Below are 65,724 nucleotides of genomic sequence, written 5' to 3' on the forward strand. Positions count from 1 at the left end.
ATGAATATATAATATTTAAATAATCCGGGAAATGGCGTTTTCATCCAAATCACTTTCATCGTCTCGTGTTTCTATTTGGTTTTAACTCTTTCGATCACGTAACGTTCAAAGACAGAATATTCGCTGGAACACTTTTAACAAAATGGAAAAGCAGAAGCAGCTTCTCTGCTGGGAGACTCACGGTGAACTGCATGTCCATGTCTCTGCTGGAGGAGGATCTGGGCAAGAAAGGTCTGGTAGCTGGAACACACAGAGACACACACACACACACACACACACACACACACACACACACACACACACACAGACACAGACACAGACACAGACACACACACACACATACACACACAGAGACACACACACACACACACACACACACACACACACACACACACACACACACACAGTCAAAGAGAGGTTGTGGCCCGGTGCTTCTCTATAGTGAGTACATGCGGCTCCTATAGGTGTATCTTTAGACCTCCATTGTTGGCTGAAGCCCTCTTATCTCTCGCTCTCTCTTCATCCTCAGCCTCCTGTTGACACTTTTCTTTTTCTTGCAATTATCTGGGTCCAACAAATCGATACGTATCTTTCAGCAGAACCTGCTGATGTTTGGGATTGCTGCCGTGTAACAGTGGGCCGCAGTGTTCTTAATGTGAAGCAATAGTTGTGTTTTGGCTCATTATACACTGCTGGCTAGGATCTCTCTCTCTCTCTCTCTCTCTCTCTCTCTCTCTCTCTCTCTCTCTCTCTCTCTCTCTCAGATACACACAAACCGGCGATGAGTCACCATCACTCAGGCACACAAAAAAACCTGTTCCACACTCACACATACACAAACACACACCTCCACAGTGCTGCAGTGTGCGCACAGATAGAAGATAGAGACACACAGTACCGACGGCTCGGTCTGTTGAGAACAACGCGTCACGGCGCTCCATCGACAACAACATCCAGTCTGTGTTAAAAGCAAGGAAACGTGACGGCACCAGCCGCGTTAAAGCGCTTCCCGTTTCCTCCCACGGACACATGATGAGGTAATGTCCAGTGTGTTCTGAGGTTGGACACACGATGTACAGTACTACACTGCATCACATCGCCACACCATCCCTCCCTCCATCGAGTCCAGGAAGAGCTTCTTATGGAACGCCGGTTGTGTTGCGACCAGAGTGCGACGACCCGCCAACCGCCGGAGACCACGGTGAGAACGCCCTCCAGATACCCCGACGCACAGAGCCCGTCAACGTGTGCACGCCTGGGCCTCTGCTGGCTTACGCTGCCACCCAGTGGTCATGTGGTGAAGCGCACGGTGAGACCAGGAAGCTTGTAGACTAGAGAGCCATATTCAATAAGATGTGTGTGTGTGTGTGTGTGTGTGTGTGTGTGTGTGTGTGTGTGTGTTCAGGGCTGAAAATAAACTCATAGATTCATACACCGTGTGGACGACAGCATGTTTACACCATAGAAATAAAAACATGGGCACTAAAGGAAGAGTTTGACATTTTGGGAAATTTGCTTATTCACTTTCTTGATGCCACTCTCTTATGCTGCTATCAATATGAAGCTTAGCTTAACTTAGCTTAGCTTAGCTTAGCTTACACACTAGCCTGGTTTTGTCAAAAGAAAGAGCCGCCCAGCGTCTCTAGAGCTCAGTAACGAACACGTCATGGCTCGTTTCTATGGCAGTATTAAGGGGCCGGACTATTTCTGCAGCAGCTCTTATCTACCGGACGTTTCCACGCCGTGTGTTGATGTGAGTAAGTAAGCGGTGAACTGTCACTTTGATCGGCATGAAATGAAATGACATGAATGGAATTCAGCCATCAATAACTTCATTATTTCCTCCCATCACGGCTGTTGTCACAGACTTTTGCAGCGGACTTGAACTCACCGCTGTTCTGTTTGGATGGTGAACTTGCGTCGGCGCTCTCTCTCTGCTCGTAGCGCTCCTTGTTCACGCGCTCCCTCTCCCTCAGCGCCAGGGGGTGAAGCTTGGGATGGAAGTGATCCCTCCGGTGGAAGTGACCCCGGGGGTTGAAGTGGTGGTACCTCTGGTTGGCGAAGCCGGGTTTGTAGAACGAGTGGTCCTCCCGTGGAAATCTGCAGCATTGAGAGAGAAGAAGAAGAGAAGCTTTCAGAACCTCCTCGTCGTCAGCGCTTAGCAGGGAGCGGTTGAGAGGAAGTGCTGCGTGTTCTCGAGGTCTTACTGAGGTCTGTGGAATCGTCCTCCAAACTTGGGCTTGTAAGCGTTGGACAGCCAGGCCCTCGGGCGGGACGGACTGCGCACTCTTCTGATCAGCCTCTTTGAGTCCTGCATCGACACGGGGAACGGTTTTCACAAGAACAACGGCACGGTCCACAGAAGAAGAAGAGGAAGAAGAGGAGGAAGAAGAAGAAGAAGAAGAAGAAGAAGAAGAAGAAGAAGAAGAAGAAGAAGAAGAAGAAGAGCACCTACAGTGGGAGACGTGGAGCCGTCGGTGGGCCTCTTGTCGACGGGCTCGTCCCCGTGTTCCCTGTGCCGCAGCATGGAGCCCTGAGGAGAAGAAGAAGCAGATAATCAGTTACTACGGAGCAGAACGTCTGTCTGATCACAGAGAGAGGAAACAGTGAGCGGATTGACTGACAACTAGTTTCATCAATTCATTTTTCAAAGAACATTCTGAAGTCCAGCTTCTGAAATGTGACTGTTTGTTTATAACAGACTGGACCTTCTATTGAATGAGATGATAATCAACATTACAATGTGTACCTGGAGACTTTAACCCCAGAGGTTTAGTGAACAATCTCATCCCTCAGTAGAGTCGATTTACTAAAGTTAGTCACTTTATTACTTTGATCATTTCATACGATTCTCTCTTCAACAGTTGAATTGGGTAAAGATTGTTTTGTTGACATTCTTTAATAAAAATAATTAACAACAATATGATGTGAGTGAGATTTAAGTGTTTATTAAATATTAAAAGAGGTCTGAGAGACTGTGATGACTTCTTTCACTCGTTCTAACATTTCATAGAGATAACAGAGAGATGACTTTCATCATGAAAAATAACGCTTGTTGCATCTATAATAATAATAATAATAATAATAATAATAATAATGATAATAATAACAATGCTGTAACATTGATTAAATGTAGCACAACCAGAGATCTTCAGAAGAAGCTCACCTCAAATAAACATGTTGTAACTTTATGAACATGATCATCCTGTCACAGACCTGACTAATGCTGAGTATCAGACATACGTTTATTCATACGTTTATTCATATGTTTATTAATTTGTTTATTCATATGTTTATACTGGAGCCAGACATTTAAAACAGGCGATCTAATTTGCATATTGGTTGTTCCTTGTGAGAATCAGGAGCTTCAGTTATTCTCAGAGAGCAGAGCTGTTATGAAGCAGTGTTCTGTGAGTGAAAAGTATTATTATTATTAGTAGTATTATTGTTATTACTCAGTGGTGCCTCGTGTGTGTCTGGTGTTTGATCTCCTGTGGTGTTATTACATCACACTGTCATCAAACAGTTTCTGTTTCTTTTATGGTTCAGATCCAGTTTGATCGACTTTGACATTTTAAAGTACATTTATTTGGTCAAAGTGCAACATGACGACTCCTTCTTCTGTTCCTTTATTTATCTGTGTTATGTTACTTTGTTATGTTCCCTTGTTTCTTTCTTGTTACCTTGTTTCTTTATGTTCCCTTGTTTCTTTGTTACCTTGTTTCTTTTACGTTACTTTGTTATGTTCCCTTGTTTCTTCGTTACCTTGTTTCTTTATGTTCCCTTGTTTCTTTTACGTTACTTTGTTATGTTCCCTTGTTTCTTTCTTGTTACCTTGTTTCTTTATGTTCCCTTGTTTCTTTGTTACCTTGTTTCTTTTACGTTACTTTGTTATGTTCCCTTGTTTCTTCGTTACCTTGTTTCTTTATGTTCCCTTGTTTCTTTGTTACCTTGTTTCTTTTACGTTACTTTGTTATGTTCCCTTGTTTCTTCGTTACCTTGTTTCTTTATGTTCCCTTGTTTCTTTTACGTTACTTTGTTTCTTTTACGTTACTTTGTTATGTTCCCTTGTTTCTTTCTTGTTACCTTGTTTCTTTATGTTCCCTTGTTTCTTTGTTACCTTGTTTCTTTTACGTTACTTTGTTATGTTCCCTTGTTTCTTCGTTACCTTGTTTCTTTATGTTCCCTTGTTTCTTTTACGTTACTTTGTTTCTTTTACGTTACTTTGTTTCTTTTACGTTACTTTGTTATGTTCCCTTGTTTCTTTCTTGTTACCTTGTTTCTTTATGTTCCCTTGTTTCTTTGTTACCTTGTTTCTTTTACGTTACTTTGTTATGTTCCCTTGTTTCTTTCTTGTTACCTTGTTTAGCTGCGTGTCCTGCGGTCGCGTGAGGTCCATGTCGGTCCGTGTGGTCGTGTTTTAGTGTCACGCGGAGTTTACTTTCTCTCTGGAGAGCGAAGAGGAACCAGGAACCAGGAAGCGCGTGAGGTTCTCCCGTTAACGTCTTCGTTCCGACCGGAGAGTGAAGTCTCCGGTACCGGGGGTTTACTGTGTCACTGTTTGAAGTCTACCGAGCTGCTCTTCGCTTCCTGCTGCAGGATGAGCAACATGTTGTTCTTCTTCTTTACTTCCCTTTTCTGCAGCCGCCCAATCAGCGTCGGTCTGCGGTCACGAAGGCTTATCAACCCGAAAACAGAGGAGTCTTCTCCAGCGCAGGCGCAGTCCACCTCACACCTGTTGTCACCTGTTTTACACACGGGCCCAATCCCAACGCCCCCCCCCCCCCCCGGACTCACGGACTTGCGGACTGTGAGGCGCGCTCCCGCGAGGTCCGCGAGGGTTTAGTTCTGTCTGTGAGATCATCGAGTGTTCGAGGCTCTCGAGGCTCTGAACACTTTACTTAATTTAGCATAGCATAAGGGAATTACCCACAAGTCATTGCAACGTGACGTTCAACAGGTAACCAGTGGACGCATGGAGACATATTTTTCCAGATATGAATATAAATGGAGCGATCCATTTTGTCTTCAGTGTCAAGTCTGACTAATGATCCATAAAGGATCAACAGAACCTCTCATTACCTGGAGACCAAACGGCTTGTTAATGAGAACACAAGGCTCCTCCAGAGATGAAACAATAAACAATAAACCACGGAGACATGGAGACATGGTCAACTTTATGCTTTGTGTGTATGACAACAGACTGATGCTCATTGATGCAATATGTTTCAAAGACATAACTAGATATGTCATATGTGTTGAAATATGGATCATTTCATACAAAGAAAAAAAAATTATATATATATATATATATATATATATATATACATATATATATATATACCGTATTTTCCGCACTATAAGGCGCACCGGATTATAAGGCGCACCTTCAATGAATGGCCTATTTTAGAACTGTTTTTATATATAGGGCGCACCGGATTATAAGGCGCATAGAATAGAAGCTACTACAGTCAAACGTTTGACTGGGGTTGCGTTATGCATCCACTAGATGGAGCTGTGCTAAAGGGAATGTCAACAAAACAGTACCGGTGTTTACCGCTATTACTTCGGCGACGCCCCTGACTACGGTAGCCGTAATGCTGCAAGCGGTGCGGCTTTGTAGTTTACCAGTCATACTGAAACATTTTGACAGAGCGCCGTGTACAACCAGTATGGATCAACCAATTAACCAATTGATCCATATATAAGGCGCTCCGGATTACAAGGCGCACTGTCGTTTTTTGAGAAAATTAAAGGCTTTTAAGTGCGCCTTATAGTGCGGAAAATACGGTATATACATTTCTACATATTTATATATGTATCCTGATATGTTTTCTGGTAGTTCAATAAATAAAGCTTGTTTTTCTATACTGAGTGAAGTAAATACGTGACAAAAGTAAAGTACAGAGTATTTACTCATTAAAATATATTATCATCAAAACATGTCCAGCGATACTCTACACACAAATACAAAGTAATCAGATTACTGACAATAGTTTATTATTTTAGAAATGTATTTATTGTTATTTTCAATTCGTAATTGTGTATCATTATATGTTGATATATGATGTCATTGAAATACGATTCCTGACGGGACGGGACCGGTATTACCGGTATTACCGGTATTACCGGTCGACCTCATGTTTGTGTTTCATGAGTCTCATTCACACGAGATAATATGTATTTCACTCAAATGTACTGAGATCATCCGTCAGTAATGTCAAGGCTCTACGTAGCATCCACTTTACATGAAAACATAATATACTATTTAATATTTACATTTAATACTATGAATATTATGATATTATATCGGCCTGTTAATGAGTCACAAAGACCTCCTGCTGTGTAGTGAGATGAGCTCCTCCGTCAGTCTGGACCACAAACGAGTGACTCATATGTTCACCTCTGTGTTCAGATAAATAAGATCGATTCATTTGTGTTTAATCTTTTATTTGACGTGATATATTTCACAGACCCTCAGGTAATAAAGACATAGAACTAAAGACATAAATACTACACACATGTCCAATGTTGGTCAAATCAACTCATGAGTACGACGAACGAAACGAGAGTTCAGTAACGTCACCTTCTGACACCCTGAGTTTAAAGAACACGCTGACGTCCCTCACAGAGGTGTAGTGTTCCTGTCTCCACCCACTGCCTCCACCCATCCCACTCCCTCCTCCCCATGGAGGGAGCCTTATTAGAACCAGACTACCTTTACATGACTTGGAGCAGAGGAGTCCTGTTCTCCGTCTCCTCAGGCCGAAGCCGTCCACCAGAGGCTCGTTTGGAGAGGTAATCCTTCCACGTTCACGCTGAAGCCCTTTGCTTTGTCCTCCTGCTGTCGCTGCTCTCGGTTTAGAGAACTTGTTTTTCTTTCTCGTCGGGTCGGTTTTGTTAACTGTGCCGTGTGAATGTTGGGCCATGCTGGCGTGTCTTTCTACTATGTCAGAGAGAAGCAGGGTTAGATTGGTTTGATGATGGTATATTCGGCTACTTCAGGACATACATGAGAAGCACATTTGTGAACGCACCTTTCTTCCTTACATGTTATGTCACGAGTGACACAGCTGCCCTCATCTGCACATACTTCAGGAGGAACATAGTGTGACAGAGAGGGGGAGGGGGAACAATCAGCTTTTTGGTTTGCTTTATCAATCCCTCATTGACTTATTGATTTAAATGTGTGAAAGTTTACTTCACGAGACGTGATACGGTGTCTTCTTTCACAGCGCCAACACTTGAATCATCCTGGCATCGTCGAGCACGAGTTTGGCCGCGAGCAAAAACATGAGGTGAGGACAAAAGTCAAAGCACCCAGAGAACATGCTCACAGGATTCTGTCTTCTTTTGTCTGCAAATCTCACCAAAAACAGACCAAAACCAACAATGTGTCGCTCGCCTCTGCTGCACTCATCCCTGAAGAAGTCTTTAAGGAATCAGGTCACAAGTGGACACTCAGTTTAACCTCAGCATTATTTTGAAGGCTAATTGTTTGTGCTGATATTGAAATGTAACGTGCTGCATTACGCTTACAGGCGTTTCCACCTCATTCATACCAACAAGTTAAGACCAGAAACAAGTCTCTGTTGCAACACAGTTCAGCAGCAGTTCAGCAGCAGCATGGTGAAGTCAGGCTTACTGCAGGGCTGTGCATTAGACTACACCAGTGTCCCAAATAAACCAAATAAACCAAATAAACCGGAGAGTCAAGGTTCACTTCCATCTATTCAGGAGGAGAGATGATAATAAAGCAGCTGGCCACTGTGGCATTCATAAAAATGTTCTTTTAGACTATGTTCTGCTGCACATTTGGTGCGCTTGTATTTACTGACAGCAGGCTGGTGGATGTCGGATGAACTCAAATAAACACGGTGCTGGTGTTCATTGTGATGGAGGAGCGTCTCAGCCGGGGAACAGACATAAGCCGAGTCAAGCTTTGACCACATGGTGAACACTTGTGTGGATCAAACACTTGTTGGTTTTGGTCTTTTCATTTGTGGACAATAAGAAGAAGACAGAATAACTCCAGACTTGAGCTGTTGTCTGAGTGCGTCCGTCGTCTTTAACCGGCTTAACGTAACATGACGGTGTCACGCAGGGTGCAGACCGTCTCCAGAGCACAAATTCTGCAGGATTTCCGTCTGCGATGTCAGGCGCTCGCAGCCAACGACAACAGAGGCCTCAAGCAGGAGTTTGAGGTACGATTTATGAAGATTAAACTTGAATGTGATGTCTGATTTGTGACGCTATAGAAGATTCATGCGTGGTTAATATCTTTGGCTCTGTGAAGGAGCTGGAGGAAGTTGGCAAAGACCTCCCCACCAGAGTGGGGGAATCGGTGGCCAACAGAGAGAAGAACAGATACCCCTACATACTGCCATGTAAGTGCAACACCACATCAACCGATGAAAGACGACAGACGGTATGTGCGACTCTTTATCTCTTTGCTTTCCGTCCGGCTGCAGACGACCACTGTCGCGTGAGGCTGTCGGTTCAAAACTCCCAACCACACACCGACTACATCAACGCAAACTTCGTGCCCGTAAGAGCTCTGTTCACCCCCTCGTTTGTCATCTCCGTCCTCCTGCTTTACCACCATGTCCGTCCGTCCGCATCTGTTCCCGTCTGTGTTCAGGGTGGAGGATCGGAGAGAGACTTCATCTGCACACAGGGCCCTCTGCACAGCACCGTGGCCGACTTCTGGAGGATGGTGTGGGAGCAGAACGTCAGGATCATCGTCATGGTGACGGCGCTGAGACACAAGGACCAGGTCTGACATTAAACCTTCTCCCTCAGCTCGTCGCTGTCACTAAACATCTCTATGATTTCACTTCTGACGTCTATGGAGAACGCTTTAGGAGTGAGACCAAAGTCAGTGGTACCAGACAGCAGAAATACGGATCATATGATGCAAATGTTGTTACAAATAATATATTTGAACTGTTAGAGACACTGTTGGGGTCTGTAGGAGACAGCAGGTCAACTGTTGATGCCACATAGAAGTGGTCGTCTGACGCATCAAGTGGTTCTAATCGAGTAATGAATCAAAATAAATTGCTGAAAATGATCTAAAATCCCACATGAAGACCTCGAGGAACCTCAGAGAAGAACCCAAACGTTTGACTCTTGAACAGTTGGTCAACAGATGCTCTTTGTGCAGACTGGATGGTGAGCAGGTGATCTGAAGGTTGTACCTGTCACAGCCAACACTTACCTGTATTTAGGTGCTAATATGATTCTCTGCTCAAGAACAAAGTGAGAAACACACTCAGAGTGTGTGTGTGTGTGTGTGTGTGTGTGTGTGTGTGTGTGGCTGCTAGTTACATCATCTTACTCTAATAACATCATTTTCCTATTTTCAAATTGTAATTCTTAGACATTTTGGGGAAAAGACTGACTCTCTGTCTGTACACTGAATACGAAGCTACAGCCAGAAGTTATGTTAGCTTAGCATAAAGACTGAAAATAGTAGGAAACAGCTAGCCTGGTTTGAGCCTCTCAGATAAACATGAGTTAGTGATCCATTGTGGTGCTGGTGGGCCGATTTATTTTTAAAATCTAGAACCAGAGCCAGGCTAGTTGTTTCCCTCTATTTCTAGTCTTTGTGCTAAGCTAAGCTAACCGCTGCTGACTGTAGCATCATACTCACCGTACTGATATGAAATCAATCTTCTCATCTGGGAAAGAAAGTGAATGAGAGTAAATGTCAAACTCTTCCTTTAAAGTGCATTCTGTCCCCCCCCGTACAGGTGATGTGTGATAAGTACTGGCCTCAACGGGGGACAGTTCACCACGGACTGATCCAAGTGACGACAGTGACCCGCAAACAAGGCCCAGATTATTTTATCAGCACCATTAACATCAGACAGGTGAGCAAAAGAAACGTCCATTTACACTGACCGCACCGGTAGTTGATCAGAGAAGAAGAAGAAGAAGAAGAAGAAGAAGAAGAAGAAGCCTTGTGTCCGACTGAAGGAAAGTGTTTTGTGTTTCAGAGAGATTGTCCAACAGACCGGTTAATCACACACTTCTACTACCCTTCCTGGCCGGACCGGGGCGTCCCTAAAGACTTGTCCTCATTCGTGGCCTTCACTGAGCATGTGCGGCAGGAACTGGAAGCGGCTCCACGCCTCGGGCCGGCCGTGGTGCACTGCAGGTGTGACCTCTGACCTCCAGCCCATCACCCCGTGGAGGTTTTTTAACACTTCAGACGGTGTTTGAAGTCGACCCTTCTGTTTGTGTGCTTCAGTGCAGGCGTGGGGCGTTCAGGGACATTCGTGACGACGCTGTGGCTCATGCAGCTGTGCGCGAGGGGCATCCCGCCGGACGTCCGGGCCGCCGTGCAGGATCTACGGCTGCATCGCATGTGGATGGTCCAGAATCTGGTCAGTCCAGTAGTGAGATTCACCTGCAGTGGTGGAAGAAGTATGGAGATCCCTTACCGGCAAAACGTCCCGGGTTCAAAGCAGGAGCAGCAAAATGAAGATGTCAGAAGGTTGTAGTTCAGTACGGGAGGCTACTCACTATGGAGGCCTTAACTTAGTGAGATTATATCAGAATGATATATTTAAATCATTGTGTTCTCCATTGCTTAGTAAATTATATATTTATATTAAATCCAATGGAAGAACCTCATTGGTTTATTGTGGAGGGAACCAGTGACGTTAACTTCCTGTCTGTCTCCTCTGAGCCTGCAGTGCTATGTGTACTTTCATGTACTCCTGCAGTACTACGTGTACTTTCATGTACTCCTGCAGTACTATGTGTACTTTCATGTACTCCTGCAGCACTATGTGTACTTCCATGTACTCTATGAATCTGTCTCCTCCACTCACTGATGCTCTCCTGTCTGGTCCTCACCACCTGCTCGTTGGTTCCTCTGTGTTCTCAGGATCAGTACCTGTTAGTGCATCAGAGTCTGCTTCACTGGCTCAGTGGAGGAACCTCAACACGGTGAGAAGACAGAGACCAGCTCCCAGAGAGCGCCGACACACCGCAAATTCAATCAGCGCAGGCAGCGTGTAATTACTCACTGTAAGGAAATATGATGTATTCATGTTGGAGTTCTCTCTTCCCCAGCTGGCCACAAACTCAGGGAGCCAGTTCAAATATTAACAACCACGCTCCAGATCCAGCCCACGGCTCCTCGGGTCAGAGGAGGAGACGCCAGCGTCCTCGACAGACGGCTCCAGGAGAGCGACAGCAGAACCCGATGCAGCTGCTGAGGAGGCTGCTGCCGTCCTCGTCGTGGTTTAATCCCGGCTCTCACTCCTCCTGAAACCCCCGGACTGTAAAGTAACAACCCAAACGAGCAACGCTCCGGGTTTCAGAAAGCACCAGAGACACTGCTGTGTGCCGCGAGAGCGGCCCGACCACCAGCAACAGACCCTGGTGGAGAAAGCACCGACGCTGCGGTCTGCACTGCAGCCAGAAGGGAACATAAAGGACGTAACCGGCCCGTCAGGTCGGACCGGCTCCTCTACTAGAAGGAGTCGCCGTGACGACGACGACAACAACAACAACAACAACAACAACAACAACAACAACAACGACGAGGAGGATTCTCTGTCAAACACAGACGGTGTGATAGTTCTCGTCTCTCAGTTTGCCTCCACTGTTGATGAAGGGATGCTGAGAGGTTACTTTTTATTCATGTTGTTTTTAAATCGTCGTGCATTATCTCATAATCACACTTTAGTTGGGTGAAGGGTGCAGACCTGCTGTTAAAAAGGCAGACGCACGGTGTAGTGGCTGTACAAAAAGAGTCATGTTTCAAAAACACACAGGCACTGCTGTTCTGCTTAATGACTGGAAGCCATTACAGTACATGGAGGAGCTATGAGTTACACTAGAGAACATGAACAGGGCTAGCCCACCTCTGAGAGTCTGTCATCTGTCCTGTAATAAACATGTATGATACAAGAGAGAACTCATCCGGGGGAGGTTTTCTGGGGGGTGAAGGAGGATCCAGCAGCGGTCCCTCTGCTGCGTCTCCACCATGTGGTAAGTGCTAGTAGCTGCAGGGAGAGCGGCGACGCTGGGCTGCAATAAAGTCCGTGTCCTGGTGTGACCTGATGCTGCTGAGAGGGTCCAACGGCAAGCAGGAGGAGATCACACAACGTGAAGAATGAGCTTTTAAACCGGTGTTTGGCTAATTAATGCAGTCTTTAATACCGGGGAGGTATTTCACTGTGACACTCGGTCACCAAGGCAGACGAGAGGAAGTAGAGCAACACAGGACGTCTGTGAGAAGCAGCACAGCGCCGGCCCACCCACTGAAAATATATATATATGAACTATATCACACATTCAAACTCAACAGGGAATGAAAAATTCAGATTATTGGTAAAAAGGAGAACCAACAGTTAAAATAAGGTTTAAATTAGAGTTCAGGTCCAGTATGAAGATGAGACGGATTGTTCTCTGAATCGGTTGTATGTACAGTCCGTGACGTACGACACGTGATGAATATAAAACATATACATGCCCCCCCCCTCCCTCCCCAGAGGGCTGCCGATAGTGAGCAGTCAAAGGCTGGTGAAGAGTCCGGTCTCCTCTCGGGCCACTAGTGCACGCTCTCCGACAGGTTCACGGCTTCCTGGATCTCGCGGATGACGAGGATGCGGGCGAGCATCTGCTCCAGCTGTTCTTTTGGGATGGGCTGAGTGGAGTACCAGATGGGGCTGTTGGGAGCCACCACGGGCTCAGGGGTCAGGTAGAAGGTGTCGTTGCGACCTTTGGCGCTCTGCGGACTGACGGAGAACACGCGTTATTATTTTACTCTCTTCACCAGGTGTCAAAGCCACAGATTCAGCCCCGTGTTCAGAGCTCGACGGGTCAATGTTTACCATTTGAAGAGGTAGAAATCGTAGAGCTTGATGGGACATCGCAGCGGGTTCTCTGGGTCCTCCAGCTGCTCCGAGTACATGTCGTCAGTGACTGAACAGAGAGGAGAACACAAAGAGTACACGACGCGTTGTTGGTCCTTCATAGAGGGAATAACACGACGACAACAAGCTTACCTTTCTGTCCTATGAACCTCTCCGTTGACTTCAGGTAGCGGATGCTGGTGCTCTTGTCTTTGGGGTTGTTGGGACTCTTCCTGGTGTGTCTCAGCACCTTAGAGAAGGCCACTTTTAGATGCTGGTCCACTGTCTTCAGGTGGAAATACCTGTTGAAGGAGATGCAGTGTTAACTATGAACGTCAACTGATTTGATCAGGGGAGACAGAGCAGCAGGCGTCTCCTGCAGGTTTCTATGTTGCTGATACGTGATGAAGTGCATTGATTTGTTCATTAGGTGTTATATTAACAACATTTGATTGATTATGTACAGAGACATGAGACGGGCAATATTACGTCTCGTCTATTAAACATAAACATAATGAGTCGTGGCGACTGAAGTCGACTCACTTGGTGTTGAAGAACATGAGAGTCGTGAGCAGCGTGGAGGGAGAATGAGCTCCCAGCTGTTTACATTCCCACAGCATCTCCTCCGTCACATGACTGGGGATGATGTAACCTGGTAGAGGAGGTAAAGAGAAGATTTGAAAAATGATTTAATCAACAGATCTGTAAAACTCAAGTTTCAATCCTGTGTTTACCAGAGAAAAAAAGCTTTTAAAATGACTAATCTCCAGTCGACTAAAGTGGTCAATTAGGTGAGTAAGCGGGGGCAGCGCGACCTTTGATTAATCAGCAACAGGTCTGTTACTCTGAGTGATTGTTGCACATTTAGCTCACAACACAACCACTGCAAACACACAAAACAATCCAACTAATATCTACAGCGTCCATTTGTCAGCAAGTAAAATGAGCGTTTTATTGAGAGACGCTGTGCAAACACTGGACACAGACTGTAAAGTGACGCTCAGCTGCTAACGGACACCACAGAACACATGTGGGAAACCAAACAAACCAAAACCAAAGCTGTGATTGGCGACATCCTTAATATCCGAGACAATATCAGAACGTTGATTATAGAGGAGCCTTTAAGACCACACAAACATTTGAAACAGCTTTTGTCCACACACCTAGCGGATGAACCGACGACCTCCAAGGCTCCAGGATCTGGTGCAGACTGTGAGCGAAGCGAGTGTAGTACTGGTCGGAGAAAACGTCGTCCACACGGCCGTTATCAAACAGATACTGAGGGGACAACCGGACAGCGCTCCCACGTCAAAACTCAGGACCAGCAGGGATGGATGGATGTGTGCGCGTTTGTGTGTGATACGCTTACTTTTTGTATGCACAGAAATACATAGTAGAGAACATCAGCCTCGTAAGACTCCTCCTCCAACCCCCGAGCATCTGTCGTCATCAGAGAGAGGCCCATGCAGAGCTCAGCCACCGCACACGACACCAGGTCCTCCTGGAAACGCAGGGCCTGGCGTCCTAAAACACACACACACACACACACACACACACACACACACACACACACACACGTCAGTGATTGGGTTGACAGAGAGGAGACTATGGACATACACACATGTGCATCAAAGACAAAGTGTTGTCTTACGGCCAATTGGCGCTAGTTTATTGGAGTCTGATTTTTCCAGCTCGGCGTTCTTCCTCTGAGCCCAAAGCCGCCACACTTCCAGCCCCTCCTCTGGCTTCAGAGTGGCAGGCAGCAGCAGCTCCTGCACCTGCACCTGCTGCTGGCCATGGCCATCTATCTCCGCCACCACCGTCTGACCCTGCACAGACACAAACACACCAACACCGTTACCTCACGCACTCAAGGCATACATGCGAATATGTGCGTCCGGCTCAAATGAAAGAAAGACGTAGCAATACAACACCTGTGTCAGCACCTGCAGATGCTGCGCGTCCTGCCCCGACAGCCCTTGTGTGTGCAGCACCTGCTGCTGTGGATCCCAGATAAGGGACTGCGTAGTGTTGGAGTAGCCCTGTACTGCCACCGGGATGTGGATGTTCCCATTCATCAGCTGGGCAGGGAACAGCGTGTTTGCAGAAAGTGTGTGCACCACTTCTTCCTGGCCTCCCATTCCCCCGGAGCTTGTGATGCTGGAAACGGCCTGCGCCGTCTGACTCTGGCTTTTCAGCTTGTCATTTTCGACGGTGACCTGCGTCGGCATTGTGGTCATTGTTGTAGTGTTCGGCCCCGCGACCTGCATTGTTCCATAGGCTTCCTGGGGGATGGCAATGTGTGTGACCTGCTCGCGGCCTCCGGAGCCGGCAGGAGCAGAATAAACAGGGATTGTCCAGGTCTCCCCCGTGGGGCTGGTGATGGTGCCTGTAGCGCTGTAAAGGTGGGAGCTGTCCACCGTTAGGAGGTCCGGCCGCAGGGACACGTAACTTTGCTGCTGTCCCTGTCCCTGGGGGATGGCCAGGACCGTGGCTACTTGCTGACCAGGCAGGGCGTAGGACACGGTGATGGGCATATCAACCTTACGCTTTTTGGCCGGCTGGAGCACACCTGCTCCCTGCGATGTGGCAACGGTGGTCCCCAGTATTCTCCTCTCAATACTGTCCTGCTGCTGGGTGGGAGACAGAGCCCCCACTGTCTGGATTTGGATCTGTTGTCCTCCTGCAACGGCGGCCACCAACTGGGCTTGCAGCTGAAACACACACGGGAGCGAGATTATTACTGGTAACTAAATTAAAACTGACAACATTTGACAATCCTCCCATGATATGCGTGTGTGCTTATGAGTACCTGTTGATGCTGCTCCTCAGTGAGCTCCCCAGGCTGAATCAGCTGTGCAGTAGTCACACCTTGGAGCTGCTGATGGGAGCCAGAGGGCACCTGGAGGACCTGCCCCAGCATTTGACTCTGCTGCTGGCCCTGAATCTGCACCTGCAAATGGAGACAATAGGTTTAAAGTTGTGTAGACTAAGGATTAAATGGAACAGAGTGAAGAGATAAACACAAAGACATCGTAACAGAAAGGTACAAACCTGAACTATCTGCTGCTCTTGATTCTGTTGTACAGACTGCTGCTGAGACTCCTGCATCTGCTGCTGCTGCGGCTGGACCTGCACCTGCACCTGCATCAGAAGACAGTGTCTGTCAGAGAGCTTCTTTTCAAGCACGGAGCTCTTTAACAGATTGGTTCGGTGACCAGTCAGTGCACCGATTTACCGGACAAGCCAGCTCCAACAATGACCCTGCCACCTCAGTGCTGTCTGTGTAGATGCAGTTCGCCTCTTGCTGGTAGACCATGGTGGTGGTGGTCGTAGTATCTCCGCCTTGCTGGCTGAACTCCTGCAGGGCGTCTGGGCCCTTGCTGGCCAAGGACTCCAGGAACTCCTTCATGCGATGCTGAGGGATGCTCCGAGCCTTCTGCCTCACAAGCTCCTCGTAGGAGCCCGATCCATCCAGGGAGTTATTCATCGCTGCTGGCAGGGTCTTCTTCTGCGAGAGGAATTCATTTAGTATTGTGTTAAAGTAGCTGCAAACAAATAATTACTATTAATCACCGTTCAATAACTGTCACGGGTCAAATGCAATCAAAAAGTAAGAAGACAGCGACACGTTTACTGACGTAAAAATAAAAAACGCTGCATGTGTTACAGTGTTTACAAACGGACCAGAGGCGCCGCAGACATGATAATACGAAAGGGTTAAATCTCCCACTGTGGACGAGCAGCGGCAGAAAGCGCGGCCACTTTACAAATCCGCTGCAGAATTCAAAGCGGTGACGGAAACGGCTGCTCAATGACAACGTGCACGTTTTACACTGCGACTAAACTAACGAGTGTGTGCACAGTGCAACAGCTCGATAGCAGCTAATCTAACAGCTGATTACACAACAAGCTAGGTTAGCCAGGTATACAGGCTAAACTAGCCGCGTGTTGTTTTGCAAATAACATCCAGCGTTTAGCCACTTGTAACGCGTCCATGGGCGCAGACAGCAACACGACATCTACGTTCACATGAACGGAAAGCATCGGACACGGTGGTAGCGCTCACGTCGGTGGCGTTACAGCGACTACGTTTTTTTTCTCCTGTTACCTCCGAAGCTAGCAGGCTAACGTTAGCAGGCGCGTTAGCTAGCTAACGTTACTTCTCTTCCTCGTCCTCTCTTCTGACGAAACGACGCTCTTCTTCTACGGAACGGTGAAGCGAAGCGCTACCGACGCCGCTTTAATTCTTCAGCGTTCTTTATTGTCGTTAGATGGCGAACTGTAGTTTTTTTTTCTTTTTCTTAACTACTCATATTTCGCCAGGGCGCCATCTTAGAACAGCACCCTCTGACCAATAGGAGAGCGAGTTGCAACCATCGCGTGTCATCGCGGTGTTTGCGCACCGTGACATCGCGACAGCTGACGCTCGCGGGATGGACCGTTAAAGGCGACACACGCGGGGCTAAGTCTCCGTCAAGATCAGTTAGATGTCGGTCCACCTTAAAGCCCCGTTGTGCCAGACCGCCGCTCCTAGTGGTTCACTGGCTCCGGGATCTTTTAAGGTGGACCCGGAGAGATGCGCTGAATAGACGGGTGGTGCTCGGGCTGCTGCGGGCAGCTGAGGGTTAATTCCCACACGTTACAGTTCAGCGTGGGTCTGCGGTTCTATCACTTAATATCTGATTTAGTACTTATTTTAACTTTCTACTAAAAAAGAAAGAGTTTTACTCTCTTCACATATTAATATCCTTATTTTTTTTTTACTATTTTGCAACTAAAACTTGTGTATTATATTTACTCTTCCCTCGCAAAGCTTCTGGTTTAAGTACAAATACCCCATTCTATTAAATTGATATCAGTTTTGGCTCAATAGTATCAGTGATTATGCGATTATTGGCCTGGGACTGTTTTCTTTCTCTAACATTACAGCTGACGTTATCTCGTGTTCTTGGTCGTAAAGGTCGTTACAGTTGAGTGACGGCCTACGGTCTCCTGAACTTAAGACATTTCTTACTGAAATAAACATATAAACACATTTATTATTACTGTCACCCTCCCTTACATTGAATATTGAAGAAGGAGTCATTATTCAGAGCCAAAATATTATAGCAAATCAAGTCAAACATTTTGATTCTCACACCAACATATCATCTAAAATACCACCAGTAGATTATTAATTAACAGCTTCATGGACTATGAACAGAGACGTTGTTTTCTCATGATTTATTCTCGTCTCCTGTCTAAAGGACACAGGTGCGTCTCTGTGTGAGTCTTTAAAAAAAAAATGCACACGATGGTTCGGCAGTGATCTTTAAAAAAGTAATGAATGGCATTTGAAAGCATCTCCTCTGTGCAATATTACATGAATATACACACGGTCCTTAATGATCAAAGTTGCATACATTCAACAAAGAAGAAACACCGCATGTGAATCTTATTGACACAGATCCATGAAAGGGAACCGCGTTGTAGAAACCGGGGTGTGTAAGTGTCACAGCACCTCATGTGATTCAGCCTGAGCGTTCTCTCGTTAAAACGACACCTTAAGTGACTTCATAGCTATTCGGACGTGTGTCTGTGAGCTCGTGGGAAGCAGGAGGTGCGGCTCGATCGGTCGGAGGATCAGATCTTCCCGGGGTCTTCTTTGAGGGTGACTGTTCTGTTGAAGACGAGCTGCAGGGAGAGAACAGATTTCAGTTACACTTCACACTCAGAGTAGATCATCGGTTAAACTGAAACACAACCGTTCCGCGGTTCTTTCGTCCTGCTGTACCTTGTCTGCGGTGCTGTCGGGGTCCAGGGAGAAGTAGCCAACTCTCTCAAACTGGAACTTGTCTAAAACCTTCGCTCCCTTCACGGAGGTATCCACTAAGGCACCGCCGATCACATGCAGGGAACTCTGAGTAACACACAGGAGGAAACACGTTAAACAACCAGGGCTCTGGTCGATGGAGACCGTCGCGGCGCGTCGAGGTACTCACAGGGTTGATGTCGGTCAGGAAGCCGTTGGGAACAACAGACTGATCCTCTGGGTGTTTGTGCAGGAACCTACAGGACAGAGAGACCTTTAGTTGAACTGACTTCTCTGCATGGAATATATTTTGGGATCGACAGCGAGTGTGACTTACAGTCTGTCATAAAGGCGCACTTCACACGTCAACGGCTGGCTGACCCAGTGGATGAAGGCCTTTGGTTTCTCTGCGCTGTCAGAACTGCAACAGGTCACCTCCAGCTCCATCACTTTACCCCGAGCGTCCTGAGAGACAGAAAGGGACGTGAGCAGGACGTGATGGGAGGACGTGGACCAGGAGGCAGAGACGTCCACAGAGGGAAGCAGACACGAGATCAGACACCTAGCTGACTCTACAGACTCTATATAAGAAGTAGTCTACGTGACTTCACCCACTGGTTTTTGAACTACAGTTTCGAGGCCTCGACTTTGACATTCTGGCCGTCGCCATCTTGTTTTTTTGCAACCAAAAATGACACAAGAGAGTGGAGCTACAGTAAGTACCACCAAACGCTGAATAAGACGTTTTTAGGCGACCAAAAGGAGTGAAAACACACCGTGAAAGGGTTAACGTAGTAAGAAGAGAACACGACAACTCCCAGACCTGTCAATCAGCGTGTAGCCCCGCCCCTAAAGCATCCCCTCTTTATGGTCTGTGTGACTCTAAATGGACCACAATGTATAATGTTCACTGAGGGAATAAATTGGCTTCATCTTTCAGAGCTGGAGGTTGACGCCTGGTTGGATCACATCAAACAAACACATCAATAAAATTCTCTCACACAAAGCGAGTCGTCTTAGCATCTGAAGAGAAGCTGTTTTAACTGATCCTCCCACCCTGTTTCCCGCCTCGCCTCACGAGTACATTACTCGTCAAACCAGGTGTGGTGAAACTGGTTTGACCACACCTCCAGGTATTGTGAGTCTTACCTTGATGACCTTCTGGAAGGAGATGACATACCCAGCATGCCTCAGACCTACAGGCTGGTCTGGAGTCAGACGCTTGTAGCCTTTCTCCATCACCTGCAAGAAGCAGAGTCAGCGATCCAACAACAGAAAACGGCACAAAGAGTCTGCTACTTCCATGTCTTCTTCTCTGACCTCTCTGAAGTCACTCTGGTCAATGAAGATCGTGCGAGTGAACGGGACGGCGTGGCTGCCTCTGGCCTCGTTGGCAGGAAAGTCCGGCACTCGTACGTCTGACTGAGACACAAGAGGACGACAGAGGGAATGTTCAGCGCCGGGTGAGTTCAGGCGTCACGCAGACATGCGGGGTATTTACGGACCTTTGCGTTCTCAGCGAGGTTGGTGATGGTGACTTTGAGCGGGTCCAGCACGGCCATGGCTCTGGGCGCCGTGTCGTTCAGCACGTCCCTCACACACGCCTCCAGGAGGTGGGGCTCCGTCGTCGTCTGAGAAACCGTGACTCCGACCTGCCGACAGATTTTAAAAACGCGTCATTACAGCGAACCGTCCTCGCGCACGTCATCGCTAGTTCCTGCTCCCGTCCACGCTGCGTACCCGAGCGCAGAAGTTGTTAATGGCCTCCGGTGGGAAACCTCTCCTCCTCAGCGCGGTCAGAGTGAAGAGTCGGGGATCGTCCCAGTCTCTGCAACCACAAAACAAACCGTCACCAAACAGCTTCTATGGAGCAGAAAGACCGCTGCTGTGGTTCAAAAGCCGCACACCGGACCAGTGAGAAGTCCACATGGTTTGACTTCAGTCCGTCCGAGAGGTCTGAGGTGTTCGTACCAGGAGTGGTTATAGCTATTAATACACAGAAGCCCTTTTCAGACATGGATTTCATAGCATTGCTGTTAAAGTGTTTCTTTTGTCATTCAGTGTGGAAGGTCTCGTCTCGGCATCGATCACATTCACACTCGGTCTTGTTGGTTCTCTCGGTGCATCGTCTGATATTATTTCTGTTAGCGTCATCACTGTGATCTCACTCATAGGGAACACAAGGAGGACTCCTCTGCAGAGCCTCTGGATTACTTCATCACGGTACACTTCAGCTGTACAACCACTAAAAGAGGTTTTTTGTGGGCGTTTTTGTGTGAATGTGGATCTTTGAGGAGTGACTCTGGCTTGCATGCTCCACATTCTACTGTTAGTGAGTCATGCAGTGTGGGACTAATGCCGGTCTCGTCTCGGTCTGGTGTCCGTCTCGATGCGCTCTGGTCTTTGTCTCGACTCAGTCAGGAGAGTTTAGGAGGTCTTGACTTTTACATAAATGTTTGTCATGACAGAACAAGAGGCACAATCCAGCACCATAGCATTACAATAACCTGTAGTGTGATATAGTTAGTCAGCTACAAAATGCATTTGATTTAAGGAATTCACTCGTCATCCAGTTGCCTCAGAAGCCTTCAAGGTTACTTAAAATATAAAACAGGAGGAAGAAGAAGAAGAAGAAGAAGAACTCGACTCTTTCCTCAGCTCAGGATATCTGACAATATCCCAAATGTAAAATGAGTATAGAACACTGCATGGAACTCACTGGATCATTATTATTAGGAGACCATCGTTATAAACTCGATGGATGTTTAGTTTGGTTGACACTAAATACAGTCAGTATCGATACAGTACATAGTACACTATAGTACACTAAAGAATAGTATGTTGTAATTCTTTCTTAGAGCCAATCATACTGTTGTCATGTAATACAGTTTAAAGAAGTCACTTTTCTACCTGACGACGCCGGTCTCCACCAGTTTGATGATCTTCCTCTTCGACACGACGGTGTAGGTGAGGTTCAAGCGGCCGTACTCCCACTGAACCGGACAGTACAGGTCCAGAGCGTTGCACAGCCAGAAATACGAGGAGCGCCTGTAGACGAACACAAAGGGAACCAACGGAGACGGTGAACTCCACGATGCATTCGTGTTAAAGCTACGACAGACGGCCGAGGAGTTCGCGCGTACCTGGCCTGAAACTCTTTGGTGCAGAGTGAGTGCGTGATGTCTTCAATAGAGTCACACAGGCAGTGGGTGTAGTCGTAGGTGGGGTAGATGCACCTGCAGAGAGAGATGTAAAGGAAACACAGCTTGCAGAGGGAGAGTATTTAAATGAAACCATCTGGGGGGAAAAGTACAACAGATTCGTACCATTCGTCTCCGGTCCGATGATGCGCCGTGTATTTGATCCTGTACGCCACGGGGTCCAGCTTCCCGTCCTCCATGACGGTCTTCATCCTGAGCGTGGCTTCTCCCTCGGCAAACAGCCCCTTCTTCATCCGATCAAACAGCACCAGCGACTCCTCCACGGGTCGGTCTCTCCACGGCGACGGAGGAGAGTTGTGGCCCTTCAGCTCCTCCCCTTTCTGGTGGCACACGTACGCATGACCCCTGAAACGAACACAAGTGGAGCGTCGTCTACCGGCTTCTTCACCTCCATCTTCACCTTCACCTTCACCTTCACCTCCACCTCCACCTCCACCTCTACGTACCCGCGGCTCCTACACTCACCTGCGGACGAGGTCCACCGCGAGGTCGTAGAGTTGCTGGAAGTTGTCGGATGCGTGCGTGACGGCATGAGGTTGGTAGCCTGCGTATTAAGAGTTGATGAGAATCTATCCTCATGAACGTGGAGCGTACCTGAAGCTGTCATCGGATCATCGTCATCGGGTGTAAATCGACAGTCAGACTCACCGAGCCACTCCACCATGTCCTTGATAGCAGTGAAGTACTTCTCCTCCTCCTTCTCTGGATTGGTGTCGTCGTACCTCAAGAAGCAAATTCCGTTGTTTGCCTACAAGAAGACGGACGTTTAGCAGAGAGCTGCTGCAGCGGAGAGGAATCAACCAAGTGACAAATCTAAACATGTATCAACCAAGTGAACCCTAACCAGAGAAAAGGTAGAAAAAGGATTGCATGTAAAATATAAATATTGAATATTTTGTGTTTTATCAAACTTACATTTACATGTTGTATTGATCTAGTATAAGTGTCTTAAGAATGATGCATCACAGATATCTATTAAATGAATGTTTAAACGGTAGCGCTGGTAAACACGGGGCTGGGTTATCCGGCTGTAGAACTTCTTCGCCGTCCTCTGATGGTGCCGGAGAACAGAAAGACAAACCTTTGCATAACCAAAGTTGAAGTTGATGGCTTTGGCGTGTCCAATGTGAAGGATCCCGTTGGGCTCCGGAGGAAAACGAGTACGAATCTAAAAGGAAATCGTAAATGTAAAAATCAATATTCATAATGATTTTCAAGTTAATGCGTTTCTTCTCCGAAGGTAACATGAAGTTTGTACCTGTCCTCCCGTGTTCTCCATGTGCTTCTTAAGCAAGTCCATTGTGTTCGCTGTGATGACGTAGCCCTCAGTCTTATAGTTCTCTCCTGTATGACGGAGGGTTGAGGAGGAAAGATCCACATGAGTAAATCCTTTAAACTGAAGAAGAAGAAAAGAGCAACAAGCTGACATGAAACTGCTTCTCACTGTTCATCTGGTTTCTTCTCACCTGGTTTGTGGAACTTCAGCGCCTCTCCTCTGAGCTGCTCCATCAGAGACCTTCCCTCTCCAGACGTCCCCTCATCTGAACGAGCAACGAGCAAAACACCCTCAAACAAAGACACTACACTGAAGTCACCGTGCCGTCCGCTGTGCCCGCTGCTTACCAGCCGCCGCCTCCTCTTTCTTCACCTTCACCTCGCCGCCGGGCACTTTGGCTTTCTGGGGCTGCAACAAAACAGAAGATCGTGATTAGAGGAATAGTTAGAAACACTTTAGAAGATAAAATGACTTGCGTTTGTGCAGAGTTTAAATGAAAAGATCATATTTGTAATATTTGTATGGGAAATGTGAAACTACTATTAGCAGCCAGTTAGCTTAGCATAAAGACTGTAAACAAGGGGAAACAGCTCGCCCTGGTTCTACCCAAAAACAACAAAACCCGCCTACCAGCCCCAGTAACGCCGGCTAATTAATCTAGTGTGTTTAATCTGCACAAAAGAGGACCAGTTGTGATTCAACCGGTGGGTTTTGAGCCGGACTAATTACTGTTTTATCACTCAAAACGTCGAGCTAGTCCTTTAAATAATGTGACCTGCGCTACCTTCAGTTTCTTCTCCAGGTCGGCCTCGGTCTTGGGACCTAACAGGTGCAGCACCTTTGAGAACAAAGTCAGAGAAGGTTAGGGTACGCAGTGAGGACAACCCAACAACGACCACGATGAGCACCTTCTCCTTCTCCAGACACACCTGCAGGTCCACCTCGTTTTTGACGACCTTCCCGTCGGCCCACTTCAGAGCAGAGCGAGCCTCTCCTGCAACGCAGACACAAGCAGATATTTTTTAATTAACATTTAAAGGCAGAGTTGTTTAATCCTCTTAAAAAACATTTTTGTTGAAATTCTATTCACATCCTGACAGCAATCAATAAATCAAATCCTCAAATAATCAGGTAACCGGCTGTCGGGTAATAAGCCCTCAATCATTTCATTCTGCCCAGACTTAACCATAGACGAGCTGCTCTGCTCCTGCTCTGCTCCTGCTCTGCTCCTGCTCTGCTCCTGCTCTGCTCCTGCTCTGCTCCTGCTCTGCTCCTGCTCTGCTCCTGCTCTGCTCCTGCTCTCATTGAGAACTAGTGTTCTCTGTCTACGTTCAGAATAGTAGTTTGGGGGGAGTGGCTTCTGTAGAGGGATGAAGGGACGGATCTTGCTGGATTCAGTGACTGTTGGAGCTCGTGCTGTTAGCGACCTTCACTGGAAGATATGAAACTCGCTGGGCTGCAGGTTCCTCAAGATGACCAACCCTGCCTTTAAAGGTCACAAAGATATTTAACCAAGTAAGTATGACATCATACCCATTAGCAGTCCCATGTTGAAGTGGTACCTCTCCTTCAGCAGCGGCTCCTTGTGCTTCTGGATCACCGACTCCACCTGCACATTACATTACATTACAGTCATTACATTACATTACATTAACATTACAGTCGTTTAGCAGACGCTCTTATCCATGCACGACGTCCGACAGTCAGTGAAGCCGACAGACGTACGACACAGACGCACTTCTGGGGGGATTGTCAGCTCTACTTACAGCTTCTTCAATCTGCTCCGGTGTGATGACCACGCCCACTCCACATGCCTCTTCAAAGTCCCTCTGGTTGATGGGGTCCTGAGGGTGACTCTTCACGAATTCCAGTGCAGCTGATTAAAAAGAGGAGAGGAGGAGAAGTCGTTCATGTCTACACACCTTTCTCATTCATTGAATAAGTCCATGTAATCATTCATTCTGCTTCCTCCTATGCTCTCAATACTTCCCCAGCCTCCTTCAGAATGTGCACTAGGTCCATGTTTACATGTTGTTCACCATCAGTCAGGCTGCAACATGTCAATTACCTGCCAGCTGGAGCTCTGTGCAGATCTTGCAGTGCACGATGCTGTCTGAGAGGAAGGCCAGGCGCTTGAGGTCTTTAAGGCGTGAGGCCATACTGTACAGCAGAGTGCCGATGGCTTTGTCCACTCCTGACGGCCCGCGGACACGCTGAGCCTATTGACAACCGATGAGAGAAAAAGACCAGAATTCATTCATTTGGCCTTCAAAATGCATGCATGTCAACGGCTAATAGGCTGAGTCACAGTCAAACAGGGAAGTGTTGTGATGCCTCTAATCTCAAAGCTGGGAAACTTGTCAGTGTGAAAGTGAAAGAACGGAGACCCTCCCACAACAGTCACTCTGAAGTTATCCACCTCTTTAAAAGTGAAGAGGAACTGAGGGTGGATACTACAAATGAATACACGATATGTTTTCTTTACAACTAGGGAGCTACAAAGCACACTGAACGTCAGCCACATTCCACAGCTGTCGACCCAGAGCTACCCCACAACCGGTGGGTTGTACCTGAATAATTGCGTCCTTCAAGGCGCAACTCAGCGCCTCATTTTTCAGCGTTTCTTTCGCTTTCTGCTCACTGAGCCCGATGGACGTGAAAAGTGTCAACGTATCGGCCATTTTTCTACCGTATTCACCGGCTAAATCCAAGCCTCCTCTGACACGCTCCACACTCCTCACGCGACTTTTCAAGAAGAGAGAGCGGAGGGACGACTTCCTGCATACCTCAAAGAGGTACAAAAATATTAGCTAATAGGACACCGCGGGCACGGATGGCATTGACCAATCATGTATGAGCTTGGTTAAAACTACCGCCCACCTTATTTGCGAGAGCCAATCAGCAGTTGTGTTGACATCAGTAGGGAGGGGTTACCGGAATCTGTGTAATGTTGCATCAGATGGTCATTTAAACTATTCCTGAATGTTATTAAGTTGAGTTAGGACCATGAAAACGTAGTATTTGTTTTAGGTAACATTTAGTATTATGTATTATATTATCACAAGCATCTAAACGCGAAGGATTTCCTCCTAAAATACGCCCAGCTTTGCTACAGTGTTAGGTCTTTGTTGTCCATCATTATCGCCGCTAGCTAAAAACAACTCCGCGAAAGGTATTTACACTGTTGTAACGTAACGTAACGTAACGTCACGTACACAGATGTTGTGTTTCCCGTTTCCCCACTTACACGGGCTCACACTGACAGTCTGTATAAAGCCGGGGACACTGTGGAAGGTCAGCGTCCGCTTGTGTTTAACTTGTGAACAGACAGCGGGGTAACTTTTAGCTATGGCCAAACATGCGGTGCTGTCATCGGGGGCAAAAATGTGGAGATCTCTGGTCTGTGCCAAGTCCGAGCTGCGTCTGGATCTCACTCTCGCCTGCGGACAGTCTTTCCGGTAAGGGTTAGGGTCTAACTCATCACCAGACCTAATGCAGCTGACATCCTCTATGACACACGTGTTCAACCCACAGCTGGAGAGAAACTGCAGAGGGCCACTGGACCGGAGTGATGGGAGGACGAGTTTGGACCCTGACTCAGACAGATGAGACTCTCTGGTACCACGTGTACACGAGCTCAGACAGGCGGGGACAGGTACAGGTAAGGGACAGGAAGAGGAGAGCTGCTGCTTCTCTCCAGCTGGAACAGAAGTCAGAGAAGAGATTCAGAGGAGCTCTGAAGGAGGAGGAGGAGGAGGAGGAGGAGCCGGTGGCTGAGGAAGAGGAGATGCTGAGAGACTACTTCCAGCTGAACGTGAAGCTGGTGGATCTGTACAAGGGATGGGGAGCAGCAGACCCCCACTTCCAGCGCATTGCAGACGTCTTCACAGGCCAGTGTTGTATTACACAGAAAGTAATGACCGAGCCACTATTTGTTTCAAGAAATGTGTTTTAATATATATATATATTTGGTCTCTCCCTCTCCCCAGGTGTGCGAATGCTTCGCCAGGACCCCGCTGAATGTCTCTTCTCCTTCATCTGCACCTCCAACAACCACATCTCTCGTATCCACGGCATGGTGGAGCGGTTGTGTCAGGCTCTGGGCGCCCCGCTGTGCCAGCTGGATGAAACCTCGTACTACGACTTTCCTTCCCTGTCTGCTCTTGCAGGTGCTGTGTTCTCTCTCCACAGACCGACAGTGGACAGTTTATAATGTCTCTTGGTGTCAGTGGTGCAGGCTTCACAGTGATGTTATTCACCTCCACTGTTGCTGTAGTGACTAGCATGTTACTACTGTGTTTATTGCTTCCTAAAGTTTCCATGCAGCTGTAAACCTGCTGAGTCACGTTCACTTGCCAAACACGTGTTGTTTCCTACGTTTCATCCGGCAGGCGACGGCGTAGAGGCCCGCCTCAGGGATCTGGGTTTTGGATACAGGGCTCGGTTCCTTCAGCAGAGCGCGGCGCAGATTTTGGACACCCACGATGTCCAGTGGCTCGACGGCCTACGGAGCGCCTCGTATCTGCTGGCCCGCGATGCTCTGCGTACTCTCCCCGGCGTTGGCACCAAGGTAAGAGTAGCCTCTCACGTGTCGGGTGAACTTGTAACAGCGACGTGTAACCGAGGCTCTGCGTCTCCCTGGAAGGTGGCGGACTGCGTATGTCTGATGTCTCTGGATAAGACGGAGGCCGTGCCCGTAGACACGCACGTGTGGCAGATCGCTAAACGTGACTACAGCTTCGCTCCTGGCAGCGGACAGAAGAGCATCACGGATAAACTCCACAGAGATCTCGGTCAGTAGTCGTATGCGCCTCATCAGCAGTGTGTTCACACTGAATGGTGGTTCTCTGGTCATCGTTGACACACTTGCATGTAACATTTCTGCACAGGGGACTTTTTCAGGAAACTGTGGGGTCCTTATGCCGGGTGGGCTCAGTCGGTGAGTGTTACCAGCAGTGTTGTCTCTATATCAACATATATATATATATACATATACATATACATATATACATATATATACATATACATATACATATACATAAATACATATATATATACATATACATATATATATATATATGTATATGTATATGTATATATATAATCTATATCTGTATCTGTTTTAGGTGCTGTTCTGTGCCGACCTCAAGAAGTTCCAGAAGCTGAAAGAACAGGGAAACCTGAAGCGGCCGAAGAAGAAGGAGGAAGATGATGATGAGGAAAAGGTGACGGTCGCTCGCAAGGTCATCAAAACTGAGACGGAAGAAAATGGAACCGTGAAGAACACGAAAACCAAGTCGACACGTCACGAGAAACCAAAGACGTCCGTCTAGAGAGAGAGAGTGATGTGAGGTAGACGAGCTTCTTACATCAGCACTACAGGACAATACCACAATATATGAAATACATAAACGGCATATTTATCATGGTAGAAAACTCATTACTGTAAGAAGATTCTCAGGGTTTTTGTTTATGTTGTTTACTGTGACCTCTTCTATGTCTTCTTCTACTGTAGTCCACTACTACAGTAATACTACAGCACTCTTTTTATAATAAAGACAAAACAACTTATGGGATTATATTATTATTATATAAATCATATGATATTTTGTGTGTCTGTGAGAGAAAGTCCTCTGAAAGCATCAGCATCACATCCTCTCTCCTGCTACATGTTACCAGAAGAGGCCTCTAGGTGGCAGTGTGCATTGGAAGATAAATAATACAAAATGATATGACCTGAAGTGGGCCATTGGCTTTATTTATGTTTTATATCAGAACAACAAATGAAAGGGTGAACGCTCTCCGCCACGCCCCCCTGGCTCCTGTTACACAGCGCACCAAACACGTCACGGCATCCGCTCGCATGTCTGCAAAGGTCACCGGACACCAGAGCGGTGCGTTGTGTTTCTGCCGTGCATTAAAATGGTCCGTCGGATGGTACAAAGCTGCCGTGGTGTCTGAATGTTTACAGGCGTTGACTGTGTCAGCTGATCTGTTTATAGCAGGGATTGCGGTTATTTGCTGTCACTGCTCGGGGGCTTGTGTGACTGTCTCTGGTGACAACATGAACATGTCTCCAGGATGTTTGACCTATTACTGTCCCCGCACGGCAATGGCCGAGCAATATTTATAGTTTGTTTAAAATACATACTGAGAAACAGCGTTACATATATATATATATATATGGAAGCATCTTCCTTGCCCTGGTTTAGAAGCAGTATTTTCTGACATGTTGGCCTAAGTGAGCAGGTGCATCATGTGTGTGTGTGTGTGTGTGTGTGTGTGTGTGTGTGTGTGTGTGTGTGTGTGTGTGTCCGACCGTGCATTGTCTTGCATCCATAGATTTATTTGTGGAAGTTTGTGCAGCCGTGCGTGTTAATGAATATGTGAGTCAGCTTTCATCCCCGCTCTCTGTGGAGCCGGACAGAAGCTGAGGCCCAGCTGGAGGGCAGAGTCACAGCGGAGAAGAAGAGCAAAGTACAAACAGAGCTGACACGAGAGGAAGAGGACTATTCCTCTTTATTTAAGACGGGGGGAGGTGAAAGCGTGCCGGAGGTGGGGACATGAATTTTAAAGAAAAAGAAATCAGTGTGCGCATGCAAGTTGACATGCAGAGACTCAAACAACACAGCAGCGTTATGTAAGACGAGGCTCTCAGCTTGTGTGTCACGGCCTCGGGAGTCGTTCGGTTGAAAGGACATCTCTCCTCTCGTCTACTTCATCTCAGAGGGCTTTGTTACTCCCCGGGGGCACCAGGGGGCGCCGCGCTTTTTTTGGAGCACCAAACAAAATAAAAAGGAAAAGGTCTCTTCTCTGTTTCCAGATGTGCAGCAGCAACACTGACTCTGTGTCTCTGAGTGACAGAATGTGAGAGGAGGGTTAGTCCTAGCTGAGGTAGAGAGATGTGTGAGTGTGTGAGTGTGTGAGTGTGTGTGTGAGTGTGTTTTTTTTATTTTCTGAAACGTGTAAAGTCTGATATGCGTTTATAATTGAGGTCATATTGAAAGGTGGTGTTGTACTGGACTAGATTATTTAAATTTAAATATATAATAATTATTAGAAACTCAATATAATGCAGCCCAGAACAACACCACTACTAACTACTGACACATAGAAGGCGTGTATATATACGTATATATATACGTGTATATATATATATATATATATATATATATATACGTATGTATGTATATATATATATATATATATATATATATACGTATGTATGTATATACGTGTATATATATATATATATATATATATATATATATATACGTATATACATATATACGTATATATATATATATATATATACGTATATACATATATACGTATATATATACGTGTATATATATATATATATATATATATACGTATATATAAGTGTATCCCTACAGAACATGAATGTCAACATGATTTTCCACATACTTTTGAAAGATAGTTTTATATATTTGTTATCGTCCATTTATTAAAAATAATTTGGTCCTGTTCTTCGCATCCAGTCTGAACCCAAACATGGTCTCCATACACATCCACACTCTGCTACTTAAAATGATGGATGTTCTTATCCCTGAACAGTAACAGATGTATTATATAACAGTATCAGATACAATACCTAAGATGGATAAAAGTTAAAGAGAGTTGTGTTGATTCACCTTGGATGTGGTGAAACCCAATGCTGCCGGAGGGACGGGGGGGACGGGGGGGACGGGGTCTGTCTTAGGGGCCCGGTGTGGGGAGATTATTTCTTTGGTGTCTAGACGACCATAGGCTGAGGGGAAAGCCACATATAGGGAGAGACTGAGCGCACAGAGCTCTCTGCCTCGTGTCAGCGTGACTCTTCTGAATTAAAGAGGCTCTGGAGGAGAGAAGGAAGGCCCGATAGCGTCCGACGGGGTCCACACTCGGCTGGCTGCGATTACGGTTTCGATGCCTTATGGATCGGGAGGAAGAAACGGTTCCGTCTGATCCGGAGTTACATTTCAGAGCCCACCCACCACCGCCGGAATCAATTCAAATGACTAAGTGGAATGTCTTCACCACATTCCTGGACAAAGATGGTGTAGAAACACTATCCACAGAGGAGTCGGTGCAGCGCCCTCCTTTTTAAGACGTTGTTCGTTTAGCGTGCTTTAAATACTGCTCCCCTCTCACTTTATTTAAAGCACGCAGAAAACTCCACCATATGATTGGAGCGCTGTCGGTAAAAGGCAATATGTGCACAATACGGTGTAAACGCACAGTAGTGTGGGTTATTTTATTCTCAGTGCTAAGGGAAGTTTAAATGATTTGATTTTAAATGAGTAGACAGAGATGGGAGAGTTCAAGTGTCAAAATCTGATGAAAACAAATGGATGCCTGTGGTTGAGGAGGACCACACCCGGAGAGGCTTCTCTGCCTGTGTCATGACCTACAGTCACCTACATGAGAGTGTTTGAGCCCTTGTCTTCAGACTCATTCCATTTAAAACTTCATATTAAAATAAAGGTCTAATTGTATTCAGCAAAGCAACATAGGACCACCAGAGATCAAATATCTCCCTTATCTCTTGAGTAGCGTTTAAAAACAGCCCGTCTTCAGTCCCAGTGCGTCAAATACCGAAGCTTTGTTTGTCTGAAACCGACGCACCAGGCTTCCTTTAGCTTCCTTTAGCTTCCTATAGCTTCATATAGCTTCCTTTAGCTTCCTATAGCTTCATATAGCTTCCTATAGCTTCCTTTAGCTTCATATAGCTTCCTTTAGCTTCCTATAGCTTCCTTTGGCTTCCTATAGCTTCATATAGCTTCATTTAGCTTCCTATAGCTTCATATAGCTTCCTTTAGCTTCCTATAGCTTCCTTTAGCTTCCTTTAGCTTCATATAGCTTCCTTTAGCTTCCTATAGCTTCCTTTAGCTTCCTATAGCTTCCTTTAGCTTCCTTTAGCTTCATATAGCTTCCTTTAGCTTCCTATAGCTTCCTTTAGCTTCCTATAGCTTCCTTTAGCTTCCTTTAGCTTCATATAGCTTCCTTTAGCTTCATATAGCTTCCTTTAGCTTCATTTAGCTTCCTTTAGCTTCCTTTAGCTTCATATAGCTTCCTATAGCTTCCTATAGCTTCCTTTAGCTTCCTTTAGCTTCATATAGCTTCCTATAGCTTCCTTTAGCTTCATTTAGCTTCCTTTAGCGCCCGTACGAGACACACCCGGCTTGCTAGTAACTACGATGTAAACCCATCCGATGCTCAGAGAAAAGGCGACGTTAGCGAGACAACGTGGTATAATCGTTGAAGGTACCATCACAGGGTGGATGAAACAACCAGCAGGACTTAAACCGGTGTTAAAGACCGATGTGTTGCTTTAAAGTTACGTTAGTGATGTTCGTGACTTTGTTTACGTATCATTTTAAACGGGATGTTTTTTTTTCCGAAACCCAAGCAAGAGTTTTTGTGTGAATTCTCAACTTGAACCACATGATCACCAGGACCAGGTTCTGGTCTACCCAGAGTGTTAGAAAGTGACGCCATGTGGTCTGACAGAGAGCTGGGATGAGACCACTGAGCTCTGCCTTCATGTAGAGGTCCAGGTCCAGGTCTGATAGAGGCATCAGTGCTTAACGGAGACCATTTCATAACCACTTTAAAGTTCTGCACGGTAACTTTGAGCGATAGAAGGCTCCTCCACGAGGAAAGACTCAGCGTCTGTTTGAAGACGTTATGAATCAGATCCCCCTCTGGTACACCAGATTACAGTAATCTCATCAGCATCACATAACCAGATAACAATCCATTAATAGGATGATATGATAAACACTGCACACAGGAGACGAGCACAGCGGATAAATAATATCTCCTCCATAAAGTTGATCTAAGCATCCATTCTTCTCTTATGGTGGGTCTATACATACGTTTTAACTTTACTCCATACGTAATAACGGGATTACCGTGGTGAAGTGTCACCGCTCCTCCTGTTGCAACCTTCCATGTCTCTCCTGCTGGCTCAGTAGTAAGGTAATGGCATTAGGACAATCCTCTGAGCTGCACAGGTTATTTTAGGACTGTGTGCAGCGCAGACAATCTAATGAGAGTGACGAGAGGAACAATGACACAGAGTGAGGTAGCTGCAGCCGAGGAGTGTTCTGTACAGACCCAGTTAATGTCCTGCTTTGGGCTCGATCGGGTCACGGAGCGGCATGTCCATGAACTAGTGTTGTGTTTGTGTGAGAGACAGATAAAGAAGAGGAGGCACTGAGCCAAGGTGCCGCATGAGAAAACAGCCTCCTCTTGGCTCGGGGCTGGCCTGCTCCCCCTCCACACACCCGGAGAGGAGAGGGGGGTAGAGTTTCGTGCAGGGCTCTGTTTCCCAGATCATTGTCCAGATCATTGTCCAGATCATTGTCCAGATCATTGTCCATGCTGCTGCTGCTCTGCTGCTGCACCACTCTGCCAAAAGAAAAAAGAAAAACAGTCAGGTGCCTCTCCTTCACCTGTCTCCCCCACATCACACTGCTGTCACAGCCCCAGGTGTGCAGCTTCATGTTGCAGCTTCATAAATCAGAAGCTGGAGAGTTGCACCGCATGCTGCGTGATGATGTCAGTGCCAGTGTCGTCATATTTCCACTGGGCTCAAAAAAAATAAAATAAAATAAATAAGGTGGGCCTCTACGGGTGCTGCTCAGTCTGAACCTGCGTCCCGGACTGCTGTTGCGTAACAGACGTATCCAGGTTGGAAGGTAAATCGTGTTTACTTGTGAGGGAGGAAGGGAGGAAGGGAGGGAGGGAGTGAGAAGGAGGGAGGGAGCGGTGTGCAGAGATGGAGCGGGCGGAGGGGGCGTTCATCTGCTCAGTAGCTCATGGCTTCAGAGCTGGCAGCGGTACGAGGCTGCTGAAGCCCTCCGTGCGTTGACAGAGGACCGTTTTCGGTTGAACGTACCTGAGCGGGTCAACCTGGACTAACGCAACACCGTCTACCCGGACACGTCCTAGTCCTTCCCCGGTAACTGCCGCAGAGGAGCCCGACCGGAGCGGAGCCGCACAGACCCCGCAGGTACGGATGGTAACAGCGGCTGCTATGCGGCGGCACTTTGCGCAGTGATCCACGCGCGGGGACGTGTGACCTCGTATACCTGTGCCGCCTACCTACATCCGCGTTAATTCAACAGCGCGTCGTCTACCGTGACGGTTCTCTACTCTCGGTGTGCGTCGTTACCGTGAACAGCTCGCCGTCCCGACCCGTCGCGAGGAGCGCAGAGACAAAGCGGAGCATTTTTTATTTTTTATCAGTTGGAGCCATCGCGGTGCTTCCTGCCGTTAGGACGGTAACGTATACGCAGTAACGCCGTTACTGCTCTTCGTGACCAACGGCAGATAACGTCAGCATGAGATTATGATACATATACAATCCAACCATAGCGCCATATCGCCCCTTTATCTGAGTTAAGGTGGATTGATTGTGTAAACTCTAGGCTGCTTAATAACACACATGTAACGAGGATCTACCTGCAACGGCAAAACTACATTACTAATGTATTGAGTCGCATTTTGCGTAAAGTAGACCCTCTGGTTGTGTCCCGTAAGGACCCCGGAGCGTGAACATGTTATTATAGTTATATAATAACACTATAACAACATTATAGTCTGTCTGTTCACTGCAGGACTCAACCAGCTCCTCGAGTTTCCTTTAACATGTCAAACATAAACCTTATATCCAATTGAAAAGTGGAAATAACTTTGGTGGAACAGCAACAAGTCGGGTACTGTTTCTGCAACTTGGCCCACCACTGGCAGGTGCGCAACGTGTTGTGTGTGTGTGTGTGTGTGTGTGTGTGTGTGTGTGTGTGTGTGTTTATGGTTTATTTACGAGGGTTGTCTAACCTCAACATGTAGGCAGGGCCGTGGCACTACTAAAGGATTGTGGATTCACCTGTTCCTCATCAGTGTTTGAACGCAGCCGGCGGAGGGAGCGGGCCACTTAATAAGAGAGAGGGGGGGCCACGCCTCCCGCTGAGAGCGCACGGGCAGAGCTGCTCCACAGCGCCGGTTGGATGTTACGCAGAGCGCAGCACACAGAACAGCACACCCTAATCCACGGACAAGAGAGAGGAGAAGAAGAAGAAGGGAGGACGCTGTTCAGTTGTCAGCAGCTCCACAGAGATGGAGTAGATGGAGGACTGTCTGTGTTGAGAGTGTGTCTTCAGAGGAGTTTCTTGAAAGAGTGTAACGGGACAGAGGATGATCCGTGCCTCCGTGTTGAGTAGTCTATAAATGGCTCAGTTTAATAGTTTAACACTGTTTTAAACTGGCAGTGCAGTTCAATGATAGTTCCCAGAACAGACAATCCTCAGAGCAGAGTAGAGGAAAAATAAAAGCTTGAATCAAGACAAACACAAGAAGACACAAAGTGTTCCTAAGCTGGATCCTTTAGCGGTGATACATTATTTTATAAAGTTGTAAATAGACAACAAGAACATCCATGTATGAGTGAGTGGGGCCTACTTCATGTTTTTATAGACATACAGTCTGTCTGTTCAGTCCCTGCCACACAGCCCACTCAACACAGCGCTGTTTCTTTACTGCATCCAGCTGGAACAGTGAGAGTGTGGGGTTGAGGTGGAGCTGCGGTTCACTCCCTGTAGCAGGCGAGCTGTTTACGCCTGTAATCTCTTTCTCTGAGTGTTTTCGTGGCTTGGTGCGGTGGAGCCGTTGTTTCAATCGGTCACCAGACTCACTATCTCTCAGGGTGTGTGTGTTTGTCTGGGGGAGTGAGCCGGAGTGCTGATTTGAACTCACGGTTATCCACTGGATCTGTGTGGACGATGTGCGTTTAGGGAGGTAGACCGTCTGTCCACGGTCACCTGTCGTACGTCAGTATTTGTAGCTTGTGTTTCCCCCCCATTGAGTGCAGCGTGTGTGTGTGTGTGTGTGTGTGTGGCATACACACAGTGCAGTTAGAGGGCCTCACCCTTAAGGGCTGACCTTTGATCTGTGACTCGCATGAAGGCGGAGCATCAGTCAAAGATGTTTCACCGCTCAGCATTTTTTCTTAAAAAGCTGGACGTCCGCTTCAAATGTGGATCAAACGCTTCCTCGATTGGTTCTGGAGCCTCTTCTCTTCCTTCAGCTTGACCCCAGCTGTGTGTGTGTGTGTGTGTGTGTGTGTGTGTGTGTGTGTGTGTGTGTCGGGGGGGGGGGGGGGTGAGACCCCCCCCCCCCCCCCCCCCTCGGCCCGCCCGCCCACCCACACTCCCGAGGTGGAGAGAGGCGTCCTCAACAGAAGTGGGTTTGTGTTGAGAGCTAAATGGACAGCTTCAGTCTGAGGTGACCGCCCAGAGAACCGTGCTGGAGAACCCATGCGGTCTCTCTGGAGAACCCATCGTTCCCTCGTTTATAAATCTGCTTCATTCAAACTGAACAGCATTCACTTATTATGAAAGCTATAATAGAAATAATCCAGTGAAGACTGTGGGAGCTGTTTGCTATCCATGTGTTATTTCAAGGTGTGGAATTTATAACGGTCAAACCGGCGACCTCCCCCCTCCACCCGCATACCAACACAACCGCACACATACTCCCTCCCCCTCCCTCCCCCCTCACACCCCTCACTCCTTTCCTCTCCTGGTGTCTCACACACACACACACACACACACACACACACACACACACACACACACACACACACTGCTTCACAGTCTCACCTCTCTCCCTCTACATGGCAAACAAGGTACACATCTGTATGGCCAGCAGTACTCTCAGCTGTTTGTCCCAGTCTCTTCCTGTCTTCACTGTCCCTGCTCCTCTCCCTCTCTGGACAATAGTTCTTGTCTATGTTTTGGGGGAAAGATTTTTCAGTGTTTCCTTCGTTCCTCGTGTCCCTATCGTCCATTAACGAGCTCCTCCTCTCAGCTGAGTCACGGGTGACTTTGACTGTGAGGTCCTGGTCATTAGAGAACCTCGACATCGGATACCACCAGTCCACTCGGGTGTTGGACGCTCAGTCAAAGACACGGCGTTCTGATCCGTCGCTCAGTCGCTCCAGCGCTTTGGTCCAGATTGAGATATCTCAGTTACTGGATTCATAAATGTTGTGCAGACATTGGTGGTTAAGCTAATGACATTTCCTTCAGCCTCAGCTGCACTTTGTGTTTATGAGCAGGTGCTAGCATGCTAACACTCTATGCTAAGATGGTGAACACCCTTTATGCATTGTTGTTGTGGGCGCGTTAGCAAGCCGGTGTTAGCATTCGGCTAAAAAGCACCTCTGTGCTGAATCACAGCCTCACATGTCTGCAGACGGTCATGTTTCAACACTGCTGATTTGAGGAATATCTCGATAGCAAAAGAAGCCACAGCTCTCAAATGTTAAGCAGCTGATATCTGATTAAAGAATCAGTAAACTGAAGTCAACAGGGTCTTCAGCTATTTGACAGCTTTACAAGCGCTGTGCTTCATAACCAGAGACGTGTTGAGGTGTGACACATCAGACCAGTCTCTGTTCATCCTAGAGTGAGTGGAAACGTTGCTCTGCCAGGCTGTGTGGAATGTGTCGGGAGAAGAGAGAGAGAGAGAGAGAGGGAGAGAGAGAGAGAGAGAGAGAGAGAGAGAGGGAGAGGGGGAGAGAGAGGGAGGGGGAGAGAGAGAGGGAGGGGGAGAGAGAGAGAGAGAGAGAGAGAGAGAGAGAGAGAGAGGGAGATTCTCCAAACCTCCCTCCTCCTGGTTCTTCCTGTAAAGTAGAGGGACATGCGCTGCTCATATGAATGCATCAGTGTAGACATGACATCAGTACTGCACCGATTAACTGATTAGCAGCAGCTGCTGTTGCACCGACTCGTGTGATTGTGTACCCGGCGGGTCTACACTGTGGGCAGGAGTTTATAGTAATCTTCAGATTGTCGCTGCGCTGCTGTAGTGGATATTATTAATGCGTGGGCATTTCCTGCTCTGGATAAAGAACGTATTGTGCGGGAGAGAGTGACGACATCGGCACAACATGCGACACCCAGATGAAAAAATGTGGCCCTCTGCCCTGGAGGGGCTGAGGGCCACATTTAGACAATGCTGTGACTGAACGTCACCATCTGCACTGTGTGAGAGCATCCAGGCTGCATATTCAAGCCAAACACCAAATCAGCTGATCACACTGATCTGGTCTTTGAACGACTGCCTGAAATGAAATCCAACGACACACATGGTCGGCTATTCCTGGCCTGTAATTCAGCCTGCTTAGAGGAGCTGCCAGTCAGCCTGAATTTGTTTTACTTCAATGGAAACTTGTAGTTAAATTGTCGAAATCCAGTCAAGAAAAACATTTCTTTTGGGGGGGAACCGCTGCTGTGTGTGTGTGTGTGTGTGTGTGTGTGTGTGTGTGTGTGTGTGTTTAAGGCTCATGTGTGGAGACTGGATTAAAGCTGACAGCAGCAGAGCGGTTCCCTCCTCTCACTAGATCTTATTTGGCCCAACGTGTTTTTAGGCTCATTAATCACACACACACACACACACACACACACACACACACGTGATGGATTGTGTTGGATCGAGACACGTGTGTGTTTACTAGAAGACATCCTCAATAGTCGGCTTGTTTATCTCCGGCTGCACACCTGCAAGTTGACCAGGTGGAGAAAGGTGAAGCTCCGTTTCTCCGCATGCCTTCCTGGACCGGCTGCCATATCGCCGCTTGGACCACAACAAACCTGTTCATCCCGAAACACCGTTTCCTCGTGACTCTTTGTTTCAAATATTCTGCTTCTTAGTTCCTGTCAGTTTACATCAGGCTTTCTGTACATGTACCGCCCTCACGACTTCTCTCAGTCTTAATTTTGTCGTTTTTGATCCCCTCAATTCTCGCTCCACTGTCGGCTCCATTACCGTCACCGGCCTCCTCCGTCTTCTCCGCCCACTCCTGCCTCTCCCTTCTGTGTTTCCTTATCTCCTGCATTCTTACATCCACTCTTATCTCCCTATCTTCAGCACTCACAGGAGCGTTGTTGAAACGGCTCCAGTTAACAAGAGGAAAAGAAAGAAAAGGGGAACGGCACGGATTAATCAGAGGTCGGATTGGCCGACGGCCAACTAGACTGAGAGCAGAAGACGGGAAGGAAAATAAACACCCAGGCTTCTGTGAGTGGGTGGACATTGAGATCTACTACCTCTTACTGTACTGGCGGTCCAGCTGCTGTTGTGTAACACCACCAACACCTCGTAAACAGGTTGACAAAGCTCTGACGAGTGGAGGACCGGCTCAAACACAAAAAGACTGTCTTGCACTCGTCTACATTTTCCTCACAGTCCTGCAGCGTTCTCTGTGACCTCCTGCTTGGTGCACACACACACACACACACACACACACACACACACACACACACACACACACACATGCATTGTTCCATATGCTCACACAGATTACTCACATCTTACATGAGCACGAAATGCACACGCCAACCGTGGTGTGCAGCTGTGAATGAACCGTGGGTGAGTCATCAGCAGCAGAGTTCTCCCATCGGCGCTGATTTCTATTTTCTGTCGTTCCTTCTAACGTTTCAGCTGGAGTTTCAGCGTTTTCTCCCACCGCGAGTCACAGGCATGAACATGGGAGCTTTATGTAAGTCGGAGGCTCAAATAGTAAAAGAAAAAGGTGTTTTTGATGAGTGCATGTTGAGGGGATGCGGCTGGCAGCTGTTTAGCTAGATGACTCGTGGGGTTGCGTAATCCTCGAGGGCCCGGGGGTCTCTCCGTGTCACTGGGCTTCATCGCACCACGGCTGTCGGCTCCTGGCGTCCATGACTCGAACAGAACCGGCAGAAACGGGGAGTAGAGTCCTGCTGCTTGGAAACTTTGGAGGAGAACAAGCCTGTTATTCATCCGAAGAACATTTTATGGCAGAGATAGTGAGGAGAAGAAAGAAGGTTAATGTGTCCATCTGCCGCTGAACGAAACCATCTGTGACTCCTCTCGTTACGTCTTTTTCACTTGATGGTTCATGTAGCTTATAGGGGAACTCTTGCCTTTGTGTCTGTGTGTGCCGTGTATTTCGAAACCATACGGCACACCCTGTGTGTCCGCCGGTGTCATGCTGCCAGAACCTTGTGGGAGTTTCGTTGACCTGCCCTCTGAATCAGCCGAGCAAGGCTGCGACGTGCTCTGCTCAACTTAGACTTCATCTACTCACTGATTTACTCATTTATTTATTGTGTTTTAAACTAGCCATGGTCTGCATCCTGCACCGTGTGGCATCATAATGGTCACATCATAGACTGGACATAAGAAGACGTGTTTACCGTGGCGTCACCCATTGGTTTGTGGACTTCAGTTTTTAAGCTTCCAGTTCGGCAAATTGGTGGTCACCATGTAGGTTTTAGGTCGTCGCCATCTTGGCTTTATGCAACTGAAGTTACACAAGAGGGCGGAGCTACTCAGTACAACAGAATGCTGAATAAGACATTTTAAAGGGGGCCGATCACAAATCACCATGGTAAAGAAGGTCAGGCAAAACGACGCGGTGCATCTGTGCACACTTGATTTTAACTTTTGTGCGAATCTAAAAAACGCTAGAAAAGACCATAAACTCATGTTTACAATGTTTACTGAGGGAATAAATCAAGAGAGAAGTAGAGTCATTTTAGACTAGACTTCTATACAAGCAGAGGAGTCGCCCCCTGGTGGACACTAGAGAGAATGCAGCTTTAGGACACTGGTTGCCTCCTGGTATATGTATTTTTATATTTAACGAATCTGTTTTTCTCTGTCAGCAGCATCCCAGCATCCCGGTGAAGGATGGTGTGACACACAGACAGACAGAAGGACAGAGGGACAGAAGGACCAGTCACCGCCGCTCACAGCTCAGAGCAGACCATGGCTCCCATGTCTCTCCTTTTCCTGGGCTTCCTCCTCTCCTTCCTCCATCCCACAGTTGCGCAGACCGTCATTGGCTCCTCCTCCTCGTTCTCTCCTCTGGACCTGCCTTTTAACTCATCTCCTCCACCTACCAAGCAGACCGCTAGATTCTGGCCCTCTCTGCCCCCCAGAGGGCGTAGCGACGTGCCGATCAGAGCCACAGTTCGAGACAGACAGACAACCACGAATGCAGCGGACCAGGGGAGCAGAGCGCCCCGTCTGACCGCGCAGGCCACTCCTCCTTTCATAGCCGCACTTTCAACGCAGAACCTGAGCAGCGGGCCGACTTCAGCTCAACCGACTGCCTCCAGGCCCAGGACTGATACAGCTAGTTTAGCTAGCAGGGCTTTTGTAAAGGGAGATGATACAACAAAAGGCTCAACTCCTCCTCCGCCCACTTTGCCCTCCGCCGCCGTCGCCGAGTCTGCAGGTGACGAGCCGGTGACAGCAGGACAACCAGAGGAGGGATCTCTCAGAGAGACGGAGGATGATGATCTGCTGGAGTTTGGGTCAGGTAGTATTCCGACAGTGACGCCCGTGAACGAGGAATCGCACGTTCCTCAGTATCAGGCGCAGACGGCGATATCTAAAGTTCCCGATGTAGAAACAGCAGCACCAGACGATCGGACCACGAAGCCGCACCCGTTGGTGCTCACGACAGCCGGTAACATCTCCACGACGCCACAGGCTGAGACCAGAGCGCCTCCGTCCCCTGTGGAAACACGGGCGCCACCTCGCACCGTAGCGTCAACAGGTGAGGAATCAGATGTAGTGGATCATGACAGCAAGGTGCTGTTGAGGTCAGTCTGTCCACCATGTCACAAATGTTCCTGTTCCACCTTTCTTCAGGTAAACTGACAGAGAAGACGTCCACCGTCAGAGATGCTTCTACTACATCACCCAAACCCACTATGGACCATAAACGGACTGCAGAACAGCCCGTCACGACGCAGCGAGAGACAACCGCCTCTACAACCGGCACGCTCACTACGACACAGGAGGCCGTGAGAACGTCCTCCAGAACAACACGTCGACAAAACAAAACCGCTCAGCTGGGAAGAAGCACGGCCAGCACAACCGCCCAGTCGTCAAGGACAGGTAAGAAGAGAAGTCTTCAGCTTTCTAAAGGTCCTTTAATGATTTAAAATGGAACTATTTGTGCAGCTGGAACGTTTTTTACTGGAAGAATCTGGAAAAGGCTTCAAAGGAGGGGAAAGAAAGCAGAGGCAGTTTTCCGTGGAAAGTGGGGTGGTAGTAGTGTGGGGGAGACACAGTGAGGGGGGGGGGGGGGGGGGGGGGGGGGGGTAGAATCGCAGCCATGCAAAGAGAAAGAGACACACGAGAGGACAACAGGTCTGAGGACGAGACGGCTGGGAGGACAGACGAGAGCGTGGACGGCTGTACGTGTGATGGAACAGAGGTACAGGGTTAGAGAAGAAGGGAGCGTGGACGTAATGAAGACCAGATGCACGGAGACGGGATGACGGGAGGGGAGGAAAACGTGGATGGAAAGAGGAAAAAGCGTGACACATGGGGACGCATGAGCCCGTCTCCTAGATACCAGCAGAACAACATATTAATGGCTTTTAAACACTCGGTTAACGCGAGGCTCCTTGGCAGCTCGTCTTATTAAAGTCCTGCATCAACAGCAGTACCAGTTTGTACTGTATGCTTTAATATTTAATATATAATGCTTTAACACCTTTTAAGTAATTCAGGTCCATAGATCGTCATAGAGACGAGCTATAAATATGGAAAAGTGACCGAATGTACGCAAAGGGGACAGGAACAGGGAGGAGGCTCAATGAACTGCCTAATATGAATCGGAGGCTGCACCAGGCTCTGTTTTATGTGCAGCGCTGTCGGCTATTTCTTCATCAAACACAGCGAGGCTGGACTGCAAAGCACATTTTACACAGAGGCCCAACAATACTGTCCCCCATAGACTTACACTGGGAATCTATCTGTTGGGTATCCACTGAGTCTGCATTGTGAACCAACAAACACCTGAATAGCCCTTGTTAAGATAATTAGGTCCTAAAATGTTGTACAATGCACTAATAGATGAATCAGCTATTAGTTATAACTTAGTTATTATGAGTTATTTTGTGAATGAGGCTGGACGGCGGGCTGGGAGGCGGGGTTAAAGGAAACTCTGGTGCTTCTGCTCCATGGGCCCCTTAAAGCAGCAGGTCCAGGTGTTTTCATCTGGATTCCAGACTAACAAGTCAAACTTTCTTCGCTTCATGTCCCGCTACGTAGCTTAGCACCACCTCTCACTCTGTATCCACACCTCTTACTGTAATACACGCGAGGCTGCTGAAGGTCCGGCCCGTCACTGGTGGCATAAAGCATCCGGATCAATCGGGTTCGATATGGCTTCTCTTGACCTTGGACCAGTGAACCCTGTGGAGTGTTTTCAACTGTTTCAAATGATGTCTGGCATTGAAGGATGATGAGTTACCTGAACCAGGTGCTGGTTGTCCACCACCGACGTCCACATCGATGCATCGGCGGCACGAACGTGTGATTGTTTGTCATACGAGATGGAGCAGGATGTGAATTCTTTTGTTCATTGCACCGTGTGGACCTATAAAGCAGAGTGTGTAGAAGAGAGAACTCAAGGGTAGGGCTAAGTGCATCCAGCTGTGAAACGTGATCGGCACATCTGGAATGTGTCTGGATCTCGCTCCTGAAAGAAGAAGAAGAAGAAAAAAAGGGTTTGAGGGAAGGAAGTAAAACATACCTTTATATAAATAAAGAAGTGTGTCTGTGATCTGTATGCAGCGCTCGCCTGTGTGTGTGTGTGTGTGTGTGTGTGTGTGTGTGTGTGTGTGTGATAGGAGGGAGGGAGCCAGGAACTGAAAACACATGTTGGAGTGAGTCATTAGTCGGCGTGTCTCCTCACAGGTTTAACGTCAGCGATCGTGTTGTTCCACCATCCGTCAAGTTCAACACTTAAGAGTTCAGCTTTATGGGACATAATTAAAGATGGATGCCTTCGAGCTACAACTGTTTCTTAAGTGTCTGCCGTCGTCTTGTACAACACTTCAGCGATAATGTGTTTCACATCTCCATCAGTTCATGACGCTCAGTGTGTCCTGTCTTTACGTTTGAGTAGATTATGATGCTGATGGTGTTCCAAAGGTTTGGCAGGAGGAGGCGCTGCAGTGTGACGTTGATAATCACATTTTGGATTATTGCAGAAAAAAGCTCTGTGGCAAAACACAAGTTTATGATATGAGTTTTGTTTAACAAGATCACTTTCACAGATTTTATGATTGTTTTATGCGTGGATGCAGTCTGCAGATGTGTAATGAACTACACTGTGGTCACATGAGCATGAACTCAAGGCTGTGAAGCTGGACTACAGTCAGCAGGATGACTTTGTAGTTTCATTTAGACACTTAAAAGCTTCACAAGCTGGATGTTTACTGACATGTTTTATAATGTAGAACGAAACGTTGAAGTCTCTGAAGCTTGTGTGAACCACAGACCTTAAAGCCATTGACTTCCAGGAGAGGGAACCTGAAGTACAAAAATGCTGACTCATTTCCTGGTGTTAGACTCGTTCCTGCAGCGCTCCATGAGACGTCACACTGTCCCGGTGTCCCGGTGTCCCGGTGTCCCGGTGTTGTCTCGTCCGTGAGGTAGTTGTGTTTTTCTGGGGCTGCTTGGTGACACCGTTTGGAGTTACGTAAGGTAGATGTTCTCACTAAATACATAATCTAATCCAATTAATCCTCACAATTACTACTCAGTTGTTCTGAGGGGATTTGCTCAGCATAGAGTCCTCTAGTTCATGAACGTTACGTGGATTATGTGGCATAGCTTTCAAATCGTACTGACATTTATGGTTATGACTGTCATTACATGACCTTCTGGACATCATCTCCTTTTTACAACACTTTGACATAATTAGACTTTGACTTGGACGTGTACACATGCTGGTATCAGCTGGTTGAGTACATAAACAAACATTTATGTACTCATGGTTTATGGACTCTGATGTGTAATCTGTACGTTTCTGCTTCCTGTGGTTCAGGTCTGTTATGTCTCTACTAAGCCGTGTTTTGAGATGCGTTGTTACAGCTGATGAGACGCACTGAGCTGATTGAAAGAGACCTTCCTCTTTATGTTAAACGTAGACCTGGGTCTGTGAGCTCATGACTCAGACGGTGAGCTACACCCCTCTAGTGGCTCTGTGTAGTACTTCATTTACTTCTACTCTAAAGCTCTGCTAATTGATAGTAATTATACTTTTAACATTTTGTTTTCACATATTGAAAGACTCCGTTTCTCTTTTCGTAGGGACCTCTTCCTTCCTTGCCACCGGCGTCGTACCTGTCGCCCAAACACGGTTAAGCCCCACACATCAGGCTGGCATTGCTCAGAGAAACCGCTCCATCGTCCTGGGACATCCTCACCAAGCCCCCCGCTCCACGTCGAATCCAGCCCCCGCTCCCAGCGACCCCCCCTCCTCTAACAGCACGCTCCTCTACTGGGGCAATCTGAGTCGGACGCTGGCTTTTGCCTGGGAGCTGCACGTCTACGGCTCGGCGAGTCTCTTCCTCCTCCTGTTTGCCGGAGCGGCCCTCGGCCTCACCCTGTCCCCTGGAGCGAACTGTCCTCATCGGGGGGCTCTCGCACTCGCCAACGCTCTGCTGTTTCTGGCCGGAGGCCTCAGGGCAGCTCTGTTTCTGATCGACCCCTACGGCACTCGGAAGTTCCTTCCTCGGCCCGCGGTTACGGCCCTCTACAACCTGCCTCTGCACCTGCTGGTGTGGACGCAGGCTGCCCTGGCGCTGCTGGCTTTGAGGGTGGCGGGAGTCAGCGTGCTACCTTCCCCTCTGGAGCGCCCCCCTCTGGTGGCCGTGTTGGCCGTGTTGCAGTGCACGCTGCTGCTGGCGGCCGATCTGCTCTCGCCGGCCCTGTCCCCCGTGGTGCCCGTCACCTTACAGGTCCTGTCCCTGTGCTGGGGCCTGGCTCTCTGTCTCGGCTTCCTCTGCTATGTGTTTCCACGTATACGCTGCCCTTCCGTTTCCCACCCCGGAGTCCCCGAGGAGGCCAGGAGGAAGGCTTGGACGGGGAGCAGGAGGATCGGGGTGATGCTGGGGAGGGTGCTGGCAGTGTGTGCGGTCCTGGGGTCGCTGTGCTGTGGGCTGCATGTTCACGCCACCTTATGGCTCTACGGACTGCTAGGAAACTGGACGCGCTTCAACTGGGGATGGTGGCTGGTCCACTTCTGGGCCCGGCTCCTGGAGCTGGCCTGGGGGTTCTCCCTTCTACTCCTGGCTTCCTGGGTGTTCTGGAGGCCTCAAGGTTGCCGTGGAAGGGAGGAAGGTGGACCAGATGGCAGAGCAGCAGGAGACCTGCCGTCCCCTGGACAATCTACAGGCTCCCCTCAAAGACACACCTGCTGGTCCAAGATAGTCCAGAGCTTGACGGGGAAGCCCTGTCGAAAGTCTGACAGTAACGGGGTGGGAGGAGGAGGAGGAGGGGGAGGAGGAGGACCACCAGGGGAGGTGCCTAACAACTGGGCTGGCCAGGAGCGTCCTGGAGCGGACATCAGCAAGAGTCTGATCCGGAACCAGAACCACGAGCTGGCCGGCGCCCAGCCACGCTGTGTCAAAGACAGCAACCGGGGACGAAACCACAGGGGCCACTCTGCAGAGCGAGGCGTGTCTGACGGCTCCACAGGCTCCCTGCTGAGACTGCAGGCGCTGGGTCGGCCTCCGCAGCGCTCAGTGAGCGGCAGTCTGGATCAGGACAGGGACACCTCCCTGTCTCTCTGTGAGTTTGATTTGCGGCCCCCGTCCCCCATTGACCTGACCCGCAGCATCGACGAGGCCCTGAACAGGGAGCACCTGCTCGGAGGAGGAAGCTTGTTTCATCCTCTGAACCTGACCTCACAGACCCCTTCCCCGGGGTCCGGGGTCAGCCAGGGGCCTTGGCTCCGAAGGAACAGCGACCCCCAGATGCTCTCTGAGAGCAGCGACGCTCCGACAGAGTCCTCCATGCCACTGGGGGGCAGCGTTCTCAGCAGTGTTCCCAGCAGGCAGGTGACCGCTCCCCCTACGCCCTCCCACCAGGGTCACCGGTGGGCTGGGAACGAGGCGGGGAGCGTCCCCTCGTCGGTGTCCTGCCCCGTGTCGCTGCGTCCCTCCAGGACATCGACGGGGAATCTGGGGGAGGACGGCGTGGACGACACGCGACCGTTCATCACCCCGGACTCGGAGAGGGTGCGGGGGAGGGCCGGGAGGCCGGCGGGGTCGCGGAGTTACCTGGAGGTCAGCCGACACGACGACTCTGCCAGCGTCAACAGCGAAATCATCGATCTATGAACCGAACCGTGGACAAGAAGACCAATGACATCAAACACACACATTTACCAAATACTGATATGACCAAGACTTCAACACAATGAAGAAGAAGATGAAGATGATCAATGAACTGCCTAACATGAATCATCGTTAAAAGAGATTTCAAAGGTGAAGAAGACCTTAAAGGTCGGTGTGTTTCTGGAACAAATGTGGCAAAACGTTTAGTCTGACGGTAAAGCTGGTAGATGAAGCACACAGAAATCTTTCCATCTCACACACACACACACACACACACACACACACACACACACACACACCTGCATAACACTGGCATCGCTCTAAGCACACTGGGACCATCCACACATTTCACGTCCTCACGACGACTCTTTAGCCGCTTGCTTGTGACGGTGTGACGACTTCCTGTCTGGAGTTTGGATAGGTCTGAAGGGTGGTGTGGCTCCAAGCGTCCGTAGCTCCCATTTCTATTATTTCTGTGGACAAAAAAAAACAAACTGCATATCAACCAAACGTCATTGCTTTCATAGAGTTTATTTGCTGTCTTCCATGTTTCGATATGCTTTGTGATGTAAAGATGTGCCATACGTAACCTCGGTTGGTTCCGTGCTGTTTTTACGGCTCTATAAACCCAGTATTTGGGTTAACTCTCGATAGCGTCTTACCAGTATCATAGTGACTCAACAGATTACTGCTTCTAAGCTCTTATCGTGCTGCTGCTGCTGCTGCTGCTGCTGCTGCTGTCCGTGCTCCCTTGTATGTTAATGTGAAGCCGGTTGCATAAAGAGGCAGACAGCGGGAGACGCTCAGAGACATGCGGACACTCGCTTGAATGGGAAACTGTCTCCGAGGCTTTCAGCTGTAGCTGAACTTCACGGTGAGGTTGGAGCGTTCGTCTCATCCTGATGTTTCGCTGGAGGACGATCAATAGTTATGTACGATTATAGCCTCTTGACTGCATTTTCACAGGATCTGACGAAGAATATTAAATCATAATCGGGTGCATTGAACCAATTCAGACTGTTTGATATGTTAACTATTTGAACTCTGCACAGCTTTGCACCACGTGAGACTGGCTTGGCATGAACCTCAGATCTCTTATAACAGAAGTAACTCAGTAACGGAGCACTTAGCCTGAGCACTAGACTGAAGTATTTTACTACTTAAGAGAAGAATATCTTTCAAACACATGATGTATAAGCAACAATGTAAATAACGTTATTTTTGATGTTCATGAATAAAAGTGTATTTGAAACATAGCTGTAGTTGTTACTGTGAAAGACAATCTGAAGGTGTGTCGCTGATGTGTCGGAGCTGTTACTCTGCGGGATTTGGGATCGGGATCCGGTTCGGACCTGCAGAGCTCGTGAAGTTTTATATTGCTGATGAATTACAAATAGCCACGGTTTGCAGATTTTTCAGTTATTCTTTATTTTTTACCTGGCATTAAATGATGACGAAGGTATCGGAGGGAAACAGGAAACACATGTAGTCTATTATTTAACCTCTTCAGTCTAACATTAGAAACGTTGGGTCCGGTGTTCTGTTCAGCAGAACTGAGCCTCGTTCTCACACAATGATTCCTGAACTGTCATCTTGGGTTTCCTGTTTTGCATACTGATGCATTTCAAAGTGGATGAACGTCGTTAATTCCCGCCTCTGGTCCTGATGGGAGCCGGTCCGGTTACCTCAGAGGGGCTTTCAGTACCTCCCAGTGATGTGAGACTCTTGACTCGTTCAGTATTTACAGTACTATGGCCTTGTGTTGTCTACATTCCAATGAACCTGTGAGATTTCACTGTGTCAGTACTCGCTGTTTCCTCTTTTGCTTCATGACCCGGATGGTTCCTCCAGCACCCGTAGTATCGCCCCCCCAAAGAGCTGACCGTGTCATAGAAAACACGATCGACACGCCCCCTCCAGTCTCTAGTACAGTGTTAGATCCAGTCACTTATTCTGCTCATTGAACTTTTGATCTTGTATTTTTCTTGCTGCATTTTCATGTCTGGATTCAAATAAAAATGACAAAACATGTTATTATTTCTGTTTATTATTTATTTGCATTCTTCACATAATGATTAAAATGAGCTAAATGACGCGCTGAACTGTCATTTAGTGAACACATATTTCACACAGTTCTTTTTTCTCTCCATTATATATGCACTGGAGGAATCAATTGGTTTCCACATCACACCAGTTATAAAGTGGAGCAGGATTGATTGCAACTTATTTAAAATCATACTTCGCGTTCACGTCTTAAAACTCAGATTTCAGGCTAAAGAAGAAACTTTCCTCCTTCAGCAGACGAATGAGAAAACTCTGAACATACATCGTTCTGCAGGGTGAAGGTGAATAAAGGTGAGGATGGATGATTATCTACATGGTTATTCAGCAACAGAGAAGATTAAACAGTTAATTCCAACAGGTTGCACTGTATTAGTGAAACAAGGTTTTTTCATTCTGATTTTAAGATTTAGCTTAACTAAGTTTTTTACAAACTTAGTTCAGGAACAGGGACCACGCCCAGAACACAGCTCATTTCCTCTGCACAAAGTATTTAAGCACAACGAACCCGTTCACTTCCTCTTCGACTCTGCTTTCACACCCCCCTCCAACCCTGTTTTTGTCTTTCTATTTTCTCTCTCTCTCTCTCTCTCTCTCTCTCTCTCTCTCTCTCTCTCTCTCTCTTGCAAGATTACAGGAACAACAGGGGACTCTGCACCACCAGAGCTTCCAAAGAGACGGCCCCCACTCTTCAGTCTCCATTCCCCCAGTTCCCGCCAGCCATCGGACACCAACGGTCCCCCATCGCTCGCTCAACCTCCCTTCTACAACCATCCTTGTTTTCTTCCTTACATCCCTTCATCCCTACCCTACATCCCTCTTTCTCGACCCCTACATCCCTTCATCCCTCTACCTCTATCCCGACCCTACATCCCTTCATCCCTCTACCTCGACCCCTACATCCCTTCATCCCTCTTCCTCGACCCCTACATCCCTTCATCCCTCTACCTCGACCCCTACATCCCTTCATCCCTCTTCCTCGACCCCTACATCCCTTCATACCTCTACCTCTATCCTGACCCTACATCCCTTCATCCCTCTACCTCGACCCTTACATCCCTTCATACCTCTACCTCTATCCTGACCCTACATCCCTTCATCCCTCTACCTCGACCCTTACATCCCTTCATACCTCTACCTCTATCCTGACCCTACATCCCTTCATCCCTCTACCTCGACCCCTACATCCCTTCATCCCTCTTCCTCGACCCCTACATCCCTTCATCCCTCTTCCTCAACCCCTACATCCCTTCATCCCTCTACCTCTATCCCAACCCTACATCCCTTCATCCCTCTACCTCTATCCCAACCCTACATCCCTTCATCCCTCTACCTCTATCCCAACTCTACATCCCTTCATACCTCTACCTCTATCCCGACTCTACATCCCTTCATCCCTTTACCTCGACCCCTACATCCCTTCATCCCTTTACCTCGACCCCTTCAGCTTTCAAATTTTAACAATCATTCCATCATGCAATAAATCTCTCGAAACTCATACTGTTATTGCCGTGGTCCTTGTTAGTGAACCTTAATTTACCAAAAGTTAGAATTAGATAATGCCTCAATTGCATATTTAAAACAAAAAAAAACAGTTTAAAACAGTATGGATAGTTATGTAGAACGTCTGTACTGTAACATTCTCACCATTTATGACTAATTCTGCCAAGTCTTCACCCAGAGTACTCACCTTAAGCTCCTCTGGTAGACTCAGTCGTCACCTCTGTATCACACGGATGAGGAACAGGGAAGAGGGTCAAATTTTTCTAAAAAACCAGAGTCTCTAGTTTAGGTCCAGTTACTTACAAATGGTAAGGCTGTGGTTTTATTAAAGTTTTTCACACAAAAATCACATACAACAATTTCAATTCAATGAATCAGTCTCATATATCTTTGATGATTATACTTTTATGCTTTATATCTTTCTACGATCTCTTAACAATGGTTATTCAGCAACAGAGAGGATTAAACAGTGAACTAACAGGTTGCACTGTATTCGTAAAACAAGGTTTTTTCATTCTGATTTTAAGATTTAGCTTCTTTCAGACTAGTGGAAAGAAAACATCCAAAATACACATTTAGGTGTTTATTTTACCACTTTGTCTATTTGTGTCTGTAGATTTATATTTAATTTACCAAAAGTTAGAATTAGATAATGCCTCATTTGCATATTTAAAACAGAAAAATTCTGAAAACTCTCAATTCAAATCATAATTGTCTTAATGTAAGTAATTACATGGCACATCTATTAGTTACAGTTCTGACCATTCTAACCTGTAGTGTCTCTCTTAATCACAGTTCAGGACACCATTCACTGCCAGGCCTCTAAACTTCAGTACGAAACTGCAGAGTAGGATTCTTCATTTTCTGCTTGTAGTCCTCATCAAACGTCTCACTCTGGGCCACAGTGAAGTGGTTCTTCCAGTCACCAACCTTTCCTGCAGCAACACAGAAAAATCAGACGCGTATTTCTAGCGAAAGGTGGAGATCTCATTGCGTGTCAATATTCACTGTACCTTTCCTAATGAAGGAAGACTTTTTGAAATCCATCCATCTGATGTTTGAATGGTTGACCATGTCGTTCTTTTTCATGTCATCAAACTGCACTCTGCGTGTAATCATGTCTTTCTCCTCAGACGAAGGAGACAAACCAAGGAAGCAGCAGAGGTTGTCTATTCCCCGTCCGCAATCCTGGAAACGAGTGGTCAGGAGTAAAGCATCGCACTAGTGACACCTACAGCAGTGTTTTGGGAAAACAACGAGATTACCTCCACCAGATCTTCGTAGAACATGTAATGGATATTTGGATGACTCTGTTTCTTCTCCCACCAGCCGGTCACATGGTCGTACCAGGATCCAAACACCACTGAAGCAACAGAATAACAAATAAGAACACTTGAGGAAACCTTCAATTAAAGCCAATTTAGCACAGTGTTTCCTACTCTTTTCCTCCATGAATCTCTGGAGGTAGCTGCTCCAGTCTCCAGGCTCTGGGTGGAATGAGGTCATTCCTTCAAAATGGAAATAAGACACCATGTTGTCCTTTGCGTTGCGGGCCACGTACACGATCTACACAACAAGAACACGTTTGCATTATCTGAAGAGCAGTATTGCATGAAATACATGTTGTGTAATAAGTGTTTATGAACAACTGATCATAAGTCAGCAGTACTTGTAGCTGGAGGCATTGGATGTTGCTGTTTCTTGTTGTCATCATTCAGCCTTCAGATGAAATAACAATTCTATATTTTTCTGAAGTTAAAGTTATTTTTAAATAACTTAATGACAAGAACGTAAGAGTTAGAGAGACATGAACATGGTAAAAATCTGTAGTCAGTCCTTTGATGATTCCAAAAATCCTCATTATAAAGTTACATTTTCATCAGTAATCTGTATGAAACGCAGTTTGAATTATCTCCCTAGCTTTAAATCTTAATTTATGACACAGGAATTTGGTTGAAAAAGTACAATTGTCATATATATTGCACATAAACAATCTTAGTGACCTTACAGTTTTGCTCCCAAAAGGACTTTGGCAGAAACTGGACTGGAAGATGAGTCCTAAAGATTCGAGGAGAGGTGGAGAGGTTGTTGATCAGGTCTGTTCCATAGAGTTTGGGTTGAGAAGGCCCTGATCGTGAACATTATGAAAACAGTTCACATGTCAGTGAAACCTGCCATAAACACAATACAACTACGACACTTAAATGATTATGAATGCATCACTTTTCATGAAGTTATTGCACACTCCCTGGCACACAAGCTCTCCAATACAACACAATGAAATGTAGTTCATTGTGAGGAATTTTGTTTACTGATTTATGCAAAAGGCTGAAAATGACCACCATGGTATAAAAGTGTTTGCATGTTTCAGAGACATAACATATGGTGAGAATGTGATTGTTAAATCAACCTGGCTGCAGAGAGGGGAAGGCGATCTCCAAGGTGAACACCCTTGAATAGAGAGGGACGGATTTCTCGCGCTCTGGAAGTGTTTGACCAAAATGCAGCAGGTCAAGGATGTAGGAGACCCAGGTGCTTCCTACAAGAAAGATGGAGGAAAATAAAATAGTTAATGTATTCAACCAAATGTTTAATTATTGATCCTGCTGTATAAAGCAAAGAACATCCTCATGTCTGTGAACTGACCTGCTTTGGGGTATGATGCAATAAGTACATCATCTGGCCTGAACTGAAAGTTTTGAATATTCTCCCAATTGTCTGTATAAAAGTGTGTCATCCAGACTCCGTGGAAATCAAATAGTTCTGGTCGAGAAATTTCATCCATCTTTAAAATATATAAGATAAAAGAAAAGACAGATGTCACGTGTACAGAATGAAGAACATATCAGAGTTACAACACATGCAATGCATTTGACATGAATGATTCATATAATGAGTAGTAAGCATAACTAGAAATGTGTCAGTCTGTTGGATTCCAATGACATCTGTGTGATACAGCACAATATTTCCAAGCTTTTTGGCCAAAAATGGTGAATAAAGAGTACAAATTGTGGGAGCTGGAGCATTTAGTTTGTCTGCTCCAATGTGACAGTTATGCCTTCACTCTAGAGCTGAACATTCCATGCAATACACACTCATTATAAAATCTGAAACAGACCCAAAATGTTCCTGAAACTTAATCTGTGACTTCATGAAAACTGTGCCAGCTATCAGATGTTATTTATGTTATTGACATTTTAGATGTGTTTCCAGTGAGATATTTATGAATTTATATAGTGACATTGCAAGTTTAGTGAGAAATGTAAATATACATTTTAATATTGGATTACAGCCAGTGGTTCATCACTTGCAGCTGCTACAGGAATGCCTAATCATAATAATAATACAAATATAACAGTTTATATAAAAAATCTGAATAGGCAAAGTAACTAAGGTTATCGAATAAATGTAGAAGACTAAAAAGTATAATATTCTCGTCTGACATGTAGCAGAGTAAAAGTATGAAGTAGTAGAAAATGGAATTACTAAAGTAAAGTACAATTAATTCAAAATCGAACTTAAGTACAGTACTTGAGTAGAATCAGCTTTATTGTCCAAGAATCAATTCACATACAAGCAATCTGTAAAATGTACTGAACTTTACAGTAGTAGCAGAAAAGGACATTTAAATTTCAGCTAAAAGTGTTCTCTAATAAAACCAAATAAAATACAAAAAAGATCAGCAATAACCACAACTGTAATAACCTGAATAATGCAGCTGTTATGTACACTTTCACTTCCTACAAATAAATGAATGTACGTTGAGTTTAATAGAAAACCTGTAAGCATGTCTGGTGTTTGTGTTCTTTGCATTTCTGGTTCACTTCTGTCAAATATTGTCCAGTTGAGGATTGTGCCTAAATGTTTCACCAGTTAATCTCAGCACACAGATGAAATGGTTCAGAAAACATAAACTCAAGGCAAACAAAATAACTTTAAAGTGAAGCACATTTTAAAACATATGTATTTGTTGTCCCTGTTCCAGTTTAAAGTAGCTCACTTACCCTGCTGAGAGTTTCTGAAACAGAGTCTGAATCATCCACAATGAAGTCAGTTTGTTGTGTTCTCTATGCTGTGGATTGTAGCTACCTGAGAACATGAAGGCGTGATCAGGACCATCACTCCTGCTTCTCTATTGGCTGATGCTGTGTTCACCCTATGAATAATTCATAGGCTAACCCCCAAAGAAAAAGCCAAGCCTAACCCCCTCACTATGGTCAGCAGGAAGAGATTTGATTCAGACTTTAGATTTGCTTGATGCATTGAGAGGGGGGGGGGGGGGGGACTGTTGTGTGACTGTTGTTGTGAGTAGCATAAAGGGACGACAACTATACAACTTGGTTTTACAATCTAATTTTTCTAAAAACCAGAGTCTCTAGTTTAGGTCCAGTTACTTACAAATGGTAAGGCTGTGGTTTTATTAAAGTTTTTCACACAAAAATCACATACAACAATTTCAATTCAATGAATCAGTCTCATATATCTTTGATGATTATACTTTTATGCTTTATATCTTTCTACGATCTCTTAACAATGGTTATTCAGCAACAGAGAGGATTAAACAGTGAACTAACAGGTTGCACTGTATTCGTAAAACAAGGTTTTTTCATTCTGATTTTAAGATTTAGCTTCTTTCAGACTAGTGGAAAGAAAACATCCAAAAATACACATTTAGGTGTTTATTTTACTACTTTGTCTATTTGTGTCTGTAGATTTATATTTAATTTACCAAAAGTTAGAATTAGATAATGCCTCATTTGCATATTTAAAACAGAAAAATTCTGAAAACTCTCAATTCAAATCATAATTGTCTTAATGTAAGTAATTACATGGCACATCTATTAGTTACAGTTCTGACCATTTTAACCTGTAGTGTCTCTCTTAATCACAGTTCAGGACACCATTCACTGCCAGGCCTCTAAACTTCAGTACGAAACTGCAGAGTAGGATTCTTCATTTTCTGCTTGTAGTCCTCATCAAACGTCTCACTCTGGGCCACAGTGAAGTGGTTCTTCCAGTCACCAACCTTTCCTGCAGCAACACAGAAAAATCAGACGCGTATTTCTAGCGAAAGGTGGAGATCTCATTGCGTGTCAATATTCACTGTACCTTTCCTAATGAAGGAAGACTTTTTGAAATCCATCCATCTGATGTTTGACTGGTTGACCATGTCGTTCTTTTTCATGTCATCAAACTGCACTCTGCGTGTAATCATGTCTTTCTCCTCAGACGAAGGAGACAAACCAAGGAAGCAGCAGAGGTTGTCTATTCCCCGTCCGCAATCCTGGAAACGAGTGGTCAGGAGTAAAGCATCGCACTAGTGACACCTACAGCAGTGTTTTGGGAAAACAACGAGATTACCTCCACCAGATCTTCGTAGAACATGTAATGGATATTTGGATGACTCTGTTTCTTCTCCCACCAGCCGGTCACATGGTCGTACCAGGATCCAAACACCACTGAAGCAACAGAATAACAAATAAGAACACTTGAGGAAACCTTCAATTAAAGCCAATTTAGCACAGTGTTTCCTACTCTTTTCCTCCATGAATCTCTGGAGGTAGCTGCTCCAGTCTCCAGGCTCTGGGTGGAATGAGGTCATTCCTTCAAAATGGAAATAAGACACCATGTTGTCCTTTGCGTTGCGGGCCACGTACACGATCTACACAACAAGAACACGTTTGCATTATCTGAAGAGCAGTATTGCATGAAATACATGTTGTGTAATAAGTGTTTATGAACAACTGATCATAAGTCAGCAGTACTTGTAGCTGGAGGCATTGGATGTTGCTGTTTCTTGTTGTCATCATTCAGCCTTCAGATGAAATAACAATTCTATATTCTTCTGAAGTTAAAGTTATTTTTAAATAACTTAATGACAAGAACGTAAGAGTTAGAGAGACATGAACATGGTAAAAATCTGTAGTCAGTCCTTTGATGATTCCAAAAATCCTCATTATAAAGTTACATTTTCATCAGTAATCTGTATGAAACGCAGTTTGAATTATCTCCCTGGCTTTAAATCTTAAAGAATATGTCCACTTATTTTTTTCTCTTATGACAGTCTTATGACTCTTATGAATTTGGTTGAAAAAGTACAATTGTCATATATATTGCACATAAACAATCTTAGTGACCTTGCAGTTTTGCTCCCAAAAGGACTTTGGCAGAAACTGGACTGGAAGATGAGTCCTAAAGATTCGAGGAGAGGTGGAGAGGTTGTTGATCAGGTCTGTTCCATAGAGTTTGGGTTGAGAAGGCCCTGATCGTGAACATTATGAAAACAGTTCACATGTCAGTGAAACCTGCCATAAACACAATACAACTACGACACTTAAATGATTATGAATGCATCACTTTTCATGAAGTTATTGCACACTCCCTGGCACACAAGCTCTCCAATACAACACAATGAAATGTAGTTCATTGTGAGGAATTTTGTTTACTGATTTATGCAAAAGGCTGAAAATGACCACCATGGTATAAAAGTGTTTGCATGTTTCAGAGACATAACATATGGTGAGAATGTGATTGTTAAATCAACCTGGCTGCAGAGAGGGGAAGGCGATCTCCAAGGTGATCACCCTTTTACTGAGAGGGACGGATTTCTCGCGCTCTGGAAGTGTTTGACCAAAATGCAGCAGGTCAAGGATGTAGGAGACCCAGGTGCTTCCTACAAGAAAGATGGAGGAAAATAAAATAGTTAATGTATTCAACCAAATGTTTAATTATTGATCCTGCTGTATAAAGCAAAGAACATCCTCATGTCTGTGAACTGACCTGCTTTGGGGTATGATGCAATAAGTACATCATCTGGCCTGAACTGAAAGTTTTGTATATTCTCCCAATTGTCTGTATAAAAGTGTGTCATCCAGACTCCGTGGAAATCAAATAGTTCTGGTCGAGAAATTTCATCCATCTTTAAAATATATAAGATAAAAGAAAAGACAGATGTCACGTGTACAGAATGAAGAACATATCAGAGTTACAACACATGCAATGCATTTGACATGAATGATTCATATAATGAGTAGTAAGCATAACTAGAAAATTCCGCAGAAAATTTTGACAGTGTAACTCCTACTGCCCGAAGACGTCTCAATATATATACACGGCGATGATACCGGTAGTAACTAAGAATGTATTTTCAAGTTACACCACATGCTCTGTGTTTCACTGTAGAGACATGTAGAAAATACAATGGTTGTATTGTCTTGTTTAATTACCATTGCAACAGGAAATGAATCAATGAATGACTGAATGAATGGTGTTTAAAATGTATTATCAATGTATCATGCATAACTACACCCAACCCACTTACAAGTGACCACAAATTCATACAAGGCAGGACTAGGTGGGCGAGAGAGGGGGAGACAGAATCATAATGTTTGGCACACATACACAGAGATTATTAAATGACAGGCGTGTGTGTGTGTGTGTGTGTGTGTGTGTGTGTGTGTGTGTGTGTGTGTGAGTGTGTGTGTGTGTGTGTGTGTGTGTGTGTGTGTGTGTGTCTGTGAGACAGACAGACAGACAGACAGACAGGAGGTCTAACAATGCCTTTGACTGAATGGGGAGGACGCGCCTGGTGTTAGAGGCAGACTGATTAAGAAACGTTACAGTAAACAGTGATTTTGAACAAAACTCCTGCCTCCTTTTAACAAAAAGCAGGAGTCTGGGAGCCAAAATATGGGTACCATGAGAGAGAGAAGACTCTGTTGAACGCTCTGATGTGGTTTTTATGTTTGTGGTGTTAAAAATGTGAGCTCTAGAGCATTTAACATGGAGTCTAATGAAACAGTCGGTTGGAGTTCATGTCGCTCTGTGGCTCTTTGAGCCAAATGTGTAAATCTGTTGGATTCCAATGACATCTGTGTGCGACAAGCACAACATTTCCAAGCTTTTTGGCCAAAAATGGTGAATAAAGAGTACAAATTGTGGGAGCTGGAGCATTTTGTTTGTCTGCTCCAATGTGACAGTTATGCCTTCACTCTAGAGCTGAACATTCTGTGCAATACACACCCATTATAAAATCTGAAACAGACCCAAAATTCCTGAAATTTAATCTGTGACTTCATGAAAACTGTGCCAGCTATCAGATGTTATTTATGTTATTGACATTTTAGATGTGTTTCCAGTGAGATATTTATGAATTTATATAGTGACATTGCGAGTTTAGTGAGAAATGTAAATATACATTTTAATATTGGATTACAGCCAGTGGTTCATCACTTGCAGCTGCTACAGGAATGCCTAATCATAATAATAATACAAATATAACAGTTTATATAAAAAATCTGAATAGGCAAAGTAACTAAGGTTATCGAATAAATGTAGAAGACTAAAAAGTATAATATTCTCGTCTGACATGTAGCAGAGTAAAAGTATGAAGTAGTAGAAAATGGAATTACTAAAGTAAAGTACAATTAATTCAAAATCGGACTTAAGTACAGTACTTGAGTAGAATCAGCTTTATTGTCCAAGAATCAATTCACATACAAGCAATCTGTAAAATGTACTGAACTTTACAGTAGTAGCAGAAAAGGACATTTAAATTTCAGCTAAAAGTGTTCTCTAATAAAACCAAATAAAATACAAAAAAGATCTCAGCACACAGATGAAATTGCTTGGAAAACATAAACTCAAGTCAAACAAAATAACTTTAAAGTGAAGCACATTTTAAAACATATGTATTTTTTGTCCCTGTTCCAGTTTAAAGTAGCTCACTTACCCTGCTGAGAGTTTCTGAAACAGTGTCTGAATCATCCACAATGAAGTCAGTTTGTTGCGTCTTTTATGCTGTGGATTGTAGCTACCTGAGAACATGAAGGCGTGATCAGGACCTTCACTCCTGCTTCTCTATTGGCTGATGCTATGTTCACCCTATGAATAATTCATAGGCTAACCCCCAAAGACAAAGCCAAGGACAGCTGAGAAAAGTAAAACCAGCAAAAAAACACCACAACAACCAAGCTTACAACTTCAAAACAGATTTGCTCCATTGTTGCAGAATCCTAAATCTCCATCTGATGCCGATAAGCAGCTATCTTCTCAAAGCAGGGTAAGAACTGAGAGTAAATGTGAGAGTAAAAGGCCACAGGGAAAGCTTATGACTGGGCCTGAGATTCTGATTGTTGGTGACTATGCTGTAAAAGATGTCAGAACGATGTGCAGCAAGAATACCAAAATACTCTGCTTTCTGAAAAATACGGTCTCTAACATGAGAGACAAAATCCTGGACATCGTGGCTGACCATCCCACGGTGAAAAACATCATCGTGCATACAGGAAGCTGTGATATTGTGAAACAACAGTCTGAAGTTCTGAAGCGAGACGTCATTGATCTGTTAAACACAGTCAGCTCTGTCGAGGCTGAGGTGTTTATCAGCGGCCCTCTTCCACCAGTCAGAGGAGGAGATGAAGGATTCAGCAGCTGTTTGCGCTGAACAAATGGCTGTCAACTGCATGTACTGACCATTCAGTACAGTTTATCAACAATTTCTACCTTTTCTGGGAGCGCAGGCATCTTTTTAAGGTACATGGAGGAGTCTTTACCTCCCTCCCCAGCACCTACTTCCACCCCCCAGACTCCATCCAGGTCCCTTTCCTCTCTCACACTCTCCCCATCCTCTCCCCACCTGGAGTTCACTGACCACATGAAAGAGCCGGTCATTGCTGGAACCAAACACACTCCTCGACGTACAGTTCCAGCCCCGCAACTGGCTCCAAGTCCAGTTTTGACACAATTGGCGAAGGTAAAGCACGGTGCCCCTCACCCACCTCCACTACTGTCTCCCCTACATGATAAAGGCAATAATTGATATCTTCTGGGTCCAGGCTACAAGGCTAATGACACCAATGATTCTCCCTGTATGCAGCTAGCCTTCTCCATTCCTGTCCTGATAGTTTATAGAAAAAGAAAGGTGAGGCTGCAAGGAAACAATAGTAAACCTGCAAACTTATCAAACTCAACACTCATTCCCCGTCAGCCTGTCCAAATAAATTGGGCAAATAAAGCTTTAACCACATTAAACTCAGCTTTATTAAATGTCGGGTCTCTGTCAGGAAAAACATTTTTAATCACTGATTTTATTGTTAGGCACAAACTGGACATTTTGTTTTGAACTGAAACATGGTTAAACCAAGATAACAGTGCAGCTGTTCTTATTGAATCAACGCCTCACAACTTCAGTTTCATGAGTGAAACAAGAGCGCATAAGAAAGGAGGTGGAGTTGCTATTTTATTTAATGATTCTCTTTAATGCAAGCAGATGTCCTTTGGTCATTTTAACTCTTTTGAATATGTGGCTCTGAATTCCACTCAAGCTTTATTCCTAAACATTTACAGACCACCTAAATACTGTGCAACCTTCTTTGATGAGTTCACTGAACTGCTGTCTATAATCTGTATTGATTTTGACTGTGTTGTTGTTGTTTTAATATTCATGTTGATAATCCCCAAGACAGAGGGTCTATAGAACTATGTGGTGTCCTTGAAAACTATGATCTGACTCAGCATGTGACAGGACCCACCCACAACAGAGGACACACTCTGGACCTGATCATCACCAAAGGTGTAAACATTTCCAAGGTTGTTGTGACTGATGTTGCACTCTCTGATCATTTCTGTGTTTTCTTTGAGAGTGCAATCTCCTTGCACACAAAATGTCCAAACCGAGGTTGTGACAAAGCGTTACATCTCTGAGAACACCAGCGAACTATTTGTTCAGAAGTTCTCCTCCACACCAGCCCTCTCTTGCATCTCAGTCAATGAGCTTGTAGATACCTTCAATTCTAAAGTTAAACATATACTTATTGTATTCATATTAGCTTGTTGCACTTATTGTATTCGTATTACTTATAGCACTAACTGTTTCTCTTGTTTCTGTACTTTGGCTCTGAGTTATGCTCTGCTTCAGGCTCTTAGATGCTTGTTTGGAAAAGGAAATGTACTTATGACTTCTGGTGACTAGTAGTTCTTTTGATTACCAATGTTGATGCACTTATTGTAAGTCCCTTTGGATAAAAGCGTCTGCTAAATGACTCTATTGTAATGTAATGATGCCATTGCACCCACTAAAGTGAAGGTCGTCTCGGGGAAGCAAAGATCTCCTTGGAGAAATGCTACGCTGGTCAGAATAGAGAAAAGAGAGTGTTGGAGAGCTGAGCGCAGGTTCACTGTGACATCTATGAAGAGAGACTTCGCAATTATAATTTAAACTTAGGCAAGGCAGTCCTTCTTCTCTGACATCATAACCAAAAACAATAACAATACACGCGTCTTATTTGCTACCGTCGACAGGCTAACAAACCCTCCAGTGTCAGTAGCTGCTGAGCTCCAGTCCACCTGGACATGCAATCAATTTGCCTCATTTTTTACTGACAAAATTCAGAAAATTAGACGAGCAGTCAGTGCCTCCACATGACGACACACCACCTGAAGCTCAACCTGGACAAAACCGAGCTGCTGTTCCTCCCGGGGAAGGGTTGCCCGCACCGGGACCTGTCCATCACCATTGATGATACCGTGGTGACGCCGACTCGGGCTGCGAGGAACCTGGTGTGACCCTGGATGACCAACTGTTGTTCTCAGCAAACATCTCATCGATTACACGCTCCTGCAGATTTCTGCTCTACAACATCAGGAGGATTCGTCCCTTCCTGACTGACGAGACGGCGCAGGTTCTCATCCAGGCTCTTGTCATCTCCCGCCTGAACTACTGACACTCTCTACTCTTCAGAGCCCCGTCGTCGGCCATCAGACCTCTGGAGCTTGTCCAGAAAGCCGCAGCTCGCCTGGTGTTCAATCGCTCCAAGTTCTCCCACACAACTTCCTTTCTCCGTTCCCTACACTGGCTCCCTGTAAGAGCTCATCCAGTTTAAGACTCTGTTGCTAGAATACAGGGCAGTGAAAGGAACAGCTCCTTCCTATCTCCAGGCCACGGTCAAGCCTCACACCCCCGCTCGACCACTTTGCTCTGCTGCCTCGGGGCGATCGGTCGCCCCGTCGCTCAGAGGTCCTGGCGACCGATCGACCCGGTCACGTCTGTTTTCTATCCTGGCCCCACAGTGGTGGAATGAACTTCCCACTGACGTCAGGACAGCGGAGTCGCTGCCCATCTTTCATCAGGATGAAAACCCACCTCTTCAGGAAGTGCTACCCTGAGCCTTCCACTCACCACTTATTGTATTCATACTAGCTTGTTGCACTTATTGTATTCGTATTACTTTTTTTTGCACTTACGGTTTTTGTTTGCAGACAGTGTCTGTCTGTGTCTGTCTGTCTGTGTCTGTGTCTGTGTCTGTCTGTCTGTCTGTCTGTGTCTGTCTGTCTGTGTCTGTGTCTGTGTCTGTGACTGTGTCTGTGTCTGTTTGTCTGTGTCTGTGTCTGTCTGTCTGTCTGTCTGTGTCTGTGTCTGTGTCTGTGTCTGTGTCTGTGTCCGAGGTTCAACTGAATCCAGACTACAAAGATCTGTTTAGCTCAGTGGAGCCTGTTCCTGCAGGATGAGGAACCAGGACCACAGGCTGTCGCTCACCAGGAGTCAGAAGGTCAACAATCATTGGTATGTGTTACATAATCATTTCTACAACACTTCAGTAAACACACTCCTGTATAACAGTGTTTTCATGAGTTTTACTTTGGGTGAATCACATTCAAAGCACTCAAACACATATCATCTGAGTGATGCCATCAATTCAACAAGGGTTACACATATGAAAGTCAGCAGTGAACATCACAATAACTAGATTTAGACGATATTTTTGTCTAACATCTGACTCAGTAAACTCAACATTAACACATGAATCACAGTGAGGCTGCACAGGCCTCTAAACTTCAGAACGGAACTGCAGCGTGCTCTTCTTCATTTTCTGCTTGTAGTCCTCGTCAAACGCTTCCCTCTGGTTCACGGTGAAGTGGTTCTTCCAGTCACCAACTGTCCCTGAAGAAACAGAGAATCATTCACGTAGTTAATGAATGAAACCAGAGATTAATGAGCACATTTTGGTGCAAACTGAAATCATAATCCCTCATCTGTTGTCTCAACAGAGGAGGCTCTGACGCGTCTACGGAAGGTTCATTGGGTCAAATCGACCCATCACAGGCCCTGTAAGGGCAATGGAACAGCTGGACCAAAGTGACATTTTGGCTGACCTCATCTGACCTCTCTGTACTTTAACCTCTCTAGCTCTTGAATGCTTCACTTTATCAAAGTAAAAATTGTGCAGAGAGACTCTCAACATATTGTGCTATGATCTGGGAGAGGTTTAAAGCTTTCAGCTACAACATTAAAAAAAATATACTTATTAAAAAATGCATTTTTAATAGTCGAAAATGAAAACTTTCAATTTGTGCTGTGTGCCATCTTAATTTACTTTTAACCAGTAACATATATACTGATATTTACAAATCTGAACAAATCTCACAAGTGTTACCTTTACTATCACACCAAAACTATTAAAATACACCTTGTAGTTAGAGAAATACACTCTTTTTAGTATGGGTATGCAATTTTCGAGCAGAGGCCTAAAAATAGGGCTAGGGTGCAGAAGGTTTAATTTACCAAAAGTTAGAATTAGATAATGCCTCATTTGCATATTTAAAACAAACGATTTCGGAAAACTCAATTCAAATCATAATTGTCTTAATGTAAGTAATTAGATGGTGAAGTTTACATTGATATCTATTAGTTACAGTTCTGACCATTCTAACCTGTAGTGTCTCTCTTAATCACAGTTCAGGACACCATTCACTGCCAGGCCTCTAAACTTCAGTACGAAACTGCAGAGTAGGATTCTTCATTTTCTGCTTGTAGTCCTCATCAAACGTCTCACTCTGGGCCACAGTGAAGTGGTTCTTCCAGTCACCAACCTTTCCTGCAGCAACACAGAAAAATCAGACGCGTATTTCTAGCGAAAGGTGGAGATCTCATTGCGTGTCAATATTCACTGTACCTTTCCTAATGAAGGAAGACTTTTTGAAATCCATCCATCTGAAGTTTGAATGGTTGACCATGTCGTTCTTTTTCATGTCATCAAACTGCACTCTGCGTGTAATCATGTCTTTCTCCTCAGACGAAGGAGACAAACCAAGGAAGCAGCAGAGGTTGTCTATTCCCCGTCCGCAATCCTGGAAACGAGTGGTCAGGAGTAAAGCATCGCACTAGTGACACCTACAGCAGTGTTTTGGAAAAACAACGAGATTACCTCCACCAGATCTTCGTAGAACATGTAATGGATATTTGGATGACTCTGTTTCTTCTCCCACCAGCCGGTCACATGGTCGTACCAGGATCCAAACACCACTGAAGCAACAGAATAACAAATAAGAACACTTGAGGAAACCTTCAATTAAAGCCAATTTAGCACAGCGTTTCCTACTCTTTTCCTCCATGAATCTCTGGAGGTAGCTGCTCCAGTCTCCAGGCTCTGGGTGGAATGAGGTCATTCCTTCAAAATGGAAATAAGACACCATGTTGTCCTTTGCGTTGCGGGCCACGTACACGATCTACACAACAAGAACACGTTTGCATTATCTGAAGAGCAGTATTGCATGAAATACATGTTGTGTAATAAGTGTTTATGAACAACTGATCATAAGTCAGCAGTACTTGTAGCTGGAGGCATTGGATGTTGCTGTTTCTTGTTGTCATCATTCAGCCTTCAGATGAAATAACAATTCTATATTCTTCTGAAGTTAAAGTTATTTTTAAATAACTTAATGACAAGAACGTAAGAGTTAGAGAGACATAAACATGGTAAAAATCTGTAGTTAGTCCAGTCTTAGACAGTCT

General features: G+C 46.0%; 9 protein-coding genes across 18 annotated transcripts in view; 3 read left to right on the top strand and 6 right to left on the bottom strand.

The window, feature by feature from the left end:
- The window catches only part of LOC137886909 (arginine/serine-rich coiled-coil protein 2-like), an 8,331-nt gene extending 3,682 nt beyond the window's left edge, over positions 1-4,649 (bottom strand). For both annotated transcript variants that reach the window (XM_068729601.1, XM_068729600.1), the window contains exons 1-5: positions 4,361-4,649; positions 2,456-2,533; positions 2,208-2,311; positions 1,892-2,100; positions 182-240 (exon numbers count right to left, since the gene is read on the bottom strand). In XM_068729601.1, the coding sequence (XP_068585702.1) occupies positions 182-240; positions 1,892-2,100; positions 2,208-2,311; positions 2,456-2,533; positions 4,361-4,399 (489 nt within the window). In that variant the 5' untranslated portion in view covers positions 4,400-4,649. The remainder of the gene's footprint in view (positions 1-181; positions 241-1,891; positions 2,101-2,207; positions 2,312-2,455; positions 2,534-4,360) is intronic.
- Positions 4,650-6,708: 2,059 nt separating this feature from the next.
- LOC137886993 (receptor-type tyrosine-protein phosphatase V-like) lies at positions 6,709-11,478 on the top strand. Of its 3 annotated transcripts, none has more exons than XM_068729742.1 (10): positions 6,709-6,798; positions 7,236-7,298; positions 8,105-8,204; positions 8,297-8,548; positions 8,642-8,776; positions 9,756-9,875; positions 10,002-10,162; positions 10,256-10,391; positions 10,898-10,959; positions 11,086-11,478. In XM_068729742.1, the coding sequence occupies exons 2-10, from the start codon at positions 7,294-7,296 to the stop codon at positions 11,282-11,284; spliced, it is 1,170 nt and encodes a 389-aa protein (XP_068585843.1). In that variant the 5' UTR covers positions 6,709-6,798; positions 7,236-7,293; the 3' UTR covers positions 11,285-11,478. The 3 variants fall into 3 exon arrangements, with proteins under 3 accessions (XP_068585843.1, XP_068585842.1, XP_068585841.1); XM_068729741.1 differs by having other exon boundaries at positions 8,297-8,387; positions 8,472-8,776; XM_068729740.1 differs by having other exon boundaries at positions 8,297-8,776.
- Positions 11,479-11,590: 112 nt separating this feature from the next.
- On the bottom strand, positions 11,591-17,241 carry LOC137886991 (transcriptional regulator QRICH1-like). Of its 2 annotated transcripts, none has more exons than XM_068729739.1 (12): positions 16,987-17,241; positions 16,114-16,386; positions 15,930-16,019; positions 15,688-15,828; positions 14,822-15,589; positions 14,527-14,704; positions 14,245-14,399; positions 14,039-14,153; positions 13,419-13,527; positions 13,029-13,177; positions 12,855-12,945; positions 11,591-12,758 (listed from the first exon to the last, which is right to left on the bottom strand). In XM_068729739.1, exons 2-12 carry the CDS (start codon positions 16,363-16,365, stop codon positions 12,572-12,574), a joined length of 2,235 nt encoding a protein of 744 aa, XP_068585840.1. In that variant the 5' UTR covers positions 16,366-16,386; positions 16,987-17,241; the 3' UTR covers positions 11,591-12,571. The 2 variants fall into 2 exon arrangements, with proteins under 2 accessions (XP_068585840.1, XP_068585839.1); XM_068729738.1 differs by having other exon boundaries at positions 14,810-15,589.
- Positions 17,242-18,086: 845 nt separating this feature from the next.
- qars1 (glutaminyl-tRNA synthetase 1) lies at positions 18,087-25,929 on the bottom strand. Its single transcript, XM_068729749.1, has 23 exons — positions 25,737-25,929; positions 25,235-25,385; positions 24,933-25,042; positions 24,700-24,775; positions 24,096-24,160; positions 23,951-24,004; positions 23,514-23,574; positions 23,357-23,431; positions 23,149-23,234; positions 22,972-23,058; positions 22,539-22,638; positions 22,356-22,434; positions 21,996-22,235; positions 21,813-21,905; positions 21,580-21,717; positions 20,410-20,497; positions 20,175-20,321; positions 19,990-20,091; positions 19,819-19,911; positions 19,007-19,134; positions 18,860-18,926; positions 18,652-18,777; positions 18,087-18,551 (listed from the first exon to the last, which is right to left on the bottom strand). Exons 1-23 carry the CDS (start codon positions 25,845-25,847, stop codon positions 18,501-18,503), a joined length of 2,328 nt encoding a protein of 775 aa, XP_068585850.1. The 5' UTR covers positions 25,848-25,929; the 3' UTR covers positions 18,087-18,500.
- Positions 25,930-26,122: 193 nt separating this feature from the next.
- ogg1 (8-oxoguanine DNA glycosylase) lies at positions 26,123-28,737 on the top strand. Of its 2 annotated transcripts, XM_068729797.1 has the most exons (7): positions 26,252-26,624; positions 26,701-27,056; positions 27,156-27,335; positions 27,558-27,736; positions 27,812-27,959; positions 28,056-28,105; positions 28,293-28,737. In XM_068729797.1, the coding sequence occupies exons 1-7, from the start codon at positions 26,515-26,517 to the stop codon at positions 28,497-28,499; spliced, it is 1,230 nt and encodes a 409-aa protein (XP_068585898.1). In that variant the 5' UTR covers positions 26,252-26,514; the 3' UTR covers positions 28,500-28,737. The 2 variants fall into 2 exon arrangements, with proteins under 2 accessions (XP_068585897.1, XP_068585898.1); XM_068729796.1 differs by having other exon boundaries at positions 26,123-26,624; positions 27,558-27,959.
- A 5,073-nt stretch (positions 28,738-33,810) lies between these two features.
- On the top strand, positions 33,811-49,406 carry LOC137887003 (proline-rich transmembrane protein 3). 5 transcript variants are annotated; one of them, XM_068729760.1, is made up of 4 exons: positions 33,811-33,872; positions 40,884-41,782; positions 41,878-42,126; positions 45,340-49,406. In XM_068729760.1, exons 2-4 carry the CDS (start codon positions 40,987-40,989, stop codon positions 47,370-47,372), a joined length of 3,078 nt encoding a protein of 1,025 aa, XP_068585861.1. In that variant the 5' UTR covers positions 33,811-33,872; positions 40,884-40,986; the 3' UTR covers positions 47,373-49,406. The 5 variants fall into 5 exon arrangements, with proteins under 5 accessions (XP_068585861.1, XP_068585860.1, XP_068585859.1 ...); XM_068729759.1 differs by having other exon boundaries at positions 33,813-33,872; positions 40,887-41,782; XM_068729758.1 differs by lacking the exon at positions 33,811-33,872 and adding an exon at positions 33,998-34,186.
- Positions 49,407-51,712: 2,306 nt separating this feature from the next.
- On the bottom strand, positions 51,713-54,959 carry LOC137887005 (cytosolic sulfotransferase 3-like). Its single transcript, XM_068729763.1, has 8 exons — positions 54,938-54,959; positions 53,580-53,718; positions 53,344-53,472; positions 52,937-53,061; positions 52,373-52,499; positions 52,199-52,296; positions 51,947-52,121; positions 51,713-51,868 (listed from the first exon to the last, which is right to left on the bottom strand). Exons 2-8 carry the CDS (start codon positions 53,716-53,718, stop codon positions 51,756-51,758), a joined length of 906 nt encoding a protein of 301 aa, XP_068585864.1. The 5' UTR covers positions 54,938-54,959; the 3' UTR covers positions 51,713-51,755.
- A 353-nt stretch (positions 54,960-55,312) lies between these two features.
- LOC137887004 (cytosolic sulfotransferase 3-like) lies at positions 55,313-59,705 on the bottom strand. Its single transcript, XM_068729762.1, has 8 exons — positions 59,665-59,705; positions 57,714-57,852; positions 57,478-57,606; positions 57,071-57,195; positions 56,469-56,595; positions 56,295-56,392; positions 56,043-56,217; positions 55,313-55,964 (listed from the first exon to the last, which is right to left on the bottom strand). Exons 2-8 carry the CDS (start codon positions 57,850-57,852, stop codon positions 55,852-55,854), a joined length of 906 nt encoding a protein of 301 aa, XP_068585863.1. The 5' UTR covers positions 59,665-59,705; the 3' UTR covers positions 55,313-55,851.
- A 3,841-nt stretch (positions 59,706-63,546) lies between these two features.
- LOC137886920 (cytosolic sulfotransferase 3-like) overlaps positions 63,547-65,724 on the bottom strand; it is a 3,980-nt gene continuing 1,802 nt past the window's right edge. The window contains exons 5-9 of the mRNA XM_068729618.1: positions 65,312-65,438; positions 65,138-65,235; positions 64,886-65,060; positions 64,644-64,807; positions 63,547-63,873 (exon numbers count right to left, since the gene is read on the bottom strand). Coding sequence (XP_068585719.1) covers positions 64,695-64,807; positions 64,886-65,060; positions 65,138-65,235; positions 65,312-65,438 — 513 coding nt within the window. The 3' untranslated portion in view covers positions 63,547-63,873; positions 64,644-64,694. The remainder of the gene's footprint in view (positions 63,874-64,643; positions 64,808-64,885; positions 65,061-65,137; positions 65,236-65,311; positions 65,439-65,724) is intronic.

This window comes from Cebidichthys violaceus, unplaced genomic scaffold (genome assembly GCF_023349555.1).
Source record: "Cebidichthys violaceus isolate CVI_PGR_0920_01 unplaced genomic scaffold, fCebVio1.0.p SCAF_47, whole genome shotgun sequence".
NCBI lineage: Eukaryota > Metazoa > Chordata > Actinopteri > Perciformes > Stichaeidae > Cebidichthys > Cebidichthys violaceus.

What these genes read in the sequence shown, in the direction of transcription:
- LOC137886993 (XM_068729740.1), top strand. An exon ending in CCGGCCGTGGTGCACTGCAG is followed by an intron (nt 10,163 to 10,255) that starts GTGTGACCTCTG and finishes TGTGTGCTTCAG; the next exon opens with TGCAGGCGTGGGGCGTTCAG. An exon ending in TGTGGATGGTCCAGAATCTG is followed by an intron (nt 10,392 to 10,897) that starts GTCAGTCCAGTA and finishes CTGTGTTCTCAG; the next exon opens with GATCAGTACCTGTTAGTGCA.
- LOC137886991 (XM_068729738.1), bottom strand. Translation starts at nt 16,365, where the DNA reads ATGAATAACTCCCTGGATGGATCGGGCTCCTACGAGGAGCTTGTGAGG. An exon ending in TGTTGGAGCTGGCTTGTCCG is followed by an intron (nt 16,020 to 16,113) that starts GTAAATCGGTGC and finishes CTTCTGATGCAG; the next exon opens with GTGCAGGTGCAGGTCCAGCC. An exon ending in AAGAGCAGCAGATAGTTCAG is followed by an intron (nt 15,829 to 15,929) that starts GTTTGTACCTTT and finishes CTCCATTTGCAG; the next exon opens with GTGCAGATTCAGGGCCAGCA.
- qars1 (XM_068729749.1), bottom strand. Translation starts at nt 25,847, where the DNA reads ATGGCCGATACGTTGACACTTTTCACGTCCATCGGGCTCAGTGAGCAG. An exon ending in TGAAGGACGCAATTATTCAG is followed by an intron (nt 25,386 to 25,736) that starts GTACAACCCACC and finishes GGTTGTCAATAG; the next exon opens with GCTCAGCGTGTCCGCGGGCC. An exon ending in ACCAAAGAGTTTCAGGCCAG is followed by an intron (nt 21,718 to 21,812) that starts GTACGCGCGAAC and finishes GTTCGTCTACAG; the next exon opens with GCGCTCCTCGTATTTCTGGC.
- ogg1 (XM_068729796.1), top strand. Translation starts at nt 26,515, where the DNA reads ATGGCCAAACATGCGGTGCTGTCATCGGGGGCAAAAATGTGGAGATCT. An exon ending in GCCTGCGGACAGTCTTTCCG is followed by an intron (nt 26,625 to 26,700) that starts GTAAGGGTTAGG and finishes TTCAACCCACAG; the next exon opens with CTGGAGAGAAACTGCAGAGG. An exon ending in TTCCCTGTCTGCTCTTGCAG is followed by an intron (nt 27,336 to 27,557) that starts GTGCTGTGTTCT and finishes TTCATCCGGCAG; the next exon opens with GCGACGGCGTAGAGGCCCGC.
- LOC137887003 (XM_068729760.1), top strand. Translation starts at nt 40,987, where the DNA reads ATGGCTCCCATGTCTCTCCTTTTCCTGGGCTTCCTCCTCTCCTTCCTC. An exon ending in TCGCACCGTAGCGTCAACAG is followed by an intron (nt 41,783 to 41,877) that starts GTGAGGAATCAG and finishes ACCTTTCTTCAG; the next exon opens with GTAAACTGACAGAGAAGACG. An exon ending in CGCCCAGTCGTCAAGGACAG is followed by an intron (nt 42,127 to 45,339) that starts GTAAGAAGAGAA and finishes CTCTTTTCGTAG; the next exon opens with GGACCTCTTCCTTCCTTGCC.
- LOC137887005 (XM_068729763.1), bottom strand. Translation starts at nt 53,718, where the DNA reads ATGGATGAAATTTCTCGACCAGAACTATTTGATTTCCACGGAGTCTGG. An exon ending in CTTCCCCTCTCTGCAGCCAG is followed by an intron (nt 53,062 to 53,343) that starts GTTGATTTAACA and finishes GTTCACGATCAG; the next exon opens with GGCCTTCTCAACCCAAACTC. An exon ending in TTTGGGAGCAAAACTGTAAG is followed by an intron (nt 52,500 to 52,936) that starts GTCACTAAGATT and finishes CTTGTTGTGTAG; the next exon opens with ATCGTGTACGTGGCCCGCAA.
- LOC137887004 (XM_068729762.1), bottom strand. Translation starts at nt 57,852, where the DNA reads ATGGATGAAATTTCTCGACCAGAACTATTTGATTTCCACGGAGTCTGG. An exon ending in TTTGGGAGCAAAACTGCAAG is followed by an intron (nt 56,596 to 57,070) that starts GTCACTAAGATT and finishes CTTGTTGTGTAG; the next exon opens with ATCGTGTACGTGGCCCGCAA. An exon ending in TCTACGAAGATCTGGTGGAG is followed by an intron (nt 56,218 to 56,294) that starts GTAATCTCGTTG and finishes ACTCGTTTCCAG; the next exon opens with GATTGCGGACGGGGAATAGA.